This window comes from Amborella trichopoda, chromosome 8 (assembly GCF_054954075.1).
Source record: "Amborella trichopoda isolate Santa Cruz 75 chromosome 8, AtrichopodaSantaCruz75HAP2 v2.0, whole genome shotgun sequence".
Taxonomy (NCBI): Eukaryota; Viridiplantae; Streptophyta; class Magnoliopsida; order Amborellales; family Amborellaceae; genus Amborella; species Amborella trichopoda.
The window spans coordinates 32,902,722-32,974,810 of NC_142343.1; the positions used below are offsets into that span (position 1 = coordinate 32,902,722).

General features: G+C 36.6%; 2 protein-coding genes and 1 non-coding gene across 10 annotated transcripts; all 3 read left to right on the forward strand.

The window, feature by feature from the left end:
• Nucleotides 1-242: 242 nt before the first annotated feature.
• APC10 (anaphase promoting complex 10) lies at nucleotides 243-14,520 on the forward strand. 8 transcript variants are annotated; one of them, XR_016060729.1, is made up of 8 exons: nucleotides 243-501; nucleotides 1,376-1,544; nucleotides 1,641-1,821; nucleotides 6,141-6,201; nucleotides 6,312-6,385; nucleotides 10,534-10,604; nucleotides 13,989-14,093; nucleotides 14,192-14,520. XR_016060729.1 is itself a non-coding variant. In XM_011628875.3 (8 exons), exons 3-8 carry the CDS (start codon nucleotides 1,649-1,651, stop codon nucleotides 14,259-14,261), a joined length of 573 nt encoding a protein of 190 aa, XP_011627177.1. In that variant the 5' UTR covers nucleotides 243-501; nucleotides 1,376-1,544; nucleotides 1,641-1,648; the 3' UTR covers nucleotides 14,262-14,520. The 8 variants fall into 8 exon arrangements, 4 of the variants coding, with proteins under 4 accessions (XP_011627177.1, XP_088729858.1, XP_006828221.1 ...); XM_011628875.3 differs by having other exon boundaries at nucleotides 6,293-6,385; XR_016060731.1 differs by lacking the exon at nucleotides 10,534-10,604.
• Nucleotides 14,521-48,637: 34,117 nt separating this feature from the next.
• ALS3 (aluminum sensitive 3) lies at nucleotides 48,638-61,766 on the forward strand. The gene is made up of 3 exons (XM_006828157.4): nucleotides 48,638-48,989; nucleotides 60,889-61,134; nucleotides 61,393-61,766. Exons 1-3 carry the CDS (start codon nucleotides 48,741-48,743, stop codon nucleotides 61,705-61,707), a joined length of 810 nt encoding a protein of 269 aa, XP_006828220.2. The 5' UTR covers nucleotides 48,638-48,740; the 3' UTR covers nucleotides 61,708-61,766.
• An 8,686-nt stretch (nucleotides 61,767-70,452) lies between these two features.
• On the forward strand, nucleotides 70,453-70,553 carry LOC148781026 (U6 spliceosomal RNA). The gene has a single exon (XR_016039865.1). It is a non-coding gene; the product is annotated as a U6 spliceosomal RNA (small nuclear RNA).
• Nucleotides 70,554-72,089: the final 1,536 nt, after the last annotated feature.

A 72,089-nucleotide genomic window follows, 5' to 3' on the forward strand; every position in this document is an offset into this window, starting at 1 on the left:
TTTAAATAGTATTTAAATAAATATAAATATATATATGCGAACCGGTTGTCAAACCGGTAGTTAGGATTTCTTTAATGTTTCAGTCTTCTTTTTGAGATCTTAACTTCACAACAAAAAGAAAAAAAAAAAATTTTCAATTTCTAGGGAAAGTTTACACTGTTATCAAATGGGTTAATGATAGTTTTTCCGAGTTTGAAAAATAAAAAGTAAAATTGAAAACAAGCCCAAACCCAACTTTTCTCAAGGCACTGTTGGACCCTGTGCCGGAACTTCGGTGAAATTTCACGGGGTGCAAGCCCTTCAAATTCTACAACGCGCGCATCCGAACCTGCCAAAACTCATCGTCCTTCCACGGCATCTGCAACTCTCTCTCTGGAGAACTCTGTCCGCTCGTTCTCCCTCTTATTTTTCTCAATCACTCTTTCTCAAGTCAAGGTTCCACCCTAAAGCCAGAGCTCCTTTTTTTGCCGTTTCAAGCCCACTGTGTCAACTGCAAACCGGGTGTGTTACACTGTCGAATTTGCTATAATATTTTTAGGGGATTTAGGGTTGTGGTTACTTAAATAGGGTTTGTGCGTGGATATGGCTTCTCAAATGGATCTTTTTGGGATTTATGGTAGCTGAAATGAGGGTTTTCTCTTTTTTATGTTTAGGGTTTGTAGTTGCTTAAATGCCGAATTTTGCAGTTTATTCGGAATAAGGATTCATGATCCCTCTTGTTTATATTTCCTTCTAAATAATGTTTAAAGTTTTTTTTTCTCTTTTTTCTTCCTCATAGTAGGGTTTGTAGGTTAGCGTTTTACTCTCTAAATTTAAGTACAATTTTTTTTTTTTTTTTATGTAAATCAACTTCACAGATTTTTCTTCTTCTTCTTCTTCTTCTTCCCTTCTCTCTCAACTAATCAACTTCATTTGTAAAAAAAGAACAAAAGAAAAACATATTATTTTTTATGGCATTTTGTTTCCCTATTTGATTATGAATCTGAACTGGTTTGGTTTGTTGTTAGATATTGGTTAACAGTCGTATTATCATCTAAGTCTATATGGAGATCTTCTGTTTTGAGCATCGCTTGATATACCCATCCAAACCAAATGAAAATATCAGTTTTTGTTTTGATCTGGTTTATTTGGTTTTCTTTTTCTACATTTGATTTAATGTCTTCTTTCAACTTTTTATTGTTGTCAGTGACTGAAAGTTTATTATGATGTGGTCAATGACTGAATTTGTTTTTGGTTTATATAGATATAAGAACAACTTTCAATCTCAACTGCACATTTTATAAGAAATGCATTGAATGGGTTGTAACAATAAAATCAATGAAATCCATATGAATGGTTAAGACATGCCGTTTTTGGCTTTCCCAATACCAAACAGGTGAACATACCAGCACTACAGTTTATCAAACAGGACTCCCAGCTTTCTGGCCACCAATTTTCACTTTCCTTCCCAGCTTTCGGGCTACCAATTTTCACTTTCCTCCCTGTTCTAGGAAATTCAGCATCATGGATTCTCCTAGGGAATCTGCAGAGAAAGTTATCAAGTGGTACCTTTGTTAATTTTATTTTTTTCAGTGATATACGCCCTCCTCCTCTCTCTCATGACTCAGGATATATCCATTTGCATTCTTTGTGTACGACAGAGTTAAGCATGGCGACTGAATCAGAGGGGGAGGATGAGGGAAAGCTTCCCGGAATCCTTAATTTGGTGGTCGATGATGATCTAAGAGAAATGGCGAAGAAGGCGGCCTGGAGTGTGAGCTCTTGTAAGCCTGGCAACGGCGTCCACTTCCTTAGAGATGATAATTTAGAGACTTACTGGCAGTAAGCTTTCTCATCCTACCTTTTTCTCTCTCTAGCCATGCATTTCTCTCCCTTATTAATTTTTTTTTTTGAGAATGTTAATGGTTTGTATTAAAAGAGTAAAACAATTAGAGTCGATAGCACCCACAGACCGGGTCTCTCAACCAAAAAATGGCCACGGAGCAGTGGACCTGTACAAAAAATGAAGGGCTAAAAAACCCTCGAAAAGAAAAAAAAAGATCTGTTCAATAAAGAGGGGCTTATAGAACACGCCCTTTTAGAGGAGAGAAAACTATGCAAAAGGAAAGGGAGTGCTTGCATAGGTCTAGAGCAAAAAAGGAGATGGACAAATGACCAAACCAAAGTCTAAGCAGATATGTTGCATTTATACGGGGGTTGCAAGTTGGTTCCGAGCAGATATGTCACATCCTCTAGATATGTATCCATGAGATGTCTATAACCCTGCAAATATGCTCAATTTCGTCAAAAATATGGGCCAGGTACCATGGAGGAGTGGCCTTTCTAGAGGCTCAGGATATAATATTTTTGGCGTATCCCTCGACATGCAACTGGAGACAAAGGTTGAACTTCTTGATACCCATCGAAAGGGTTGTAGCCTCTGCAAACTACGAGTCTGCGTGGCCTAAGTGTTTTGAGTATGATGCTAAAATATTGCCATTATGATAGCATAAAACCCCTCTGGCTCCAGCTGGGCCTGGGTTCCCCAGGGAGCATCCATCGAAATTGAGCTTGATGAACCCAATCGTGGAGGCGACCAATTGTTTGCTCTTGAAACCCGAGGGGGTGCCAGGTGAATGAGATTCTTCCAGTCTCGAAGGAATCTAGCAGCCGAGATTCCAGCAAAAGCTTTGTGAATGGAAACCTAAAAGATTACCAGCGATGTAATCTTGTGAAAAAGAGCTGGGAGTTCGCTTTTAATTCCACAGAAAATTTTGGAATTTCTTTCGAGCCTAATTACCCATAAGGTAGCTGCTAAGGAAGCTTTTCAAAGGATTATGGTCGACAACAGCTAGTGAGAATCGAAAGAATAGGTTAGCAGTGCCAGTATAGAAGGTGGGTTAACCCGAGATACTCCATAGACTTGTATAATACGGCTCCAAAGTTCAAGGGCTAGTTGGCAATGGATAAACAAATGAGAGTTTGTTTCTTCCTCGCAAAAGCACATCACACACCTGTTGGGAGTTTGGATTCCTCTTCTTTGGAGGAGGTCTACGGTAGGAGCACGTTCAGAGCAGGCGATCCAGTTAAAAGCTTGCACTCTAGGAGGTGCGATGGAGGACCAAACTTTGGATAATATTGAGTTCGGGTTGAGGGGGAACGTGGGAGGTTGCAGCTGTCTCTTCTAAAAAGAAGCTACAAAAAATGAGCCAGTGGGGGAGGGGGTCCAGACAAGGGTGTCCGTCCCCGAAAGGGCAAGGAAAGTCGAATGGAGGGATGCCGAGAGAGAAATGAAATCCAAAGTTTCTTCTTCTGAGAGGGAATGCCTAAAAGAGGGATTCCAGACCCTACGGATATCGGAGATAACCATTTTCTCCAAGACCAGGGAGGATTTCTTAATTCCTAAAGAGTAGAGAGAAGGGAAGAGATCTCTTAGAGTGGTGTGGCCCAACCAATGGTCGGACCAGAAGCGCACTCTAACCCCTTCTCTTGCATGAAAGTGAATAAATTGGTTAAACAGGTAATGGGAGGTCGAAACAAATTTCCAGGCACTTAAGCCCTTGGTCGTAAGATTGCCCTCAGGCAGCCAAAGATCCGCGAGATACTATATTTGCTTCGGAGAACTTGGGCCCACAACAAACTGTTCTGGGTGGCCAGCCTCCACCACCATTTGCCCAATGACACTAGGTTGTGTTTTCTTAGGACTCTGATCCCCAGACCTCCGTGATGTGTCGGGAAACACACTTTGTCCCAAGAGATACGGTGGATCTTTTTTGACTCAGTGTCACCAGATTAGAGGAAGTTCCTCATCAGTTGGTCTAGGCGTTTAGCTATTGAGGCTGGTATGTGGAATAAGGACATAAGGTAGACCGGGGAGTTGGTCAGGGTAGCTTTGATGAGCGTAGTTCTCCCTGCGAAGGATAGGTATTTGCCTTTCCATCTTGCCAATCTTCAGTCTACTCTATCGATAACATGAGACCACTGACTCTTCTTTGGCTTCCCTATACCCAGGGGCAAGCCAAGATAAGACGTGGGTAGGTCCTCCCCTGTACATTCTTAGCAGGGGATAAGATTCCGGGGTTGGAGGTTGGAGAGGCCCACCCCTATCATTTTGGACTTCGCCATGTTCACTTTGAAACCCATGGCATACACGCAAAGTAAGTAAAAAACAACCTAAGGTTTTTGATTTCCTCTGGACTGCGTCTAGGAAGGCTAGTGTATCATCTACGTATTGCAGATGGGATACGCATGGACCATGTCTATTGCTTTTGAAGCCAGAGAGGAGGCCGACCTGACACTTGCAAGAAATAGACTGGCTGAAGACCTCCGCAGTAACAACAAAGAGGAAGGGTGAGAGAGGGTCTCCTTGGCGGAGGCTCCTCGAGGACGAGAGGTAACCTTTCGGGGACTCGTTGATGAGTACTGAGAAATATGGGTTGGAGTAGTAGCCCTTCATCCACTTCCTCCAGCGCTCACCAAACCCCATCCTTGACAAGGTTTGGTCGAGTATTGATCAGTCTACGTGGTTGTACGCCTTCTCCCAGTCCATTTTAAAAATGAAGCCCGACTTTTTGTTGAGGTGGCGAGAGTGCAAGCACTCATGTGCCACCAACACACGATCAAGAATTTGCCTGTCCTTGATGAAGGCAGACTGTGAGAGGGAGATGATGCGGGGAGAACTTGTTTCAGCCTAGAGGCCAAAACTTTGGAGAGGATCTTATGCGAGAAATTGACCAAACTGATTGGTCGAAAATCCTTCAATTCTTTTGCCCCTTCAACCTTAGGTACAAGCACTATGAAGGTTGCATTTATGGCTTTATGGCTCAAACCCGTTGGGAATGTAGATTACGATATGGGGATCCGTGTTCCATCCTAGATCCCTTGCTAGAAGTGTGGGATTGAGGTTTCGAGTGGTTCTGTGACCTTTCCTACAAGGTTCTGGCAACTATGATTTATATAGATAGAAAGTTCAATCCTTATAGTAGTAAGACAAGTTCTTTCTTTTACTGGGTTGGCCTACATGCTCACAAAATGAATCAATCGAGTTAAAGGGCGAGTGACCTCTCAAGAAAAAAGCTTGGTATACTTTGTGACACAATTCGGTTTGGTAAGGGCAATGTCAATTTAGGCTTATTCATTACAAGGTCTTGGAAAATATGATTTTACAAATCATGCAAATTATAACCACGTGGACCATATCAGTAAGATTTGAAAAGCTTGATTACACAATATCATTCCAACATCAAATGTCCTGTTATCATTTGGAAAATGGGGAGTAGATGAATGGTTTGACAATCTTGTCAATTAGGTAAGGAGTTTTAGGAAGGTATTTGGTTTCTCAATGGCTCTCATCTGGTTTAAAAGTATTGCTCCTATTGTTTCTGTTCAGTCAAAAATTAGAATACGCTCAATTCATAGAATACTCTCCATTCTTCTGCATATTTTTATCGTGCAAATAGTCCATAATATTGTAATCCAATTTGATCATTACCTAGTGTCAACCGTGTGGTCTGAGACAGTAGTGCTGTAGGTTTATTAATAAAAAAAAGAAGGAGAAAAGCGCAGATCGATGACTACAAGTTATGCTGTTAATCTAAAATCCAAAGTTTATGCTTATTTGAATTTGAATAATTAGTTTTGCAAATACTTGCTAGTACACCATTATGATAAGTCCTAATTTTTGTGTAATTTCTGTGCAGTATTTGTAGTTCAGTGAATTGAATAAATAGTTGTTAGAGACAAGCCACAAGGGAAATCCTTTCTATTGATTGGAGAAGCATCTTTATCACCCATTCCAATATTCTGTTAAGTCTATAGTAATGGCTAATTACTAATTGTGATTTTCTATCTTCGCAGTGAATCTGTATGTGGCGCTGGCATTGCTTTTGGTTTATTGTAATAGTATCTGGACTTCTTGTATTTGTAAATGTTATACTTTAGTTTGGAATCTGAGGATAGCTTAAGTTGTTTGGGTCCAAAAACCTCAATGTTTTTTCTTTTCTATTATTAAGTTCAAAAACTTGGTGTTTAGCATGGAAACTTATTTCCCTCTCATACAATTGTTTCCAGAAGCGGACCACAAAACAAGTTGCAGTTGCTTTCAGAAAAGATATTGCATGCAAGAAACATTGTGTAACATATGGTACTGTGTTTTACTGCAGGTCTGATGGTGCTCAGCCACATTTAGTGAATATTCAATTCCAGAGAAAAGTGAAGTTGCAGGTAAGTCATTCATCAACTGTATATTCAAAGAACTTTTCTGCTTGTAGTTTCAACGTTATCTGATGCATATGAGCTGAAATTTCTTGTGAAGTTACTCGTACTCTATGTAGATTTCAAGCTTGATGAAAGCTACACACCAAGCAAGATTTCTGTTCGCGCTGGTGATGGTTTCCATAACTTAAAGGTGCCTGTTGTTCTTGTGTTACATTTTCTCTTTACAAGTTCTTGCTTTCTTAAATATTCATTCGTTCCCTACTTTATTAGTTGGTTCTATATAATCAAACTTTGCTGAGACCATTCGGCTTTTTGGTTTGAAGATGATTCTGATAAGAATGTTGCACTTATATATATATATATATATATATATATATATATATTTTAGTCAAACTGTACTTAGATTGCTTTGTATAGTTATGTACTCGGTCGCATTTTAAATTTGTTTGCTGCTTATCATACTCCACTCCGAAGTTTTTGAATATATGTGCCACCAAAATAGCTGCCTAATAATCCCTGTTAACTATCATCTCCAGATCCAAAATCTGATAACCAATGAATCTCCATAAGCAGTCAATTTTTTTGTGACCATTCTGATGGTGATCATGGTACCGTCCTCAATTGTTAAGTGCATAGGACATGCTACTAGTACAACCTTAATATAGCTCTGAGCACAAGCCCTTCCAACCCAACTTGAATCACCCTTTGTTCTCTCATCTGCATGGCACATTACAGACCCCAGTTATCATCTCGGGTGCCTGAATCTAAATAGGGGTTTTACTCTTGTTGAAATCGTCAAAATTGAGCTTTGAAACAGTTCTTCCCTCATGGAGTTCCATTTGTCTGGTATCTCTTTACTCTCTTGTGAGGGGTGTGTTCTCACCATAGTGGTAGCCTCCTTCATGGGCAAGATGATAACGTGTGTTAAATGGACATTAGAAGTGGTTATTAGTTACATTGGAATTTGACAGCAGTGGGAAGCGATAGTTTGTTATGGGTTCATCATTCAAAGAGCATTGGGAAATATTATATGCATGTCATCTGCTGCAGGCAGCAGGAATGGGAGCCAGATTGATGTGAAAGGAGTCCGAAAAATTACCAGCCTTATTTTGGTCTTAGAATACACATGAATCAACAACAAAAAGGAGAGAAATATAGCTGGAAATCAAGCCAAGAGGAACAAGATGCTCTTTTCTTCATGCATAAAAAATTCTTCATAAAGAATACCAAGTTCAAGTTTTCTAGGGAACATTCCTACTTTAAAGGCAAATTAATACCCCACAAAAAAAACACACTCTCTCTCTGTATCTCATGTTAATCTCGCTCTCTATCCCACATTAATCTCTCTCATTCTAACTTCTGCCCTTAAATTCATGTGATTACCCCCTCTCCCTTCCTTTCATATAGAGATAAAACTTCCCCATAAAGAAAGCATCCTAATAAATTCAAACTTATGCTAAAAATATAAGGTTTGACTAAATTACTATTCTTGTCCTCATACTAAATATAAATATCATCTTTGTTCCCCTATGCTAATACTACCAAATTAAATGAAAAAAAAATCTACGTATGTCCTTGGACCACCTACCATAATAAAATAATTAAAAAACAAATTTTCCCATCTTCTTGAATTTAATTTGCATCATCGCCCTTGAGTTGGAGAAGACTTGACTTAGACGTGCTGGCATCACCATCGAACACGAATAGATCTCAAACATTGAATATTGGACAAATATTCCATTTGCTTGGCAAATTCTACCTCATATGCATTGTCACTATTCTTCTCCTTGATTTTGCAAGGTCCAATCTTCCTAGCTTTGAGCTTTTCATAGGTGCTAATTGGAAACTGTTCAGGTTTGGGATATACTATCATATGATCTTCAACATCAAACAATTGCACACAGTAGTGATGATTAATAACATCCTGGTACTCGTCAGAGCTCTCCTCCAACTTTCTTAGAACGTTCTCATGCAACTCCATATATTCAGGCATGCTCACAACATTTGGATCAACAATCGCATGTGCAAGTAAAGAAATTAAGTCATGAAAATGTAAAGGAGGCATACAATAAACAACTGTAAAAGGAATTTTTCTAGATGACCGATTTGGAGAATTATAACATGAGAACTCAGCTTGCAATAGCACCAAATCCCACACTTTCACATTTTCTCCAACCAAACTCCTTAGCATATTGCCAATACGTTTATTCATCACTTCGATTTGGCCATCTGTCTGTGGAAGATAAACACTTATGAGTTACATTTTAGTTACCATTCCCCATAAAGTTCTCCAAAAATGACTAACAAACCAAGCATCACAATTTGAGGTAATGATCTTGGGAAGTCCACACAATTGCACTATCTCCTTAAAGAAGAATGAGCAACCAGCATAGCATTTGTGATCCTCTTACACGGAAAAATTGTGTCATCTTAGAAAATGGTCTACCACTACCATTGTTGAATCGTAGCCCCGTGCTTTCCTAGGCAATACCATAATGAAATCCATAGATAAATCAAACCAAGGCCTAGTTGGAACAATAACGGCATGTAAATGCCCATGTTTTGAGAGTGCTGTTTAGCCACCTGACACTTTGTTCCCTCTGCTCCATCTCCTAACAAATACCCCGGCCCTGCTCCCTCTCCTAACAAATATGAGCTAATTATTAGCTAATGTTGAGCCATCCTCAATAATTAGCCACTTCATTTTGTGGCTTCTCTTATTGGACTACGACCAGTATGGCATGATTCTTTGCATCATAATCATTATGTGAACTTAAAAAAGGATTCAGTAATGCTTCCACTAAATTCTCTGTAGCATCTTGCATAATTTTGTGAAAAATCCCCCGGTACCATTATACTTTGAATTATCCATATTTTCTTTATACCAGTTCACATGAGGGGCCTACCATTTGACTTTGAAGATGTGAGTTAGCTTTACCATAGTCCTTTGGATATGCCATGGTTCCCAAGTCCCCAGTTGGTGTCTTTGGATTGGACCTGCACAGAAGCGCTAGAGCCTTTTCTTTGATTTTGCACCTGTATATTTTTATGAAGTTCTCCCTATGTATAGTTTGACCTTAGATTCAGGCTTTTCTTTCTATCCATTAATCACATCTCATACAGGGCAAAGTAGACATCTGTAGATGATAGACCTTTCTGAAGGCACATCTCCTTTCATTTCTCCAATCCATTGTAGCCACTTGCATGCACATATATTTTGATTCTAAAATGTGTTATCAGTGATCTCTACAAATTTTTTTGAACTCATAAAAAACCAATTTCATGATTCTTCATCTTTATCCTTATGGCATAAGACACATCTATTAGCTAACAGCAGGCCCTTCTTTTTCAGGTAATCTATATTAGGTGATCTACCTTAATAGGCTAATTATGTATACCATGCTGTATGAATTTTTATTGGTTTCTCCCAAATTGTGGCTTGGGTCTTATTCCTTGGCGGCTTTAGCTCTTAGTGCTCCCATCAACTTCTGGATGATAGTTTGCCATTGCTTGCATGGATCCAGAGTAGCTTATCTTCATTCATACTGTGATTCATCTCCAGAAACTTTATTTTATTTCCCAAGCTTGTATTGGCTTAACAATACTAGGCGGGGGAAGCTTCCATCACCCATCTTGTAGGGATTTGTTGACTCTGAGTTCTGCTCCATCTACCCATTTCTGAATGATATTATACCCATAATGTCAATTGTTTTGTTAACATTATGAGATAATAGGATGCAAAAGAAGCCAATAGTTTTATTATCTTTTCTAGTCTGTAATGAACAGTAAAGCTATTATATTTTCCCATTTGGATGCAATTATACATTATGATTCTCTCGACACTTGTTGAAAGGATTCTGGAATCATGTAAAGACGAACTCAAGTGTTAGCTAGAAACACTTCATGGAAGAGCCAAGTCTAAGCTCATCTTCTCAGAAAAGTGTAGAACAAGTAGTCCTACAACTCTAATTTCTAAATATTTTGGTTTTGGTTCATCTTTAAATACCAAATGAATCACAAAGTAGCTGTGGCTGTCTGACAGGTCAGACTGTGATAGTGAAACTCAGGTGGCTCGTTTCATTTAAAAGAAATATCTGTTGACTCAACCATCATTTGTCTGGATTGATTTAATGCTTGAGGGCCCCCATTTGTTTTTCAAAGCTGCCTTTTAACAGCATTTATGGATTGCAAACAATCAAAATCATCACAATTAACCTGGAAATCATGCTTGATATTTGGAAATCATGCTTGATATTTTTAAGTGTGAGTTATCTTATATGATATACTTGCCTATTTTAGTTATGTTTTCATGGCATTGAACAACCTCTCTTTTCCCAGGAGATAAAAATGGTGGAACTTAGGAAGCCAATTGGATGGGTCTCCATAGCGTTATCTGGCACTGATCCTCGGTAAGCCATATTTTTCATGAGTTCCCTCTACAAATTTGTTAAATGTTCAAAATTTCAGACTTGGATTAGGACTACTTGAGTATTGAACTTGGATATTTAATATTATTTCACTGTTTTCTATAAGACTCAATTAGATACCTGATAGGTCCTACAATCACAATACGTCAGGAGCTTGGAAATCCTTCTCCTCGGTCTTGCTTTTCTTCAAAAAATTTATTAGATTCCATTTGAGAGAGGGCACTCGGGTCAGTTTCTGGGTCTGATTTATGGCTAGGCTCCACTCCACTAAGGGAGGCTTTCCCTGACCTCTACTCCTTGGCTATCAATCAAGAAGCTACTGTGGCTGACGAATTGATTCTTACAGGAGATCATAGAGTATGGAATTCTTCTTTTCGGAGAAACTTAACAAATGAGGAGTTTATCACTTTCCAAATTCTCTCGTCTGGCCTGCGCTCTCACTTCATTCCTAACCAAGGGAGAGACGTTTTGCTTTGGACACCTACTTCTTCGGGAGTATTCTCGGTGGCCTCTTTTTAGAAAACCCTTGTGCAGCCCCCCACTTTCCCGACCAATGCCATCTCGGCAGTCTCGAAAGTATGGTCCACTATCGCTCCTCACAAGGTCAAAATTTTCAGCTGACTTGCTTTCTCCCACAAAGCCCTTATTGTGGATCACCTCCAAAAGAAAGGGATTCCCATCCCTAACAGATGTGCTTTATGCCTAAAAGATGAGGAGTCAAACCCTCATCTCTTTCTTCACTGTGATTTATCTTTTGAACTTTGGGGGAACATTTTGCTACTATTTGGTATCGAATAGGTCAGTCCACCCACGGTAAAAGTGCTTATCTCCTATGAGCTCCACTCCCCTTGGCCAAAGGCTGGCAGAGCCCTTTGGAAGGCAACAGTAACTGCAGCCTTGTGGACCATTTGGGTGGAAAGAAACAACTGTATTTTTTGAGATGAAAAACTACTGGTTTCAGTTGTTTTGTACAAGGTCGTATCCTCAGTCTCTTTTTGGGCCTCAAATCACAAGACCTTCTCGGGGATCCAAAGGATCCAGTTCATCCCACAATGGAAGAATATTCTCCTCCACCATCCGCCACAGCCACAAAGATCTAAACTCTGGATACCACCCTCACCAGGAACCATCGAACTTAATCTTGATGGTTGCTCCTTAGGGAATCCTGGTCTGGTATGAGTAGGGGGGGTTTTTAGAGACCTCCTAGGCAATGCACTTCTTTCTTACTCAGAGCATCTTGGCATTATGGAAGCACACATTGCTGAAACCTTGGCCCTCCTTCAAGGACTGAAAAAGTTTAGTTCCTCTTGGGGTTTCCACCTTATCATAGAAGGAGATTCTAAGAATGTTCTCTTGTGGGCTAGTAGGGCCTTCACTCGACCATGGTACCTAACCTCTACATTCGATGAAATTGATCATCTTTGCAGGGATATGGACGTCTTATGGCGGCATTTTTGCGGACAGTTTGGCGAAAGGAGCTAATAGGCAACCACAAAATCAAGCCGGGATCGTCTCGTTTTTTGCACTAGATCTCTGGCACAGCTCGCTTCTATAGCACTTCACTTGGCTTCTGTTGGCCTCCCATATTTTTTGTATTTTTGTAAAGCTTCATGTAAAATCGTCTCTAAGGGAGGCGTTATAACGCTTTTGTATATAATTCACAGACTGTAATTTTCCAGTCCACCCCTTAGGGGTGAACTTGGCCTCCTCTCTCTTGTACAATTCTTACCCATAAATACAATGTTAACTTCACTCAAAAAAAGAAAAAAGAAAAAGTTAATACTAAGATAAGACATACCTTTGGGGCGAGACTTTGCTTGGTCCATCAGGCTCCACCACCACCCAACCCCCCCCCCCCCCAACAGCCCCACCCCCTGGGAGGGTGGGGGATGGGGAGGTAGATTTTTTGATATAGTCATCGGAAACGCTTGTGATTTCGAATTGTTTCAGGAATCAGAATCATGGAATTGCTGGTGGCCAGATAATTCCAAAAGTTAGAATCGCTATCTGTACAATGCATATCACATGAAGTGGGATTCCAACCACATGGTTATCGTGCTTCAGTCCAATAGGAATTGAGATTATTACCTTGTTGTAATCATGATCCCATCAACTTGGAAACAAAATTTTGAACTTATGGGTATCACATAAAACCACTTGGAAACATGTCGAAAATTATCAAGAAATGAGTTCCAAAAGGTAAAAGATTTATGGTTGAGATCATCTATAAGCAAGAATTCCTTAGTATTGGACTCCATATATTGAGTACGTTTACCTAGAGCTCCCTTATTATTGGAATCAATGTCTTTGACAACCCTCTCCTAACATTAGAGTCGATGTATTAACTGCCCTTTATCACAATTCCCCACAGAGTATTGGAAACAAGGTCAAGTACTCTTACCTAAGTACTTGCTTAGTGTTTTTAGATTCAATAAAGATAATGAAATTAGTGTACTTATTAAAACAAATTCTCAAAATTTAGGAATGACATAAACTAGGGTTTGTGGACACCCTTAGAGTGTTTAGATACCCATCATATATTGATTATTAATAAATTTTAAATACCAAAATATTTCAAATAATGTTTAAAAAATTCCAAGCATTCCATAGAATTTTGGTAATCATTTTGATGTTGTGAATCTAGATTCCAAATATCTTTGATCGCTATTCTTAAGAATTGGGAGTGTTGTCTCATATTAGTTGAATCACGGTCTTGTGCACTCATGAATCACAAAATTTGGTGAGGTGGAATCTAGATTTCAAAGATATCAGAACGAGATTCAGAAAGTGTGGAATTGTGATTCCTAGTGTCTAGGAACCAGACCTGTGGCTATTGCATCACAGAAACATGGATTCGTGATTGTGGTTGCGAACTAGAATCTCTACCTTTTGTGGATGATTCCTGTAACTATAATTTTTAAAAATTCAATTTCTTTAAAGAAGAACTTGGGACCTGCCTGAGTCATGTGGTCTTATCCTGTCCCAGATCTGGTGGGTAACTTTTCAAATCCTGGATTGGTTACCATAATTGCTTATATGTAGGATAAGTGCTATGGAGTTCTTTTAGTGTTGGTGGGCAATGCAAGATTAGAAATAGAACGAATGAGTTGTGTAATTTGTTGTTCACTTCATTTATGGGCATAAACATTGAGACCTTAATTGTGGCTTTTGTAAGTTCATAGACAAATTGGAAGCGATAATCTGCATGCATTTTGGAATGTTTTCTTGTGAACTTGCTCATTTTACATATAGATGCACATGACTTGTTGAAATATGGTTTTGCTTCATTGGACTTTTATCTATTATTAGGATCATGGTGCTTCTTTGGCAAATGCACCTGGTTAAAGTGCATTGTGATTCTTGCAGGGAGACATTCATCAACACATTCATGCTGCAGCTTGCAGTGTTGTCGAATCACTTGAATGGAAGGGACACACATATACGCCAGATTAGAGTTTATGGACCTCGACCGTAAGTAATATCCAATGCAGCTCTGTATTTTACTTGAAATTCATTTTTAATCAGATTAAGCCTGAGCATGTATTTACACCATCCATGCTTTCTTGCAGGAACCCAGTTCCTCACCAACCATTTCAATTTACTTCCAAGGAATTTACCATGTACTCCTCAATACGATGAACTCCATTTGTGTTTCTGTTTCACTCCACACAATGTTAGCTTTCTTTTAATAGTTTAGTCACCCTAACTGAGGCATTATCTTCATAATGTTACTAGTCCTTTACAAGTATCCTTTCTTTGCATTTTTTAAAATCATGCTTATCAATTTCTGTATAATAGGTCTTCCTCAAAAAAACAAAATCTGTATAATAGGGGTCCGGGTTGGTTATGTTGTTTGCTGAACTGATTTAATGAATTAAGCTTGTGCTTGTCAAACAAAGAAGTTTTGCTTCACCATATAGCTGAAAAAAAAAAAGATTATGGAATTTGTCTAGCTCATTTAGGGCACAAAAGTGTCATTCACATCATTTGTAGGTGACATTTCTTGGAGATGCTACATTTTTCATGAAAATAGATTCGAGAGCAATGTCATCCCTCGTGGTGGTTAATAATACAAGTGTACCATAAAATAGCTCATTTGAGGATATTTCCTGTAGTGCCAAGAGGATTCTAGTGTTCCTTGTGTAAGCCATGTTATGGAGAAATAACGTAAGGTAATGACTTTATCTATTGCACTTCCACTGATGAGAGTGTTGGTTATACTTAGGAGATTAAGAGAAATTGGTTGGAAAGATAGTTGTAAATCTAAGAAAGGAGGCCTAGGTTTCAGAAATTAGAAGGCACGAACTTATCCCTAATTGGTAAATTGAGTTGGAATCTTGCTTGTTCATTGTCCTCCATGGAGACCGTTCTAGTGGAGGGAGGAATATATCAAAGAAAATGAGATTTGAGAAATTATCGCTTGCCAAAGGCCATTCTTGGGTTTGGTAGAGTAGTACCACATCTTGGGACTTGCTTTAAACATGTGAAAATGGCTTCTTGGTAATGTTTAGCACCTGTTCTTTTGGTAGGGGCTTAAGTGAAGGGGGCTTGCGAATTTTTTGGAAAATTCATTGGCATTGGGGCTGGTTTTGGAAGATACTATTGTAATTATGGCCCTTTCAAGGCCTTAAATCCAAGATTCCTTTGCTCAGTGGGATTGAGTGAACCTGATTCTAGGTGCTTGGCTCATTGGGGCATATAATCATATACCCCAAGTACATAGGGCAATGATATTCATCGATGAGAGAGAGAGAGAGAGAGATTGCTTACAAAGGTGTGAGGATCACCTTTGAGTTAGGGATATCCCTAGATTGTATGCCTCATGGATGATGTGCTGGCCAGAGCTAAGAGAAACAAGAAGAGCTTAGAACCTGAGTGCCTTAAGTGTGATGTTTCTATATAGGATGGTCATAACTCATGGGACATGAGTCCATACCGTGACACAATACCACCCCATGGCATGTCCACCCATAGTCACATGGGAAGCCAATCTTTTAATCAGTAATCCAACTAGGAAGAACTAGTGCACATGTGCCTTGAGAGGACCTCTGTATATGAGTATTTATATGACCCTAAGGGTGCACCTGTAATCCACTAACACCCGAGAATGATGGGACATTGTTTGGGGTGACTTTGATAAAGCCACATTATATGTCCTGCTATAGATTGTGGAGCATAAGCTTGTCGAGTCATTATGAGAGAATGGACTATCCTTCTAGAGTAGCCCAGTGGAGTACTCTAGTAACCTAGATTTCAAGCCTAGAGATCTCATTTGCCATTTGGTCATTTTATTTTGATGCAACAATGAGTATTTATGATAGAAAATGATTTATGGATTTTTGAGAATTTTTTAAATTTTTTGAATTTTTTTAGGAACATGAAAAGGGAGTTTTTAACTTTGTATTGCCCAAATTCCAAACAAGGACAGCTAGTGGGGTGACTTAGATGCCACCCAAGTGGTCATAGGGACGACGTGTGACACCGCCATAGGCCCACCTAGGGCTAATGTCATGATAACGTTAAACCCATATGGAGGTCCTTCCTTGTTATTTGCTGATTTGTTAAATTAAGTTATAAAGTTTTAAATGAGTAAAATGTTTTGTAAGTTGACTTAATTAGTCACATGTGTTTTTGGTACACGTGTAATCTTATTCACATGTGCTTAGGATTTTGGGCATGCTACGAAATTTTGGCTTAAACCTTAATCCATGAGAGAAGTGAATTTTTTAAGTGGCTTTTTGTGTGGCATCACCTTATTGGCTTAAGCCCATGTGAATTTCATGAAATGACTTCATCCCATTGGATGAAAGCAAGATATTTTCAAAATTATTTGAGGGGCATGCCCCTACTTATTCATTCCTTATTTAATTTCAAAATTCACCATGGGCACTTTTGGAATTGAGAAATCACATTTGTGAAAAAATTTTCTCTACAAAAGACAATTTGGTAAAATGGCTAATCTAGGGTTTCTTTAAGGAATGATAACGGTGTGAAATCTTATCCTTTGATGTTGATGGGTAGACAAGTATGAGTGGCTCGGATCAAAGCCCTCTCATGTGCCATAGATGATGAGCATCAAGGGCCATGATCTATTCAGTTCACTTGAATTGCCTCCTCCCCCTCCCACTCCCACGCCTTATTCTCTACACACTTGAGAACTTATTTTAGAGAGGGCAGAGAGCTGCACGCCCCCCATGGTGCTTTCTTGTTCCTTGTTCCATCCTGTGGTGAGTTTTGCTCACCATAGCCATTGAAGCTTCCTCTCATGGTGTCTAGGACTTGAGGTAACTTCCATAGCTTCATTCCTTTATTTTCTAGAATAATTTGATCATCTTCTTCTTGCTTGTAAGTTCTATTTTACAATAGCCTCTTCATACTTGTACGCTTGAGTATTCATAAATCTTAAGCCCCTCGTGAAACTATGCATTTATATCATGATATGTGCATAGTCTGGTTCAATACTTTACACCTAGACACCATCTTCTTGTTTTTCATCACCTAATTTTTTTGTTAGATTTCTTTTAGCATATCAGCAAACATTTGTGTGTATCTGAGTACCATTTTGTTGGCCCTTGATCCTTTATTTCCTTAAGTCTATGGCCATATCCACTCATATAGTTCAAGTTTTTTGTAACTGACTTTTGCTCACTATTTTGAACATCAAAAGTTTCTCAGTTTCATTTTAAAGTTAATCTAGTGCATTTCAAGTGTGCATAAGGTTCGCATTTGAAAAGTGAGATCAGCCATTGTGATATGAGCTATCCTTGCCTTCATCCGTGCCCCTAAAAGGTTCACTTGTGTGACCCAGGCACAAAGCGTTCGACCATCTGCATCCCACTATTATTTTGCACTTAGTTTATGTAACTATGAGTTCATTTGTGTTTTATGTGATTAAGAGTTGGTTATGTAAAGTTTGAGGTTGGTTTATGTGAAAGTGAAAAATGTATGTGCAGTCTATGTAAAAGTGTATGTGCTAAGTGATATAATTTTCTTCTATGAGTACTATGTGTTTGTTTTTATGACTTGGGGACTCCATAGTTGCATTTCTTTCCTTTTTAGTGGTATTTGAGTATTTGTAAATAAAAAATTGTGGCTGTAATAGTGAGTGAAGTTGTTTGAGAAAAAAATGTTTGTAATGATTTTAAGTAACTAGTACAAGTATTGTAAAGGAGCAATCTAGACTATATATCACCATACTTGCAAGTATATGAAGACAAGTTTGATGATGGGCAAAAACTGATAATGGTTTGCGTTTCGTGAGGCTTCCATACAAAGTTATCTACTGCTTGGCAAAAAATTTGGGAGCGTGGTCATCCTTGGACAGTTTGATATAGTTGGCTTGCTTCCATTGCTGCTCACCTACTATGGATAGACTTCAACAACATTGGATTGGCAAAGAGATATGTCCAATGTGGGATTGAATCTGAACACCCTGACCACTTGCTACTGCAATATGGATTCTCAAACTTTTTATGGAAAATATTTTCAGCAAAGGCGCGTACTCTCTAGAGTTCAGCCTGTCGCATCTTAATTTGGGAGACACGGAAGTAGAGAAATATGTGCATATTTGAGAGTGAATCCTAGACTCGGGAGCATCTTCTACTAGATTTGTGATGGAGAGTAAGGGATGTGATTTTTTTACTCTTCCTAGTCCTAGCAGTGAGGTTAAATTAGGGTTGGAAGACTATGCATCCTCAGCCCTATTTGATGAAAGAGGTGGTTTGGATGACAATTCTTTTTTGGGTCAAAGACAAACTTAATAAGATTGATCAGGCACCAGGAGAAGTCAGATTTTGAAGGTATTCTAAGGGGTTACTCGGGGAATTTTTGGAGTCCTTTGCTGGACCTGTCAAAGCCTCTGGTAATGATGCTGAATTGCATGCCAACATGGTAAGGTTCTTAGGGCATATGCACTCCATTTCCATGGGTCTTGGATAGAGGCTTATTCCTACTCATCTTTAATTAGTGTTTTTGGTGAATATGAGCAGGATGACGTTCAAAAGGATGGTTGAATCCATATGTTTATGCCCTCATTTGGAAAACTTTAGGATTAGAGCCATCTATTTCTCTACCCATTTAAGTGTGACAGACATCCTGGTTTGATCCGCTGCTATTTACAGGCATGTCTGTCTTTTATACTTGCATATCTAGAGAAAACTGACAAAACACCATTATGACTGAAAAATTGATCCTGGTTGACCTCTATTCCGAAAAGTAGTATACAGTTTTCAGGATTGCATATAAAGTTGGCTATTTTCTCTGATATAACTTTTGACATGTCCAAACGGGGTTTTACCATGCAAAAGATGCAGACCTTTAAATATGGTCCTCCTCTTCCATGGATGTTTTCCCTATGGTGCCGTGTAATAACCCCGATGGTCCAGAGTAACCTCTCACTGTCTCATAAGCTTTGCTTCTCTTTCTCTCCCCTCTCTCTCTCTAGGGAGGAAATGCTGACTCCCACATAAGAAATCAAAGCATGCCATAAAATGACTTCCACATTCAACAGAAGAGAAAAGGAAATTCAAATTTTTATTAATGAGGTTTCAATGTAAACTTGCTATAGACTCCCTCTACCTCTTCTTTCTTCATATTTTCGAGAGAAAAGACCTTTTTACTTCTTTTGAGAAAAATTCTTTCCTCATATTCACTCTTTCCAAAATTTAAAAGAAGCATACCCTCTATATCTATGGTCATAAATGGACAGTGTGCATACAGATAGTGACTCGTGATACTCTATTCCAGTTCTGAAATTGCATTCTTGAAGCAAAGATAAGCCCACCAAAAATTGCATGGGAAATTAAACTGCAAGAGATGGAGATGGGAGTTCCCAGTAGATTTAGGCAAGGGTAAGAAGAACCTGTAAAACAAGGATTCCAAAACCTCTTGAAATTTTGGGTTGTTAACGGCAGAAAAAAATAGCATTTTCTTGAATTTTTGTAACTAATGCATTTATTTGTATAGTGATTTAAAAAACGGATTGCTAAGTGCTTGGGTGGCCGCTTAGGCAGGCCAGTGCTTTGGCATAAGTAGCCAAATTAGGCGAATATCTTTGGGTGCTGTCTAGGCGCTCGGGAACCCGCCTAGGTGGCTGCTTGAACCTGCCTAGGCACCTGCCCAGGGTTGTGCCTTGCCTATGGGAATGCTCTTTGTTGAGAGCAATTTTTTATCATTTTTTTTAATACTAAAAAATAGTGGGTTTATAGGTTCATTATAGCCTATTTTAGGGAGAGAAGGGTAACAATTTATTTCTTTCTATTGGGCCGGCTGCTCAGGTTTTGGGTGCTTGCCTTAGTGTTGCGCGGGCTAGACCCCCTGCCTAGCGCTTTTTGAAACATTGTATTTGTAACACCTACCAAAAACGAAAAGACATGTTAATCTAGAATATTAATAGAGTAAGTTGAAAATTACTAGGAGTGTCAAGGTATTAGACAGGTTGATGTTTGGTTAAATCTACATAACCTTGTCCAATTAAAGGTTGTCAAGAGTAGACCTTTGGGAAGATGGGTTCCTCCAATACATGGCTCGCTTAAATTGAACCTGACGGAGTTCGATTGGTATTGTGTGAGAGATTTTTTGGGAAATGTCATATTTGGTTTCTCGTGGCCTCTAATTGTGGCAATAGCCAACCATGCTGATTTAGCTGCACTTCAAGGGCTTAAGATATCCTCAAATCTAAGAACTTAGGACTGCCACGTATTGTGGAGGGTGACTCCTTGAATGTCATCAAATGATGTACAAAAGAGCAAAATGTGTCTTGGTATGTAAAACCGTTGTGTGAGATTGTAGATTTGGTTGGGGGTTTGATGGTGTCTTTCCAACATGTTTCCAGGGAAGCAAATGCTTGGGCTGATTCTTTAGCTAAGAAAGGAGTGTATTCGTCTTTGATTGCGTCTCTGATAATAAAGTTTTTAGCATTGATAAAAAAAAAAAACATGTAAAACAAGGATTCCTAAACCTCTTAATATGAGAGATTAAGAGCTAAATCAATTTTTGCAACATGTTAAGATCTACATTTTTGAAAATTTTAATTAGATCTTGAATTTTTTTTAAGGAATGCATTTAATTTGTACCAAGCTTGTTCTCTCTCTTTACATTTGGATTTTTCCCTTGATCAATTTTTTATAAAATATGTAGATTATCTTTGCACATATTGTTAAAGAGAGTTGAAATCGAATCCTTGGAGATCCGCTGTTGGCTTGCGCAAAAATTTTGGATTCCAAGCTTTTCGATGTGAGCTACGAACAGATCCCACTGATGCTTTCCAAACAAATGGCATTTCTCATACTAGAAGGATTTGTCCAAAGTCATTTATCGAACAATTTAAAAAATCCCCAACATATTCGAATTGCAAGTGTCATCTATGGCGCTCTCTGGCTTTGGAATCCATCAGCTTGTTGGGCCATAAGCAGTGACCTAACATGACATGGCTGCAGATCATGTGTAAGAGGTGCCTGATCATAAACCTGGTTGGGCAGGTGTGTTGACTATAAATAAGGGATTGAATTTGAAATGTGCAGCCACCAAAGACATGGGTTATTGTAACAGCCATAGGACATGTAAGCGTGGGTGTTTTCCTAAGCAGATGGTTGATTGGGATCTGAGCCGGGTAGCTATTTATGTTTGAATTAACATGCACGGACAGTAATGACCATTGGAGTGGATTCACTAGACCTGTATCACCCATAATGAGCTATGAAGGCAATCATTGATGGTGGGCTAGTGTAGTTGGCACATTACATGCTGGGCAGTAATGTGTGCACAGACCTCAATGGCCGATGTAAATGAGGGTAACTCTGTGGTTACACACCGTGGCCATATCAGCACCTTACTTGGACCCTTGAGGTGTAACTGTATAAGACCAAGTGTATAGTGCCCGTGCCCTAAGCTCGAACTACACCATTTATCCATTGCTTCTGTGTACCTTGCGTGTATGGTTGTTCCGTTTGCCTTCGTTTGGTTTTGAATTAGGCTTGGCTTTGCAGTGTTGGCTAAGAGGAAAGTATCCCCCCTGATAACATGAATACTGGAAGAAGTGAAGGATGAGGATTGGTTCACCAAAGAAAGCTTTATCCTAAAATAAACCACCCTTCAAAACATTTCTAAAATATATTAAAGGTCATGCTTTTTTATTTCTTTCCATGATTCATCGCTTGTAAATTTGCTATGGATCGAATTGGACAAATTTGAAATACTTCAGGACTCGAAGCAAATAAGGTTGGTTTCTAATTCTTGAGAAATTAGGGCTTAGGTTGATGATTCCTTGAATTATGCAAGGACTACCTTGAATGATAGGGATAACCAATTGAATTTCAATCCTGTTGATTCAAATTATGGGTTCAATAAACTAAATGATGCGATCGATTAGGTCTCAAACTGGAAATAATTTAGGTGTTGTGACGATAGGGCCATGAAGGAATTAAAAGATTTCTCTCTACTGAAAGTCCAGTAGCCTTCACTGTCACCCCTATGATTGCATGATTTAACACGTTTGGCAGTTTTTTTTCCGTAAGTAATATGATTAATGTTGGGTGATTACCGTGTGGGGTCGAGCCCCATTAGGAGTGAAAAGGAAAAAAAAAAGACCCAATATAATAAGAAAGGGTTAGAGAGAGAGAGAGTTTTCTTTTAGAGAGAGAATATAGTGGATGTTTTAAAAGACAAAACAAAAGGGTTTTTAGAGAGACACCATTTTGTAAGGAAAGATAGGGTTCTTTGGAGGCTTTTGGAGAGAAGAAAGTGCAAGTTTGTAGCAAGGTTTCCATCACCATTCTCAGGTCATCCAAATGTCATTTTTGCTATCTCTCACACTCAACACTCGGCTAGAAAATCGGAACAGCTGGTGTGCTCTCCGATTGCATCTCCAAGCCATTGGAAGACTTTTTTTTTAGGGCTTTTTGATGTGGGAAAGAGATGATATTGTTGGTGTATATTCTCGAAGTTATTGTTGTTTTCTCATTTGATTGTTAAGTCTTAAGTTTTGGGCAAAAACTTGAGAATAAACTATATTGTAACCTTCATTTGATTTTAGTGGATTCCTCTATCGGATTTGACTCGTGGTTTTTCCCTTCACATTGAAAGGTTTTCTACGTTAAATATTGTGTTGTCATTGTGTTTGGTGGAACTTTCCTTTTTGTGATTTCTGTTTTCTTGACACTTAGCAAATCGTCATTTTTTCGGTATTTGCACAAACATACATTGTGATATGTTTTTACCTTTGATTCACACATAGAAGGGATGGGCATTGCTTCCCAACAAATGGTATTAGAGCATTTGCACATTGAGTGTTTGTTTTTATCCGTGTGTGAATTAAAGACATTTGCACATCAAGTGTTTGTTTTTATTCGTGTGTGAATCAAAGATGGATGCAAATGCCTCTACACGGATGATTATTTTGAATGGGGGTAATTGGTCAATTTGGAAGGCCAAGATGGAAGATCTTATCTATTTAAGAGACCTTTATTTACCAATTGAGGGCATAGAGAAGAAACCGGAATCATCACCGATGATGATTGGAAGAAGTTAGACCAAAAAACAATTGCTTGGATCCGGCAATGGTTGGATGATATTGTGTTCCACCATGTATCAACGGAAACTAGTGCAGTTTCCTTGTGGAAGAAATTGCATGATTTGTATGAGAGAAAGACTGGTCGGAAATAAGGTATTTTTAATTAGAAAACTTGTAAACTGAAAACGGGTCGATTGCGGAGCACTTGAATGAAATACAAAGCATTGTAAATCAGTTGGCGGCTATGAAGAAGGTGCTAGTTGATATGTTGTAAGCATTGTTGTTGTTGAGCTCATTACCTGACACTTGGGAGACCCTCGTTGTATCCTTTAGCAACTCGGCACCTGATGAGTTGTTACCATGAGCCAAGTAACAAATAGTTTGTTGAATGAAGAAGTGAGAAGAAAATATTCAGATTCCTCCCACTCACACGCATTAGTCACTGAAGAACGAGGAACACTGAAGAATAGAAAAAATCATAACTAAAGTAAATCAAAAGGAAGATCCAAGTCGAGAAAAGGAGTGACGAGTTACTATTGCAATAAGCTCGGACATATGAAGAAGGAGTGTCAAAAATTCAAAAGAGATCAAAAAGAAAGAAAATATGGTGATAGAAACAAAGAACATCAGGAAACCACAATAGTTGCATCCGATGAAATTTTAATATTCTCTACTTGTGGTGAAGGTTGTGTCAGTACAACATGTGATGATTCAAATTGGGTGATTGATTCAGGAGCATCCTTCCATACTACTCCACACAAAGATTTCTTTATCATGTACAAGTTGGGAGACTTAGGTTCGGTAAGGAAGAGAAATAATAGAGTATCTAAAATTGTTGGAATGGGTGATGTTTGCATTACTACCAATACTGGCTACAAGTTGGTCCTCAAGGATGTGAGACATGTTCCAAATCTTAGATTGAATCTCATATCAACAGGAATGCTTGATGATGAAGGGTATGAGTGACACTTTGGCAATAGAGTGTGTAAGTTGAAAAATGGCTCTCTTGTTGTGGCAAGAAGCAAGAAATGCTGCTCTTTCTACAAGATCGAAGCCCACCTATCCACAGGTGAGGTGAACATTGCCTTTGAAGAATCTCTATCTGATTATGACATCAGCGACTTGGTCACATGAGTGAGAAAAGTTTGGAGATTTTGGTGAAGATAAATTCTATTCCAAGTCTCAAAGGTATGTCCTCAACTCTTGTGATCATTGTTTAGTAGAAAAGCATCGTAGAGTTTATTTTTCACATTCTAAAACTCACGGGATAACTGAAATATTTGATTTAGTTTACTCTGATGTATGTGGCCATATGTCTGTAAAAACTCTTGATGGTGCTTTGTATTTTGTCACTTTTATTGATGATGCATCCAAGAAGGTTTCGAGCTTTACCATGAAGAGCAAAGACCAAGTATTTGAAAATTTTCAAAAGTTCCATGTTATGGTTGAAGTCCTTGAAATGCCTTCGTACAGATAATGGTGGAGAGTACACCTCAAAGAAATTTGAAGACTATTGTGTCAAGCATGACATACGACATGAGAAGATTGTTCCCTCCACACCGCAACATAATGGTGTTGCAGAAAGAATGAATTATACCATAATGAAAAGGGTTAGAAGCATGCTTGCCTCAGTTAAGTTACCAAAAGAGTTTTGGGGTGAAGCTATGAATACGGCATACTATTTGATAAATCTATTTCCTTTGGCTCCATTGGAAGGGGATGTGCCAGAAAGAGTGTGGACCAACAAGGATGTATCCTACTCACACTTGAGAGTCATTGGATATAAGATTTTCATACATGTACCTAAAGAGCATCGAAGCAAGTTAGATGACAAAGCAACCCAATGTGTATTTCTGGGTTATGAAGATAATAAATTTGAGTACAGGTTGTGGGGTCCCAAGGCCAAGAAGTTGCATAGAAGCCGAGATGTGATCTTTCGTGAAAACCAAACGATTTTCGAATTTGATAAGGAGGAACCGCCAAAGAGGGTTGTAGATGACCTACCAGAAGCACAAGCCCCTTTACCCATACATAATGATGATGGGCAGCAAGTTCAAGATGAAGATGACCAAGTTTGGGGTGATGAGATTCCTCAAAATGATGATGTTGAGTAAGGGGAGCAGCCTCATCACGAAGAACAACCTATGGTGAGAAGGTCACAAAGGGAACGAAAAGCCTCAATAAAATATCCATCATCAGATTATGTCACACTCATTGAAAGTGGTGAACCAGAAAGTTTTAAAGAAACTATGGTACTTGAGCAAAATGAACAATGAAAGAAAGCCATGCAAGAAGAACTTAAATCCTTGCATAAGAATGAAACCTCTGAGCTTGTTGAGCTACCAAAAAGACGAAAAGCTTTGAAGAACAAGTGGGTATTTAGGTTGAAAAATGAAGATGACAATAAGAAAATGAGGTATAAGGCAAGGCTGGTTGTCAAGGGATTTGGGCAGAAAAAAAGTGTTGATTTTGATAAAATCTTTTATCCCGTTTTGAAGATGACTTCTATTTGCACCATCCCAGGTCTAGCTGCTAGTCAAGACTTGGAGATTGAGCAGTTAGATGTCAAGACAACTTTTTTGCACGGAGATCTAAAGGAAGAAATATATATGGAACAACCAGAAGGTTTCCTAGTGAAAGGCAATGAGCACATGGTATGCAAATTGAAGAAGAGCTTGTATGGATTGAAGCAAGCGCCACGACAATGATACAAAAAGTTTGACTCTTTTATGATGAGTCATGATTTTATTAGAACTACTGTAGACCACTGTGTTTACCTCATAAAGTATTCTGAGTCTTCATTTATTATTTTCATGTTATATGTTGATGATATGCTTATCGTTGGTCAAGATGCTAATTTGATTGACATGTTGAAAAAATAATTTAACAAGGTTTTTGACATGAAGGATTTAGGGGCTACAAAACAAATGTTAGGCATGACAATCAAGCGTAACAGGAAGAACAAAAAGTTGTGGCTATCATAAGAAAAGTACATTGAGAAGGTAATTGAAAGATTTAACATGAAGAATGTCAAGTCAGTCAGTTCACCATTCGCTAGACACTTCAAGTTAAGTGCTAAGTTATCTCTAACCAACAATGAAGAGAAGAAGGAAATGGAAAAGATCCCCTAGACTTTAGCCGTAGAGAGTTTGATGTATGCTATGGTGTGCACAAGGCATGACATAGCACATGCCACCGGTGTAGTTAGCAGATACTTAGCAAATCCATGCAAACAACATTGGCAAGCTGTAAAATAGATTCTAAGGTGTTTAAGAGGCACATCTAAAGTTTGTCTATGTTTTGGAAACTCATCACCCTTGGTGGAAGGCTATACAGATGCGGATATGGCCGAAGATCTTGATAGAAGAAAGTCTACTTCGAGTTTCTTGTTTACTTTTGCAAGAGGACCCATTTCTTGGCAATCAAAGTTGCAAAAATGTGTTGCACTTTCGACTACAGAGGCAGAGTATATTGTTGCCGTAGAAGCCTGTAAGGAGATGCTATGGTTGAAGCGTTTTCTTATGGAGTTGGGTTTGAAGCAAAATGATTATGTAGTTAGATGTGACAGTCAAAGTGCCATTGATCTGAGCAAGAATGCTACATTCCACTCTAGGACCAAGCACATTGAGGTGCGATACCATTGGATTCGAGATGTATTAGAAAATGGGTATGAAGATTTTCAAAATCCATACTGATTGGAATCCGTCAGACATGATGTCGAAGACAGTGCCAAAGGAAAACCATGAGTTATTCAAAGCCTTGGCAGGCATGGGTGCCATGTGAGCATTCAGTATAGGGGAGCCCTCCTCATGGGTCTGGAGGGGGAGTTTGTTGGGTGATTACATTGTGGGGTCCAGCCCCATAAGGAGTGAAAAAAAAAAAAAAAAAAAAGACCCAATAAAGTAAGAAAGGGTTAGAGAGAGAGAGTTCTCTTTTAAAGAGAGAGAACATAGCAGGTGTTTTAAAAGATAAAATAAAAGGGGTTTTTTAGAGAGACACCATTTGTAAACAAAGATAGGGTTATTTGAAATTAGAGAAGAAAGTGCAGGTTTGTAGCAAGGTTTCCATCACCATTCTCAGGCAATCCAAAGGTCATTTTTGCTATCTCTCACGCTCAACACTCAGTTGGAAAACCAGAACAGTTGGTGTGCTCTCCGGTTGCATCTCCAAGCCATTGAAAGACCATTTTTTTGGGGTTTTTGAGGTGGGAAAGAGATGATATTGTTGGTGCTTGTGAGGCAACTTTGTATCTTCTCCAAGTTATTGTTGTTTTCTCATTTGATTGTAAGCCTCAAGTTTTGGGCAACAACTTGATAAGAAACTATATTGTAACCCTCATTTGATTTTAGTGGATTCTTATTTCGGATTTGCCCTGTGGTTTTTCCCTTCACATTGAAGCGTTTTCCACGTTAAATGTTGTGTTGTGATTGTGCTTGATGGAACTTTACTTTTTGTGATTTGTGATTTATATTTTCTTAGCACTTCACAAATCGCCCTTTTTTCGGTATTTGCAGAAACATACATTGTGAGATGCTTTTACCTTTGATTCACACATAGAAGGGAAGGGCATTGCTTCCCAACAATTAAGATGTCCAAATTTTTCCTCTTCAAAAGGCAATGAGTAACTGATTTGCTAGCTCTGAGAAAGATGACCTTTGGTATTACATATGTTCGGGCAAGAAAAGAGAAGGATTTGTGCCCTTGAAGTTTGTTCAAACTCCAAAAAGCCTAAACAGGCTAACGTAGTTTTTTTTTAACAAGGCCTTTGTATATTAACATGCATATATGCCATTCTATTTTACTTAGGTTCAAAACGTATTTAAAATAGTGACACATTTCCACTTAGCTAAAGATAAAAAAAGAAAAAAAGGAAAAAGAAAATAGAACAATTGTTTCACATGATATCTCCAATTGTATTATTAAAACCACCAAATGGTCCCCTGCAGTGTTCTTATCGGTCTTGACCAAGAATCCTTGTATCTTGGCTATTGAGAAGAACTCCTCAACTATCCAGGCATGTAAAGTTATACCCAAGACCTTATTCATGTTTTTTATGGTTTGATGGAAGAAGAACCTGGCTGGGTAGCCCATCTAGTAACAACTAGCAGAGAGCCTTTGCTTACCTACACTTAGGGTCTCTACTTCTAAGCTCAATGAACAACTGACCCCTTTGTTTCCCATAATTCGAACGTCTGATTATTTAGGCCTTTCAAGTTTTTGGTTGGGAATCCACAAGGGTTGTACCGAGGACCTGCATTCTCTTCTTGAGATCATCCTTAGAAACTTTGAGATGTATACGACCTCCTAAGGTTCTTGTGGAACAGTTCTAGGATGCTTGAGTCTTTTGTTCTCTCTTGTTCCCAGTAAGACTGAATTGCACCTGAGGAACAAAAATGCTTGAAACTTCTTTTGGGCTTATGCTGCAGGGTGAGGATGAGTTTTTCTTAGGACTTTCCTCCTCTATGGTATGTGGGTTTCCATTGTGTTAAGAGACCACCCCCTTTCTCTTCTTTACATTATGTCCATAGTTCTTGGCAATAGGCGTGGGATGGGTATTGAGACTGTGGGATCATAATAGGCTAAAAGCTCCTTATGGTTAGGATTGCTTCATGTTCAACTTGAATTTTAAGAATCTTGATCTTAACATGTTGTGGAGCTGGATCCCAACTTTTTGGGATCGCATGATAATTTTTAAACGTCCAAGACCGATATGGTAAAAGCATATGTTTTATTTTTGAAAAATATATAGACCTGATTTTGCGACGTAATTACTTTCTTTTTTAATGGACATACATTTAAGACTTGTTTCATTATAAATAATCAACCTAATATGAGTATGATTTACATCGACCAATCCTAAGGGATTGGGTTATGTTTTCCCCATATCGGAGTGAGATCCACCCAAGGTCCAGTTCTTGTTGTCCGGGATCGCCACCTAGTTGGGAGATCATAGTAATTATGAGCATGTCACCATAGTCTACCAAGAATCTTCATCATGACTCGGAATCCAGCAAATCTCTAGTAGTTACCAGTCTTTTGGCGTCACTCAAGCTTACCCACTCATCAATAAGAGTTCAGTTCCCCTTGGGGGGCGGGGGGCATTGAAGAAGGCTGAGAGAGCAAACAAATCCAAAAGATAGTGACAAGAAAATCCAGCTCTATGAAACGTCAAAATATTTATCTCCGACTCAAACTTTGACAATCTTAATTTTGGTCCCTTGTCACAAAACAAAGGCTTTTATTTTGTAATGTCCAAATAGACAAGAAGGGTTAGCGTGAAGCTGAGATGATGATGTTAAGATGGATGAGTGGCAAGACATGAAGGGATGTGATAAGAGATATGATGAGAGAAAGTAAACTTGAGTGATCTGATGAGAGAAAGTAAACTTAGGCGATATGGCTCCAATAGGCGATATGATGAGAGAAAGTAAACTTAGGTGGGCTGGGCATGTGCAACACAGACCTAGTACAATACATGTTAAGAGGTATAAGTTGGTTCAACTATAAGGCTAAAAAAGAGTAAAGGGTAGACCCAAACAGGCATAGTTGGAAGTAGTGAGAAAAGTTATAGGGACTTATGGCCTCATTGAGGGTATGGCACTTAATAGAGCAGAATAGTAGACCACGATTCGTGTAGTCCATGTATAAACCAGATGTCTTTATTTTACAAGAGACCAAACTTCCCAGCCCTTATATGATAGGTGCTCGGGAAGTCTGGGGCTCTAGTTCGTTGTGTTACGAGGGTATTGATTCTGTTGGGGCATCGGGTGGGCTATAGGTGTTGTGGAATCCTCAGATGATGCAAAGTTTTAAGGTTTTAAAAGAGGGTAAATGGTTAGCTATACTCTTTAATAGTCTTGAGTCTGACTTTTCGTGGGGTCTTTTGAATGTTTATGGTCCAAACAATATTGCTCTCAAAGCTGGGTTTCTCAATGTGTTATCGGGGGTTTTATCTCTATTTTAATTTCCATTTTGTGCGGGGGGTGATTTTAATTTAATTAGGTGGCCTGCGAATTCTTCCTCAGGAGGCCGGATTAACCATACTATGAGAATGTTTAATGGTTTTATTCAAAACCATGGCTTGGTGGATTTACCTTTTGTTATGAGCTTCTTTTACCTGGACCAATAATAGTTATGAGAATCTTATCATGACCAAAATTGATAGATTTTTGGCTTCTAATGATTTTTTGGAAAGGTTTCCTTTAGCCTTTGTGATGGCCTTGCTTAGACTATCTTCAAACCATACACCTCTTCTTCTTCGGTCCAAGTTCTCTCTTACAGGTCCGAAGCCTTTTCAATTGAAGATTGGCTGGTTGGATGAGACGGGTGTGATGGATCTTATTAGGAGGACTTGGGAGAATGCAATTACTTTTGGCTCCTTGGATTTTCGGCTGCACAAAAAATTGTTATATGTGAAGCACAAGCTGATTGAATGGAAGAAGGAAAATAAGTATCAATTGGGGGCTAAGATTGATAGTCTTTTGGAGGATATTAAGGGGATAGACCAAACTGTGTAGATTGGAGGGGTTTACTTTGAGTTACTCGCTAGTGAGAGAATTGGGAAAATTAATATTCTGAATGTACTTCGTAGGTCGGAGGAAATTTATTGGTGACAAAGGTCTTGAGTCAAATGGCTGAAAGAGGGCGATCTGAATACAAAGTTTTTTCATTCTATTGTCTGTGCACGCAGGCGACAGAATGATCTCTCAGGTCATACGATTCAAGGAGTTATGCAAGAGGAGTTTGATAGTCACAATTTGGCGATAATTAAGCATTTTTTAAAGGCTTTTTTGTCGGAAGTATGTGCTACCTCTAAAATGAGTCGTATTCCCTTTAAAACTCTTCCAGAGACAGTTGCAGTACAACTTGAAGTTGAGGTCTCAATGGAGGAATTGAAATTAGTTGTTTTTTCGCTGGCAGGAGATAAGGCACCTGGACCTGACAGCTTTCCTATGTGTTTTTTCCATAGGTTTTGGTCTATGCTGTGAGGGGAACTTTTATCTATGGTACAAATTTTTTTGAATAGGTGAGAAATTTTTAGAGGTGTTAACTCTACTTTCATTGCTCTCATTTCAAAAAAATATGTTATTAAGGAGCTCTCAAATATCATACCTATTTCGTTATTATCTAATATGTATAAAGTTGCGACAAAGGTGCTGGCTATGCGATTGAAAAGAGTGCTGAACAATTTTATTTCTGGTCGCCAAACAACTTTTATTCAGAATAGATTGATTACTAATAGTGTGTATTAATTCCTCAAGAATGTATCAACTCCAGGACTCAAAGCAAGGAACCAAGAGTTGTTATTAAACTGGACGTGGAAAAGGCATATGATAGAATAGAGTGGTACATTCTAATAGAAATTTAAAAATGCATGGGGCATGGGGTATGGTGAGAAATGGCGTATTTGGATTTATCGATCCCTCTCCTCGGCATATTTTTCGATTCTTATTGATGGTTGCCCCAAAGGCTTCTTTAAATCCTCCAGAGGTCTTCGTCAAGGAGACATTTATCGCCGTTTTTATTCACCATTTATGTAGAGTGTTTTAGCGTGATGATATCTAATGTGGTAAACAGGGGTAACTTTGTTGGTTTCCAGGTGGGGCAGAATGGTCATTATATTTCTCATCTACAGTATGCAGATGATACATTGATTTTCACAGAGGCAAACAAGGAGGACATTGAATTTCTAGGCAGGTTTCTAAGGCGTTGTGAGGTAGCAGTAGATTTAAAAGTGAACATTGCAAAACATCAATGGTGGGTATTAATTGCAATAGTGCGCTGACAGAGGAACTTGCATTGTTGCTTGGATGCAGAGTGAACATATTTTCCATAACTTATCTGGGACTCCCAATTTCTGATTTTAAGTTTCTTGTTTCAGTATGGGATAGAGTGATTCAACGATCTCAGACTAAATTGGATCTATGGAAGCCAAAATATTTATCACTAGGGGGAAGAGTGACTTTGGTTAAATCTTGCTTGTCAAATTTACCTATTTATCAGATGTCTCTGTTGAAGATGCCAGCAGGTATTGTTAAGAAAATTAAGAAGATGATGCGGTGTTTTCTATGGGGGTCTTCTGAAGAGAATAGGAAATATCATTTGTGAGATGGGATAGAGTGTGTACCCCTAAAAGTGAAGGAGGTCTTGGTATTCTAAGAGTATCTCTAATGAATGAGGCCTTGGTAACGAAGTGGTAGTGGAGGAGTTTGTTGTGTAAGGATCAACTTTGGTGTAAGGTCCTACTTGTAAAATATGGTAGTGACAAATTTGCAGTGTGGATTGGAGGCGGCAAAAGGAGTGCATCTAGATCTGTTTTTTGGAAGGATATTTTCCTGTTCAAAGCATACTTGCATAGAGATATTAGGTGGTGTGTGGGGAATGGTGCTAAAGTACCTTTTTGGCATAAAAAATGGTTAGGGGATAGACCTTTGAAGTCTTATTTCCAAGATCTGTTTGCAAAAGCCTCTTTTCCAAATGCTTTGTTATATGAATCTTATTAGTTTGTTGGAGGACAGGTGGTATGGAATGTCCAGTTTCCTTATAATAGAGGTAATGATTTTTTTATATAGCAGGTTTCGAGTTTATTTTTATCTTTAGAGGAGGTGGTACTGTGTGATTCTATTGAAGATGAAGTGATTTGGGAGCATAGTAAAGATGACATCTTTTCGGTTAAAGGAATATATTATCTCTTGCTTCACGATCACCATAGATGGTCGTTGTCTTAAATTTCACAAATATGGAAGTGGCCTATTCCCCACAAAGTTCAATGCTTTATTTGGTTGGCAGGGCAAAATAAAGTTTTGACTGTGGATAATCTCATTAAAAGAGGAAAAATGTTGCCAAATGTCTGTATTATGTGTAAGGAGGATGGGGAGTCAATCTCGCATTTGCTAATCCATTGTCAATATGCAACATACATTTGGCATCTTTTCTTAGCTGACCTTTTTGGGTTTACCAAAATTGAGGGCAAGGATCTGGCAAATAGTGAAAGGAGCTGTATGCTGGGAGGTGTGGAAAGAATGGCATAGGCGTACTTTTGAAGGAATTGGTCTATCATGTGATTGTCTAATTCAGCATATTTTTCATACGATTTGGTGTTGGCTGTCTGTTATGGAGAAAGGGAGAGGTATTAGTGAGATTGATGTCGAATTAATTTAGCCTATCTGATGGTCTTTAAGAGTTAAAGACTAGACCAGTTGGTCGTTGGATACCTCCACTACAAGACTGGTTAAAGTTAAACTTTGATGGCAGCTCCCTCGGTAACCTGGGAAGTGCAGGGATAGGAGGTGTGGTGTGTGATTGGAATGGATCTAGTGTGCTTGCCTATGCCGGACCTATCAGAATTGCCACAGCCAACATGGCATAGTTTAATGCCTTGCTTCAAGGATTACTCCTTATTAAAGCCTTGAATTTGGGTTATGATATTTTAGTCGAATGTGACTCCCAAAATGTGATTAGGTGGTGCAACAAAGATCAACGAGTTCCTTGGCTGTTGCGTTTGATTTGGGTCCAATTGGTGAAACTGGAAGGAGAGTTATCTTTATCATTCCTCACGTCTATGGAGAATCGAATAGGCTTGCAGATGGTTTGGCTAAAAGAGGTGTGACTATGGAGTCCTTTTCTATTTTGAATGATGTAATGAGTGAGTGATGTAACTGATTTTTTAGTCATTAATAATAATTAATAATATTTTTCAAAAAAAAAAATGATGATGATGATCAAACAAGCTCTTCAAATTTTAAGATTATGGTTAACTTGTAGTGCTCAAATTTTGAAAAAGATCAGAATATCTGGTGTACTCAAATGGACCCTTTTAAGAATGTTGCTAACAATAAATTAAATTGTATCGTTCATCTCCGGATTGAAGCGCCTTTTTCACTTTATATTTTAAAATGCTTGAATTAGAAAACACAATAACACAATCTCATTCCTAGGCGCCAACGATCTAATATATGGTCTGTTCATTTTAAACTAGCAATTTTAACCAAGTATTGTTAACTTGGTATGAATTTCTCCCAAGTAATCTAACATAGAAGAATAAAAAAACGAAGAATTATTTATGCAAAAACCAATTGAACACAAATTGGGGAGTCTACTACATGAACATATGCACTTCCTTTTTGAGTAGTGAATTGTTAACAAAAGGCCCTTCATTGAACCTTACCTTTTCTTTTTTTGTGGGTTGTATAAGTAGGCAAAGGTGTTTTTTTTTTTCTTTTGTTTGGGTAATTTAGCAACAGCAATCAAACTTGAGATGCAGCATTACTGCCGTCAACTACTAACCATTCAAGTCCAAGCCCAAGCCCAATTCCTAGGGAAAAGAGAGGTTAACACCCAAGTTTCACCTCAAAGAAGCTCAAATTGTGAGTCTTAAGGAGATGGGCTCGTTCAAAACTAAGGCTCACCTAAAAGAAAGAGGGAAGGTGGGACAATTCAATGACAATACTGTTATGACCTTATAACAGAAGGGTTCTATTGCCATTGAGTAATAGAAATAATTCTTCATGATAGGAAAAACATAGAGATAAGGGAACATAAAAAGTAAAGTAGAATGTGCCATGAAACCATATAGGAAAAAGGAGACGAAAAAAGGCAAAAAAAAAGATTTTATTAAAATGCGGAAACGGCCAATATTTATTTTTTTATTTGTTTGAAACAACTAGCATTTTAGTAAGCAATTTATTGTAAGGTGCTCAGCTTAAACAATCAAAATAAGCCTCAATACAATTTCGATGCCAAAACTTTACAAGGGTCTCAAAATCAATTTTCACCACTAAATTATAAAATGTAAACTTCAAAGATGGTCCAAATCGAACATATCTATAAGCACTTGAATATTTTGAAAATGGACGGTCTAGATGGTGCATTACATGCCAACATCTTGAGGACAAGATGATCATTTGAAGTATTTTCGAGCGTCGGAACAACCTTTTTTGATAGGTTTTTTATATGCGCCTCAAGTCTATAGTATATATTGACACCTTATATAAACTCTGTTTCTATTTAATAGAAAAAATGACCCGCATTTCAAAAAGGGTGCCGTTTGTATAGAGCCGAGGCTCTAAACAATTAGATTTGAGCCCAACTTTAGTGTCGAGAAATGTGGCTTCAATGCTAAAAATCTTTGCTTAGCCTAAAAATATATTTTCATCTTTCATTATAAAATTTAAAGCTTAAAAAATAGTGTAGATCGAGTAGATCTATGAAAACTTAAAAATTGACGGTTAAAAAAATATGTTACAAGATGCACTATTCCAAAACTTGAAATCCATTTTTTTTCTCGAGTCCATGCATCTTGATGTCGAGATGATCAATTTGAGGATAGTTGGGCATCAAAAAACCTCTTCTAGTAAAATTTCTGAGATAGGCTCTCATTTGATTGTTTATAGCCTAGGCTTTATATAAACTTTTCCCTTTTAAAAATCCATTAATTAAGGTGCATATACAATGGCCCCACAGGCATAACCATGGGGGAGCTTTTATGATATGAAATGTTTTAAATCAACCTTAATTCACTTTTTTAAGGGAGTAGTTGGCATACGGACGCCTCCGTAGGTGTAGAGGTAAAGTGCCCTTCAAATTTTATCATGGTATATAATTTTGATGTAATCTCAAAATCCATTTTTATCTCTAATTATAAAATTTAAAATTTAAAAAATGGTTAAAATCAAGTAGATCTATAAGCATATGAAAATCTTAAAAATGGATGGTGTAGATAATATATTGTAAAATGCACTATTTTTTAGACTTAAAATCTTTTTATTTTTCATAGTCATACATCTCGACGTCGAGATGATCAATCAAAAGGTTTTTCAACATTAAAACTTCCTTTTCCGATAGATTTTGAAGGGGTATCCGTAGTATAAGGTTGCATCCTTATATAAACTTTTTCCTTAAAATAAACCCATTTTCGCAAGGGCAAACTTTTTCCTTAAAATAAACCCATTTTCGCAAGGGCATGAACGTGTAACGTGATCATGTTGCAATGCGGCTTTTATGAACCATCATAGCGATGACATGTTCACCTCAATGTACAAACTGCGAATTTCTCATAAACTACTAACTCGGGCTAATTCATCTCCTACCTAGGGCTCAATAACAAATTATTATCAAGATCAGGCTGCCGATCAAACTTGTGAGGGGTTTTGTCTAGTTGAAATTGGTTTAAGTGTTGCTCATACTAGTTAGATTAAGTTTTAATAAAATAGGTATAATGGTAAAAACAAATAAAATATATTTAAAGAGTAATGATCTCATAGAGCCCTCCCACACCTATGTGTGCAGGACCCTAAACGATCACCATTAAATTTGATACAGATCTCTAGAAAAATTATCATACGGGTGTGGGACTTGACTTTTCTAGAGATCTGTGTCAAATTTAATGGTGATCATTTGGGGTCCTACACACATGGGTGTGGGAGGGTATCATAGGATCATTACTCATATTTAAAACTTCTTTAATTTTGTTAGCTAGTCTAACTGATTAAAACTAATGGATTTGATCGGCCAAAACAAGTCAAACATTAATTTTGTGCACTCTCAAACAAGACCTTTGTTATGCTCGCTTTGAACGTGACTAGCCAAGGCACCCATCTATGAGAGAAAAGTCTTGTGTCCTCATAATATGCTTTCTCTACACATAAGAAAAAGAAAAGGATAAGATGACCTCCACGTGTTGAACGTGAAGCCTCTCTCTCTCTCTCACACACACATACGCACAAGCGCATGCTCTCTCTACATATAAGAAGAAGAATACTAAGTGTTAGATGTGTGGCCTCTCTCCCAGTCTCACAGACATACAAATGGACACATGCACTCTCTCTACATATAAGAAGCAGAAAAAGAATAAGATGTCCTCCCAGTGCCCATGCGAGGCGCCCCTCTCTCTTATGAATTCATATGCTCTCTCTTTCTCCCTATGTATGAGAAGAGGAAAAAGAAGAAAACGAAGAAGGTGACCTCCAAGGGTTCGATGCAAGCCTCACACACATGCACAAAGATCCATATGCTCTCTCTCTCTTGGTCTCTCTATCTCTCTCTTCATAAGAGAAAAAAATTTCATAAGAGAAAAAAATGACAAAGATGACACCCCTCCCCCCCAACCCCTCTCTTAGTTTCAGAAACATACAGGCAAAAGCATACATTCTCTCTACATGGAAGAAGGAAAAACTAAAAAGACCTCCTCCAAGTTCTATTGCAAGGCCCCCTCTCTCATGAATCCATATGCTCTCGCTTTTTCTCTACGTATGAGGAGGAAACTAAGAATATGGACTCCAAGGGTTCAATGTGAGCCTCTATCTCACACACACCCATACTCTCTCTCTCTCTTTACATAGGAGATGAAAAAGACAAAAATGACCCCACACACACCCATACTCTCTCTCTTTACATAGGAGATGAAAAAGACAAAAATGACCCCAAGTGTTCCATGCAAAACCGCCCTTTTTGTACTTATAACAAGATCACTTCGAAGTGTTTTATGCGAGGTCTCTCACATACACATAAATGGAAGTACACATTCAATAAAAATTATTTTTCTTTCGTTTTTTAAAAGACACCCATAAGACATTGGGATGTTTACTTAAGAGACACGGTTCTTAACCAAGTAATGAATGAAGGAATCAAAATTGATTGAATGTAATGTAGTTTGAGATTCAATTGTATAAGCCAAATTACAACTATTACTCATGATAATATGAATGAAGATCCATTCAAACTCAATTGTAGATCTAACCATAGTTAACTACACCCCAAGAGCTCTGATAGGGTTTGCTAGCCACGACCAAGAACTCCACCTCCGCCCAAGCATTTCAATAGAGCAGCCGCCATCACCTCCACCTAGCAGCACTAACAACCACCATCACCACCGCCTAGAAGCAGTAGCAGCCACCACCATCACCCAGCAGTTGCTGCCATCACCGCTGCCTTGAGAAAAAGAGCCTTCGTCCAGAAGCAACAGCCACCGCCTCCACCATCTAACAACAGCAATAGCCAACGCCTCGCAGAAGCAGCCTTCACATAGCAGCAGCAGCAACCTCCACTTTGTGTCTATCTTCATCTCTAACATGCAACAATAATTGTTCATTTTGATCTTGCCTCCGTTGAGTCAGATCTAGCCTCTTTTGGGTCAGATATTCAACAAGGCAAATCTAGCTTCTGTTTCTTTTTCTTTCTCTAGCTTTACCTCTCTCTCTCTCTTTCACTTCCCTCCTCTTCCTATGAGGCTAGGTCTTCCAGCCCATTGTCCTAAGCATTTCTATGATATTTCATATTTAAGTGGTAGAGAGCTGTTTGGTATTTTTTTTTTTTGGAAGGTATTACAAAATATTTATACGCAAAAATGAACAGTGATTTTGCCTACCATCATCACCATCCAAACTCTTCGCACGGTCACAGTTTTTCGGTTGTGTTTCAATTTTCGTTTTTTCTATTAATCGGAATGATTTGAAATTTGAAATGTGTGTATATCTTAATAAAACACACCTAATAAAAATATGAAAAAAAAAATCGTAATATAAATTAACCAAAATACCCCCCGTAAATATTTTGGGGGTATTTTGATCAATTTATATTTTACGAATGATTTTAAAAAATAAAAATAAAAAATGAAATACTACTTGACAACTGTGACTATGAGATGAAGTTTGGATGGTGCTGAGGGTAGGCGAAATCACTGTTCAATTTTGCCTATAGGCGTTGGGAAGAGTTTTCACCTAGAGGCATTGAAAAGAGGTTATATATATATATATATATATATAAAAGATGGGCTTAGCCCACTCGATCACCTCACTCAGCTGCGCCCAATGGGGGTGATGAATGAGAAGCGAATCAACGGTCACGATGGAGGGGTTTGATCTTCATTCAAAATACATTAAAAAAAGCCATCTGACAAAAGACAGGAAGGCACTGACAAAGCCGTCCCTCTCTCTCTTGCGTACCTCACTCTCTCTCTATGCGGGAGAAAAATCTTTCCTTCTCTCTCTATGCAGGAGAATAATCTTTTCTTCTCTCTCTCTCTCTGGATGCCCTCTCTCTCTATATATGGTCCTTTGCCATTGAAGCCCATCCCTCTCTCTCTAAGCAGTCATTCGCCATTGAAGCTTTCGTTCTCTCTCTGTGCAACCCCTCCCTCTCTCTCTCTACGCGGTCCTCTGTCATTGAAGCCCCTCCCTCTCTCTCTACACGGTCCTCTGCCATTGAAGCTTTCTGCCTTTCTCTGTGCAGCCCCTTCCTCTCTCTCTCTACGCAGTCCTCCGCCATTGAAGCCCCTCCCTCTCTCTCTATGTGGTCCTCTGCCATTGAAGCTTTCTTTCTCTCTCTTTCTGTGCAGCCCTCCTTCTCTCTCTACGTGGTCCTCCGCCATTGAAGCTTTCTCTCTCTTTCTCTCTGTGCAGTCCCTCCCTCTCTCTACGCTGTCCTCCACCATTGAAGTCCCTCCCTCTCTCACTTTACACGGTTCTCCTCCATTGAAGCCAGTGAAGACCCATCTCTAAAGGTACTCTCTCTCTTATTTGATAGGTTTTAGTGAGAGAAATTCCAATAAATTACAGAATCGATGGTGTGAAGAATTAAGGAGATGGTGAAGTGATGACATTTCTTGGATTTTTGAGCCTGAGTTTTTTGTGAATTACTTTTTTGGAGGTTTTTCTTGCTTATTTTCGTAGTGTTAAAAACAATAGATGATTGTAGAGTTATGATTTTCTGTGCATATCTTTGTGAGTTCTTTAGTATGGAGGCAATATAAATCGGACACTGTTGGGTTGTTGTTCTGTGCTATTCCTAGCCGATTTTGTTCATGGAAGCTGCTGCAATTGTTTACTTAGGTTCTAGTTTCTGAACAATTTATTGGATCAAATTTTTCCATGCCTTGCCTCTTGAGTATGTTGTTTATTTTAGATATTTCATGCCTCAAGTTTGATATGGTTTGCATGTTTTTTGTATAATGTTATAAATTGGGGGTCTTTTCCCTAGTAAGTTTCATGTGATTTGCATGTCTTTTGTAGAGGAGGAGCTTGAATTTGAAGTGTTTGATGAATTTCCAAAGTGATGTATAATTTGGCAATCTAATTTTTATGTTGCCTTAATATTAAGTACTTGAGCACTTTCAAGTGTTTTTTGGGAATTACTTTCTTGGAGGTTTTTCTTGCTTATTTTCTTAGTGTTAAAACAGTAGATAAGTAGAGTTATGATTCTATCTTTGTGAGTTCTTTAGTATAGAGGCAATATAAATCGTACACTGTTGTGCTGTTGTTCTGTGCTATTCCTAGTCGATTTTGTTCATGGAAGCTGCTGCAATTGTTTACTTAGGTTCTAGTTTCTGAACAATTTATTGAATCAATTTTTTCCATGGCATGCCTCTTGAGTATGTTGTTTATTTTAGATATTCCATGCCTCAAGTTTGATGTGATTTGCATGTTTTTTGTATAATGTTATAAATTGGGGGTCTTTTCCCCAGTAAGTTTCATGTGATTTGCATGTCTTTTGTGAAGGCGGAGCTTGAATTTGAAGTGCTTGACGGATTTCCAAAAGTCATGTATAATTTGGCAATGTAATTTTTATGTTGCCTTATTATTAAGTACTTGAGCACTTTCAAGTGTTTTTTGGGAATTACTTTCTTGGAGGTTTGTCTTGCTTATTTTCATAGTGTTAAAAACAATAGATGATTGTAGAGTTATGATTCTCTGTACGTATCTTTGTGACTTCTTTAGTATAGAGGCAATATAAATTGTCCACTGTTGGGTTGTTGTTGTATGCTATTTTTAGTCGATTTTTGCATGTAGCATGGTGGGTTGAGAAAAATATGATTGGTATTCTTAAGATGAAGGTTTGAATACATGTATTTTTGTAATTTATAATTTCAAGTTGGATAAGTCAAAAAACTGAGATGGATCCCACGAATTCAGTAGGTGTGACATTTAGCACATGCCCAAATATTGGTAGCATTGATGAAATCCCTGATGGTGGCTGTCGCTCACCAAACAAAGGCCAATAAATAGAATGTGTAGGATTAAAGTTTGGAGAGAGTGCTGGAGGGATCGACAATGTCCCTTGTACATGGTTCTTCTATTTCTTGGCTTTTGTTTGGTGAGCCACAACCACCATCAGGGATTTCATTAATGTTGCCTACATTTGAGCATGTGCTAGATGTCACACCTATTGAATTCGTGGGATCCATCTCAGTTTTTTGACTTACCCAACTTGAAATTGTAAACTACAAAGATATATGTATTCAAACCTTCATCTTAAGAATACCAATTATATTTTTCTCAACCCACCATGTCAAATGCAAAAATCAACTAGGAATGAATAGCATAGAACAACAACCCAACAATGTACGATTTATATTGCCTCCATACTAGATAACTCACAAAGATACACACAGAGAATCATAATTCTACATATCTATTTGTTTTTAACACTATGAAAATAAGTAAAAAAAACCTCCAAGAAAGTAATTCCCCAAAAACACTTGAAAGTGCTCAAGTACTTAATAATAAGGCAATATAAAAATTACATTGCCAAATTATACATCACTTTGGAAATCCATCAAACACATCAAATTCCATCTCCGCCTCCACAAAAGATATGCAAATCACATGAAACTTACAAGGGAAAAGACCCCCAATTTATACCATTATACAAAACGCATACAAATCACATCAAACTTGAGGCATAAAAAATCTAAAATAAACAACATACTCAAGAGGCATGACAAGGAAAAATTTGATCCAATAAATAGTTTAGAAACTAGAACCTAGGTAAACAATTGCAGCAACTACCGTCAACAAAATCGATTAAGAATATCATAGAACAACAACCCAACAGTGTACGATTTGTATTTCCTTCATTATTAGAACTCACCAAGATACGTACAGAGAATCATAACTCTACAATCATCCACTGTTTTTAACACTATGAAAATAAGTAAGAAAAACCTTCAAGAAAGTAATTCCCAAAAAACTCAGGCTCAAAAAACTAAGAAATTTCATCACTTCACCATCTCTTTAATTCTTCATACCATCGATTCTGTAATTAATTGAAATTTCTCTCACTAAAACCTATCAAATAAGAGAGAGAGAGAAAGTACCTTTAGAAATGGAGCTTCACTAGCTTCAATGGCAAAGGACCGCGTAGAGAGAAAGAGAGGGAGGAGCTGCACAGAGAGAGAGAAGAAAAGCTTCAATGGCAGATGACCACATAGAGAGAGGGAGGGGCTTCAATGGCGGAGGACTGTGTAGAGAGGGAGAGAGGGATTGCATAGAGAGAGAATAAAAGCTTTTTCTCCTGCAGAGAGAGAGTGAGGTACGGGCGAGAGAGAGAGGAATGGCTTTGTCAATGCCTCTCTCTCTCTTGTTGGAGGGCTTTTTTTAATGTATTTCGGATGAAGACCAAACCCCTCCATCGTGACTGTTGATGCGCTTCCCATTTATCACCACCGTTGGGCACAGATGAGTGAGGTGAGCGAGTGGGCTATGCTCATCTTTTTCTATATATATATATATATATATATATATATACATATATATGAGTTTGTCTAGAGTTAAAAACCCCTTAAAATACAAAGATTAAAGTTAGAAAGGGTCATGATGGATATATTTATAAAAAAGATGATTACTTTTTGTTTAAAAATTTATTTTAATAGGTAATTTAATCATTAAGCAAGGGCAAATTTGAAATTTTTACAAATTACACTGTCATTTTAGAAGTTAGTGTTCTGGAATTTTATTTGTAGAGTGTCATTGTCTTTTAACAACAATTTCAACTTTACCTTTCATGAAGATTCTAGTAGTAATATTTACAAAATTGTCGTTACTTAATGATGAAGATATCATAAAAAGTAATCTTTTTTAAAAAGGGTGCAATTAGCATACAGATGCATCCGTACCTGTAGAGGTAAGGTGCACCTTCAAATTTTATCATGGTATATAATTTTGATGTAAAATGTTCTTAGGATTATCTCAAAATCTATTTTTATATTTAATTATAAAATTTTAAATTTCAAAAATGTTTAAAATCAAGTAGATTTATAAACATATGAAAATCTTGAAAATGGACGGTGTAAATAATATGTTGTAAAAATAATATGTTGTAAAATCCACTATTTCTGACACTTAAAATCTTTTTATTTTTCATGGTCATACATCTCGATGTCAAGATGATCAATCAAAGGGTTTTTCAACATTAAAACTACTTTTTCCAATAGATTTTTGAGGTACATCCGTAGTTCTACATATAAGATTGCAACTTTATATAAATTGTTTTCTTTTAAAAAATAGACTACAAAATTAGTAAATCCGCCATTCACAACTCTCGCTATCTTTAACATTTTGTAATTTGAAGGCGTGTGAAGTTTAGATTATATATATATATATATATATATATATATATATATATATATATATATATATGGAAAACACTACGCAACGTCTATAGGCGAAAATGAATACCCCCACTATGCAACACCTATAGGTGAAAATGAACAGTGATTTCGCCTATCCCCATCACAATCCAAAGTTCATCATGCGGTCATGATTGTTCGATAGTGTTTTATTTTTTATTTTTCATTTTTTTTTCTATAAATCAGAATGAGTTGAAATTTGGAATATGTATTCATAAAAAATAGAGGAATCTTTGAAAAATATAAAAAAGATATTTTCTTTGAAAAAAATTGATTAAAATACCCCTGAAAAGTTTTAGGGGTACTTTGATCAATTTTATTTTATGGATAATTTTTTTTATAGTTTTATTAGATGCGCCTCAATAAGATATACATACTCTCCAAATTTCAGATCATTCTGATTTGTAAAAAAAAAAATAAAAAATAAAACACTATCGAACAATCGTGACCGCGCAATGAAATTTAGACAGTAATGAGGGTAGACGAAAATACTATTCATTTCCACCTATAAACGTTGGGAAGACTTTTCCTCTCTTTATATATATATATATATTAAGAGGCAGATTTCGGCCTTTTGAAAATGACACATATTTCTTCCCCCTCTTAAAAGTAAAGATGTGCCCCCTTTTATAAAGAGGGACAGAGCTGAGAAAGAATGGTAGAGCTCCATCCTTGTGTCTATAAGACAGAGAGTGTTCGATTCATGGTTAAGCTTGAGACTATTAATTAGAGAAGAAGAGAGAGAAGAGGAGATTCTGTGGAGGGATTTCTAGATAGATAAAGACATGAAATGGGGATAGCTCCCCCCATTTTAGAGAGAGGGAGAAATGAAGTAATGGGGTGGTGCCCCCTTTTATTAGATTAACAATGCTCTAGTGAGTACTATTCATACTCACCTGAGTTCTGTAGAATTTGGGCAAGTAACTCTAAGATATATAGTACTTGGATGAGTATAAATAATACTCTCTCAAATATTGTATGCTTTCCCATGTGCCTAAGGTGGTACATGGGAACTCGCCTTAGCTTATGGCTAAGGCTGAGTAACCGGCGGAATCCCTGAACACTTTTGCATCGACTAAGCACTATAGTCCTCTCTCAGCACACATTGCATAAAAAATTTCATGTGAGACGAGAACACAAATTATTATTATTAAGGAAAATATCGGTTAAAACCTAAAATATAATAAAATTACCCAAATTACCCTTATTTAAGGTTGAGAACTTTGAACAAACAATGTCATTTCAATAATTTGAGCCACCTTGAACAAGCATGTATACTTCCATAATTTGGTTGGGGCCCTTAGATAGGTTAAATTATTAAAATGCTCATGCTTATTCAGGATTTCCAAATTTGAATAGGGACAATTTAGGTATCTCTAAAGGTACTTTTGAGGAAATAGCAGAGTGAAATAAAAATAAAAAAAGCAAATCATCTATGTTCATTGAGGATCTTTGAAACCCCTGATTTTGTAAAGGGTAATGACCCATTATTGGTATTTCTTCTAGTTAGTGGCCCCATTTTCTTTTTTCTTTAACTTTATACTATTTTTGTCTCAGCGTTAAAGCCTTCTTGTCTCAGCGTTTAAGCCTCAGGAAAGTAACCCTGATTCCATCTTGTCTCAGCGTTAAAGCCTCAGGAAAGTTTTCAGTAACTTTTGTTCTTGTGATCCAATCACACTCCTGGATTACACCATCCCTACTTGCCACAATCACCATGATTTTTTATATTTTAGGGCCTGAATTCCACCCACATTACCATCAAAAGTTTTACAAATTTGTTCTCTCCATGTATGTCAAAACAGAGCTGCCACCAATACACGCCAAAGGGCATTACCAATTTTACCATAAGGTGAGGTTTCAATTGCTAAAGGACACTGTTCTTGGCAAAAACACTGCGAGCCATCCTTTTGTAGAGTTTGTCCAAGCTCCTTTGCAGCTAAACAATGTAGAAATAGATGAGATGGGTGCGGTATGTATAAAGCGGAGACTCTAAAGTAAAGCACACCTTCAAATAGTATCAAAAAATATGGTTTTAATACTGGAGATAAAGTAAAGCACACCTTCAAATAGTGTCAAGAAATATGGTTTTAATACTGGAGATCTTTGTGATAGCCTTAAAATATATTTTCATATTTAATTATAAAATTTAAAGCTTTAAAAATAATGTAGATCGAACGGATCTATGAAAACTTGAAAATCTTGAAAATTGACAATGAAAAAATGTGTTACAAGAAGCACTATTTCCAAAATTTAGAATCTATTTTTTTCTCAGGTCCATGCATCTTGGTATCGAGATGATCAATTTGAAGATATTTGACCATCAAAACAACCTCTTCTAGTTAAATTTTTGAGGTGGGCTTTAATTTGATTATTTAGAGCCTCAACTATATAAAAGTGTTTTCCTTTAACTAAACCAAAAACTACTTGTGCACCATTTAAAATTTGGAAAATAACATTAAAGGGCTAAAATTATTCATAACGTTATTAAATGATCCAAGATCCCACTTAACGATGTAGGGCTCCAGGGCCACGAAGAAGCTGTGGCCCTATTCGGGCTAAGTCGTGTCTTATACACTCAAAGAAAACAGTAAAAATATAAGGGAAAAAAGGCAAACCGGGTCAGCCCTGTCTTGGCCTCAGGCTAGGTTTAGGTCCAAGTAAAACTTGGTCCTACTTCAGGCTATTGTGGCTTAGCCCTCATGCCATGTTTTGTGGTCCAAGTCCAAGTGTTTTAGGGCTGCACGGATTGCCGGGCTGCCTGGCCCATTGCAAGCCTTGGGACTTACTTGGTATGTTTCTCATAAAGGTTTCCCCTAAAAAATTTTCTTAGAAATTCTTAAATTAATTGTATCAAGGTTGGGAACCTTGAATAATTAAGTGTATTTTGGTAATTTGACTCTACTTAAGTGGTTCTACATAAATTATAATAGTTCCCCTAGATTTTCAGGGTTGAAAAAATAGAGCAAGATTTTTCAATGAAAAAAGTGACTTTGTATTGCTAACCCTGAACAACCGGGGACATTATCATAATTTGGCTTGAGCCACTTAAGTGGAGCCAAATTAGTAAGCTCTGTTTAACAAAATAGAACATACATATTCAAATTTATAAAAATATGAATAAAGCCATTGGCCGTTTTGCATAGTTCTGAATTGAATATTATTCTAATAAATCCTCTTTTATGCAAGTTTGGCAGTCCTTAGATTCTCGTCCCTTTCAATATCTTTTAAAATCAATATTATTATATATTCTACAGGTTCCCTAAATATCAGGATATCACGGTATCATGAAACATATCCTAAAGTGGCCTGATTGTTTAGGATTGCCATCCCCAAATAGGGATAATTTGGGAACATTTCACAAGCCGTTTGACAGGTTGCCTTTCTTTGTACAATTGGGATCTTTCCATGATTTTGTACCAACATTTGAGCGCTTTAATTATATTTGCCCCCCCGGCCCCCCCAATTTCAAAGGGCAATAACTTTTTGAGTGATATTAAGTGCTCTACAGCCGTATTTTAATGATGAATATTTAAAAAAAGTATATTGATGGTTAATAGGAAAAAGTTTATATAACTATATTTGTAGTAATCTATATCGTCTATTTTAATTGGAATGTATAAATTTTACGTTATCTTGAAAGACATGTCAAATGTATATCGTCTAACTAAAATAAACAGTATTTGGATACATCCCTACGAATAAGGTTGTCACCTTAAACTACACATTTTATAAAATAATATTGAAAATAATACTTAGGAGAATTTTTGGGTCTGAAAATTTTGGATCTACTTAAAAATAACAGATAATTTTAAAATAAATAAATAAATAAATCTTAATTCTTTAACTCTTAAATCTATCTATCCAAAGAGTCCCCAAATTTGGAGTTCTAATAATATTTTATTTTAAAATTTACCTAGACTAAATGAATGGTAGAACTCTTACAAGTGGGAGCAATGTTTTAAAGCCCTGCAATTTATGATTTGGATGGGATTCTGGTTTAAGATAGCCTATTTGCTTCCCCAAAATTGTCTTTTTATACATATATATATATATATATATATATATATATATATATATATATATATTTAAAATTAATCTAATATTTTTAAGTTTGTTTATGAAAAAGGTTTCTATACTTCCCTACAGCATAGCATAGAAGATATATGCTTCCCTTACCATCCAGTCGTCCAATTTTGATCATGAGAGCTGCTCACCGTTTGATCTTGGATCCAACGTCTCAAAATATTTTATTTTTAATTTTTTTATATAAATTGTATGAATTTGAAATTCGGTACGTGCCATCTTCTCATTGGGGCACACCTATAAAAAATATTAAAAATAAATTTTCAATAAAATATAATAACCAAAATACATCTTGAACTTTTAGAGGTATTTTGGTCATTTTATTTTATTGAAAATATTGTTTTTATATTTTTCGTTAGTGCAAATTTAATAGAAGATTGGACGTCCAAAATTTGGTGTCAAAATAGTTTATAAAAAAAACATTAAAAATAAAATAGTGTAAAGACGTAACATTGTGATTGGAGACCAGGGGAAATATATAAGTTTTTATGCTGGTAGGGGAATTATAAAAAACTTGTCCCCACCCTATAGACTCTTATTTTAATTTTTATTTAGTTTTAAGAGAAAGGTTTCTATATTTTTCCTACAACATAGCATCCTCTACCATCCAGCTGTTCAATTTTGATCAAGAGAGTACTTACTGTTTGATCTTCAATCCGACGTCTTAAAGTATTTTATTTTTACTTTTATTTTTTATACAAATTGTATGAATATGAAATTGGATACTTGCCATCTTTTTATTGGGGCACATCTATAAAAAATATTAAAAATAATTTTTCGATAAAATATAATGACTAAAATAGCTCTTGAATCATTTAAAAGTATTTTGGTCATTTTATTTTATTTGAAATATATTCTTTATATTTTTCGCTAATGTGAGTTTAATAGACGATTGGAAGTCCAAAATTTAGTTTCAAAAGAGGGAGAACGTTGATTACTCCATTTTTAAAAACACTTTTCTAGTAAGAAGAATCCACCTCCCCCACTAGGAATGTTTTATCTGGGGCAGGTTGCAGTCAGCCCGTCTTCTTCGGCAGCACCATGAAAGAGATTGAGGGAAAACCAGAAGCCCCATAATCCCTCCTAATTCACAGGGTGAAGTTTTCTTGAGTTTTGATAGCCCACCATGCATTTATCTCTAACAATGGATACCATGTGGAGGGATTTCCTTAAAGGCATGCTGAAACCAGTTGCTGCTACAACTGTGGTTCTAATGGCGGTTGTGCTTTCATACTTTCAGAAGCTGGGTTTAGAGGGAGAGATGGTGTACGCCATTCTCAGGGCTTTTCTTCAGCTCTCTGTTATTGGGTTTGTGTTGCAGTTCATCTTTACTCAGGAGAACGCTGGATGGATAATGGCGGCTTACCTGTTCATGGTTGGTCTCTCTCTCTGGTAGTTGGGAATTTTCCAATCTTATGCATTAACTGGGTTGCCAAGTTTGTCAAAATTGGTCTACTCTCCTTTTATCAAAATGGGTCCCTTGAGATGTAGAGAATCTGTTATTGGAAGTGGTTAATAGTTAAATCATTCTTTTATTGCCGGGGTTAGGTAAAATGTTGTGGCTTTGATGTATGCCCGAAGAGATTGTATATTTTAGTTTGAACTTAAGTGTTAAAATCTCTGTATTCATAATTTTGTGTTCATTGTGTTCAGTGATCATGCGTGATTTTTTTATGTAGATTCTGTTATTAATAAGTACGATGGGGGCTTAGTCTTATTCTTCAGTTCAATTTAACATGTTAAGTACACAATCTCTCATGTGGATTCTGTTTATAATAAGTATGATAGGGTGTCATTGATTGGGGATAGTGTCTGTTTCTTTGTTTGGGATAGTTGTCTTTCTATCTCTTACTTATTTATCATAGCCGGTGTTTCCTTCTCTTATCTTCTGTTTTAAATGAAGTTTGGTGATCAGAATGTACCTTTTGTTTCTGGTTAGAAATGATTGGGGTTAGGGTGAGTAAAAGTTAGTTGCTGTATTTTAGTTGTCTTGAAGGCTACTTGAGAGTCCTATAAAAGGTCTTCTAGTTGAAGAAGGAATGAAAAAGTGACTCTTCTGGGGCTTATAGCTCACAGGAGGCTTTCCCCCAACGAACTAGGAAAAAACATGTCCTGACCATTTCTTTTTGTCCAACACCATCAAAGGCCTAAGGGGGTTCCTTGGATTAGCTGGGTACTCCGGTAAATTCGTCTAGACACATTTCAGTGGATTGAGGAATTGGAATTCACTTTTAGTAATCTAAAGAAAGCTATGATGTTAACCCCAGGTTTTGGCTCTTCTTGGTTCTCGTAAGACCTTTGTGATCGGCAACTGTTGCTTCAGGAAATGGAGTTGTTGGAGTATTGATGCAAGAAGGTTGACCATTGGCTGTCACAGGAGAGGTGTTGAGTGGAAGGAACATGTGATTCTCTACTTACAGGAAGGGCATGTTGGTGCAATAGAATATTGTGTTTCAAGATTTACGGATACAATCTGTATTTAAACTACATGATGGATCAGTGAATGTCTACAATGGCTGAACATAAATGGATGGAAAACTTGATCTGTATGACTACGAGATCATTTACTGAAAGGGACTGAAAATATAGCTGCAGATGCTTTCTCACATATATTTGAGGCAGGGGGTATAACCATCATCTCTTCTCCTTGGTTTGTATGGATGGAAGTTTAAAAGGTGTATAATATGGACAACAATTTATAAAAAATCATTCAAGAGCTACAGAATCAGTCTACCCCTGCTCAATACTATTCTTATGACAATGGGTTCTTCGCTATAAAGGGGCTGAATCCAAGTGCTGAAAAGCAAATTCTAAAGGAGTTGCATGCATCACCTCCCCTGGCATTCAGGGTAGCTTAATACTTACAAACGGGTATCTAATACCCTTTACAGGAAGGGCATACACCACGTCATTGAGATGTTCGTAGCTTAATATGATGTTTGCCAAAGAAATAAACATGAAACTGTAGCCTTCCCAGCCTTAACAGCCTTTGCAAACCCAAATTCTTACTTGTACAGAAATATCTATGGATTCTATTATTGTGGGGTTACTAGCGTCACATGAAAATAGTGTGATTTTTGTCCCTGTAGATCTCTTGTGCAAATAAGCCCATTTCGTGTTTATGGTCTGTCCATTCACAGCAGCAAGTTGCACAAGTTTTCATAGAGAAGATACATTGTGTGTCTTCCACCATAGTTAGTGACCAAGATGCTGTCTCACAAGGAATTTTCGGTGAGGATTCTTTCGTTTGCAGGGCATCCATCTCCAAGTGAGCCTGTCGTACCACCCTCAAACAGTTGGGAAAACGAAGGTGGTTAATAGGCATTGGGGACTTCATGAAGTGCTTCTCTAACTTCCAACCCAAATATTGAGTGAAGTTGCTTCGGGAGAATGGTGGTATGCTACGGCTTTTCACTTCTCAACTCAGATGACTTCTTATGAGCTTGTATATGGCAACCTTCACCTAGCATCCTTCCATGCGATCCAACACTATTGTGCAACATGTGGATGTGAATTAAGGAGTGGGGACCTACTTCTTCATTTGCTCAATGAAAACCTACAAACAGCTCAAGAACAAATGAAGCAAGAGCGGACAAGCACCAATCAGAAAGATGCTTTATCTATGTCTCTATCCATAATGGCAAACAGCAGTAACAGTTTGGGGATCATTGAAGTTGTCTCCATGTTTCTATGGCGCATATCATATCATTCAAAAGATTGATTCAGTAGCTTACAAACTCGAGCTAAATTCACCCGAGCTTCCACATCTCCAACCAAAAAAAGAACTTGAACTAAATTCACCCTGTAGTCCACATCTCCACCAAAAGATGAAGTGGGGGCAAGGTAGTATTGCTGTTGAGAATTTTGCCATTTATCACTGATGTTGGAGCTGTCCAAATAGAGCCACAAGCATTTTGAACAGGTGGATGGTGAACAAAAATGATAAGGTGGCTATGGAGGTCTTATTGCTATGCGCACTCACACTAGCTGAAGATGTGACTTGTGAGGACTACCAGAAGCTTCATGAGCGATTTCTACAATTCCAATCTTGAGGACATGGTTACTGTCTATGGGTTGGAATTGTTCATTGAGGATAGTGTCTTTCTCTCTTTTGGGGTGGTTATTTTTCTTTCTCTAACATCTTTCTCTTAGTAGGTGTTCCCTTCTCTAACTTATCTTCTTTTTCATGTAAGTTTGGATCATCATGAGGGTGCAAGTTTAGAATTGATTTGAGTGAGGGTAAATAGAAGTTAATATGAATTAGAGTTGCATTAGAGGCTACATGGGAGTCCAATAAAAGGTCTTGTAATTGTCGATAGAAGGAATCAGAAGTATCTCTTTTGGGGCTGATGTCTCGTAGGAGGTTCTCCCCTCTCAGAGAAGGAAAAAATTTGTTCTTACCAAGATGGTTGTCTTTCTCTCTCTAACTTCTTTCAGCCAGTAGGCATGTCCTTCTCTCGCTTATCTTCTATGTTAAATGAATTTCAGTAATCTTAAGGTTGAGCAAATGTGTATTATTTTTTAGTTAGAATTGATTTGGGTGAGGGTGAATAGAATTTAGTTTCTAAATTTGAGTTGCTTTAGGGGCTGAGAGTCAAATAAAAGGTCTTAATAGAATTTAGTTCCTAAATTTGAGTTGCTTTGGGGGCCGAGAGTCAAATAAAAGGTCTTGTAATTGTTTAAAGAAGGAAATAAAAAATGTTTTTTGTCACTTGTAGGTCATTGGAGGCCCTCCCCCCACAAAGTGAGAAAAAAATGTGTTCTTACCACCTACAACACCTACACACACAAACACAAACTAAGGCAAAACTCTAAATTTTGTCCAAACTCAAGCAGTCCACAATACTATTTGTTTGAGGAACTGCAGCCCTGTAAGCTCTGATTTTTCTCATATTGGTTCAATCCACGAGTCTAAATTATGGCACTAGTGGCATTATCATTAGACTAGGTTTATTTGACATGGGTTGCATCATGATAGAACTATAAGGAGAAATGCTTTGTTTACTCTTTTTTGTCAATACACATTGACTCGATGGGTTCATTGACAGATTTGGAAGCCTCTTAAATTGAAATTTTTTGTTCTTGTAATGATGTATTCTAGGAGTTCAGATTTTGGTTTTCACAAGTTGAATCTCAAACTCAAGTTCAATGTCGACGGGAGTTTAAGAATTTTAGCTTAAAATATCTGCCATCTATTAGAGTTCCTAGGTTAGGATTGATTTCTGTAAACCTATTATGCCTCTCTATGAAATCCGATGCCTTGATTTCTTTCTATGGGACATATCAGGACAGAATTTCCTTAACATATAATGCATATTAAATCCATGATTTGCTTGGAAATATGTTACATAGATTCTTATATTTGGATGGCGTTCCCACGTTGGACACTTTTTGACTCCTAACTGCACATATTTTATTGATTCTTCTTCATGATAATTAAACATTGATTGCATCATTAATAGGGACTTGATCTCCTTTTTATGTTTAGTAGACACGTGAACTTTGAAAATGTCTATGAAACTTTAAAAGTATCACTTTGAAAATGTCTATGAAACTTAAAAAATATCCACGAAATCTGCCAATTAAGGTATAATTGATTATCTCTTTCTCCGTTTCATGAAATGAAATACTGGTAAAACATTGTTGGAGTTGGTTCTGTTCAGAATATAGCCATGTTGCTAAATCCCCTTCTCCATGGCATGAGGAATCTGATACCCGGTACTCATTTCAGATATAGACACACTTACGCGTTTCCATGCAACCTAAGCTTGTGATCTTTCTCAGGCTGAGAGGGCCTTTCTTGAATTGAGGGTATACCCTTTCGCAATACTTATCTCAATGACATCTTATTTGTGAGCCCAAGGACTAACTAATTTGGAAAAGAGACAAAATCTATAGGGGACTGCTATAATTCTTTAAGAGTAAATCATTTTTTATTGTTTGAATGTGAAATTAAACATTAGCTACTAACGCTGTTGGACTCTATATATTCTATAAATAGGATGGAATAAATGTTACAGGCTTGTTGGAATCTTGTATGTGGTGTTCTGTTGTCTACTCCAAAAATTAATACTTCATTGATTTTCGTCATGGAAAATTCACTCTTGCTGCTGGTTCCATTGTTGCTTTGGCACCTAGTGTTGCACCCAGCATTGTCATAAGATTAATCACATATCTTTCTTGAATGAGAAGTATTTCCTTATCAAATATTGAGACCCATGGTGAGGTCTCTAACTCTATTCTCACCAAAGGGTAGGGGCTCAAATCCTCGCTGACTTACTACTTTAGGAAAGAGGATGAGTTCATGGTGGTAGTATCCCCACACCCAGTTGCCACATCTTGGTATCCATTTCTACCGTTGACACCCCCAATTAACACCTTTAAAATGTAACTCCCCAATCTATTGAAAAAATGGGTACGGGGGGCCTATCTTCCCCACTTAATTACTTAAAAAAAAAAAAAAAAAATACAAATATCTTAATTCACAATGCTTTTAACTAATCCCATAGAGAACTTCTTCATAACTCTTGCTTTAAACCTTTAATTGTTACATAACAATTTATTTATTCTAATTTATTCTTTTGATATGTCACCTGCTGTCTTGTTATGGTAATAAACAAGAAGAAATGAATTAAAAATTAATTATCAAGTTGCTCTGATCATAATAAGGTCAATCTATTCAAGGCAACTGAACAACAGAAACTAGAGATGTTGTGTGACTTGTATCGAAGGCATAAATGTGGTTCCATTTACCTGTGTGCACATGAAGGATTGAGGACATACAAACTCTCAGCTTGTTTTATAAAGGATTCCCGTTAGTATTATCATTATTATTTTTATGGACTCAATTGAGCCTTAGCGAGACTCGACTGAGTTATCCAATTTTTCTTTCTATGTTGCATCCTAACTTGAAGCCATATCTGCACCAGAAGTTAGCCACGTCAAGTACATATAAAAATCAAGGCAAAAATCCAAGGGTAAGAAGTCATTTGATTCCTTTATTGTTTTAAGCAGCGTCCAAGGAATGAACCAAACCTTGCTAACACATCTAAGGCAACAAGGTGCTTAGAAGAAATATGTGTGAGGCCATGCTTCTCCTTGATAAGATTTCTCAATTGTGAGGGGGTTTGTCGTAATGTTTTACGAGATATCCTGGCTAGATATCTTGAAAGCAATCCATGCTTGCTGGGGGTAAATCCCCTTTGAAACTACTTTGGCTTGAGAATTCCTGCCACAGGATGAATATAATCAACTTGTCTAATCTTTATTTTGGAACCTTTGACAACATTAACGTTGAAACACCTAATGTTTCCACTTTTCCACCTACCATTTCTTGTGGATGATTTAGCCAATGACCCCCCATAGTGATCTCAAAAATGGGTATTTCTTCTAGTGTATCAGAGGATTTGATTGGTGTTCTTAAAAAACAAATGCACTATAAGCACACCCTGCACCCATCTCCAAATTGCAGCATCACAGCTCAAGCTAAGGAGGTACAAAACAATCATCACAATGAGCACTAAGTTAGCAAACTGTACTTGGTTTGGAAGGATACATGGTTTCCTCTGGCTCCATTAGTAAGAAAGCAAATGTCATAAAATTAAATCCTCCCTTTGTCGAAGTTTCCATAAATCATTATTTTTGAATTGGCCTTGTTTTTGTTGGAACTCATTGATCATCACATTGATGTGAAATTGCAAATGGAATTTTGCAACACGATTCTAGTTCATAAAGCCCATTCTATTCTCATTCTCCTGTTTTAGTGAGCATGTCAAGGCATCTTAGCAGTCCCTCCATCTCTATGTTACTATCCCATACGATGATCGTATCCATTGAATGCCGGTATCTTCATCAAAGAAGCAGTTCTGCTGCTTCTTATATCCATCCATATGTGTCTTTCAGAAAAGCTGATGGCCTTCCAAGTAATTTAATAATTTCTGGATCACCTTCATAAGCATTCGCACCTCACGACACTCTCTTATTACTACCCATCATCACATCCTTGTGCTCCAGGACCTCCACTTCCCTTGAACCAAAGCATTCTAGATGACAATATATTATACACATTCCCAATATGTATCAACCTTAAAAAGCATCATCGCACTTTGATAAGGGCTAGGGTATCCATATGGTGTAGAGAAGTTACACAAGAAATTTGGATATTAGCTGGAGAAACTGTAATTAATTTAGTTTTCCATGCCACTATTCCGACTTTATCTTTCCATGAGTATATCTCTATGCACAAGCTCGGATGGTAATTTTAGGATAGTTTTACAGCTTCTTGTCAACAAGGTTCCAGATAAAGTCAAAGGCATGCCCAAACAGCCATGAGGCAGGATTTGGCATCTCTTTCTCTTCTGAAAGGTCAATAGAAGGGGAGAAAATTTTGGGATTAGAAAGAGAAAAGCAATTATTAGGATGCTGAACTAAAAACGTCACTATAGTGGAATGCTTGACGCGTTCTATTATGCGTGCAGCAGAAGGTAGTAGGGAAATGTGAGAATAGGTAAGACTGTAAGAGGAGGTATAATAGAAGTCAAGAGAGACTGCAAGAAATGGGTGAGAAGAAGGTAGAGAAAGAATGAGGTACTATATGCAGATAGTAAATTCTCACCTTGAAATCTGATCTCATAAATTGCACTAGATATTATCATGAGAGATTGGGATGAGATATTAGCATCCTTATCTAAAAGTCTTTGGACCTTTTTATCTCATCTGCATTTAATTTCAGAAATTGTGTCATTTCTTGGCTAGGTGCCATGTGGAGTTGCATTTCCGAGAAGTACTTTGCTTTATTGGTAATGCTTGGTTGAATACATATGCTGTTATGTAAAGCTCTTGTTACATACACTAAGCTTTGAGTCAGAAAAAAAAGAAGATCCAGTGCAGCTAAAAACTTGTTTTTTCTGGGCAGAGCGCAAACCATCTTGAAAAACTTGGGCTGAGTCCACTCTGGCTCGGTTGAGTTATTCGGGCTTGGTTGGTAACCAGGCGAGTTCCCATGTGCCTACTCTGGGTACATGGGAACCAGCAACCTGTATAGTACTTGTGTGGGTACTCTACATACTTGCCCTAGTATTTGCAGAACTTAGGCTTACTAGTCTGCTGTCTTCATGGTTTTTGTTTCTGGTGTCCTGTTGTTTCAAAGCCTAGAACACAGAGGCAGAGTATCCACTTTGCTGGTGAGAAGATTTTTCTTTTTTTGGGGAGGGGTGGGAGGGGCTGTTGCGGGTTGCAGGCCGGGGGGATCGTTGGGGATTTGGTGGAGAAGAGCAGAGCAAGAACATAGGAGGAGGGCTGTGGTTTTAACTAGGGACAGAATTTTGCTATTTGATTTCCTGGGCTGCGGGGAAGATGAAGGTGGTTGAGAGTTGGCTTGGACTATGTAACTGGGTGAACCAGGAGGGTTATGAAAATGATGGGGGGTGAAGGGGGGAGTGAACAGAAGTAAGGACATTAAGGAGGGAGGGGCCAAAAGTGTTCTCCATAGGGTTTTAGAGGAAAGGGGATAGGGTGTTATCATAGGGTAATGGTTGTGTATATGGATGGAATGAGGGAGTTGTGGGCTCTGAGAACCTGGGGGGAGAGGACACGAAGAGGGGAAAGGAGGCGAGAGGGCAGGGAATGATGTAGGTAGGGCAGGAGAGGGATCGAGCGAGGAGAGAAAGAAGGGTTTTATTGGGGAAGAGGGTGTTGGGGTAATCATGGCTGTTGATAGAGATCGTGTGAGGCAGCTGGATGTCACCTATCTGAGGGCAGATGACTGGAGTTGAGTTGCGTTGAGTTGAAAGATTCTTGACATGCTCTGCTGTTGGCTGTTTTAAATGAGGGAAGGTGGCATCTGGATGATCCAAGAGGAGTCGTCAATAGACATTAGATGACTAGTTGGCCATCTGATTAGAGGGGCTCGAGCTTGAAAGGCTAACATGGATGAAAGGCCATAAGTCCCCATATGTTTTCTCACTACTTCCAACCATATCCTTTTGGGCTTACCCTTTACTTTTTTTGAGCCTTCCACTTGAACTAACTTGTACCCCCTAGCAGGTACGTACTGAATCAATGCTGTACATGGCTAACCCAACTAAGTCTACTTTCTCTTATCTTATCGCCTATTGGTGCCATACCTAAGTTCTTCTGAATGTATTCATTTCGAATTCATCCCTTCCTGACTTGCTACTCATCCATCTCAACATCGTCATCTCAGCTACTCATCCTATGGGTATGTTGCTTCTTGACTGGCTAACATTCCACTCCATAAAGCAAATCTGGTCTCACAGCTGTCTTATGGAACTTGCCATCAGCTTCAATGGTATGCGGCGATTGCATAAAACTCCAGTTGCACATCTCCCACCTAGCTCTAATTATATGTGCGACATCTTCCTCGATCTCTCTATTTTCCTAGATTATCAACCAAAGATATCAAAAGCGCACTGTTTGTGGTATTTCTTGCCTATCAATCTTAACTATTTCCTTGTCTGTACTCATAATATTACTAAACTTACATTTCGTATACTTGTCTTTGTCCAACCAATTTTAAAACCTTTAAATTCTAGAGCATCATTCCAAAGTTCTAACTTTGTGTTGACGTCATTTTGGATCTCATTGATCAAAACCATGTCATCCATGAACAACATAGACCAAGGTACCTCATCTTATAGGTGCCTAGTTAAGTTATTCATAACTAAGACAAAGAAGTATGGGCTCAACGCTAATCCTTGATGTAGACCTATTGTCACTGAGAACTTGCTTGTCTCTCTATTTAATTGTTCGCACACTAGTTAGCACTCCCTCGTATATATCTCTCATCAAGTCAATGTAGTGTCTAGAAACTCCTTTATTTCCAACACCCAACAAATTAATCTCGAGGTACTGTATCATAAATTTTCTCTAGATCAATAAAGACCATGTGGAGGTCTTTTCCCTTCACCATAAACTTCTCAATCAGTCCTTAAGTAGGAAAAATAGCCTCAGTTGTTGACTTCCTTCGCATAAAACCGAATTGGTTTTCTGATACACTCATTTCATGCCTTAGTTGTTGCTAAATCACTCTCGCCCCCAGCTTTATAGTGTGTTCATAAGTTTGATTCCTCAATATGTATGTCTCATTTGTTCTTTTAAATAGGTACCACCATACTTTTCCTTCATTCATCTGGCATTTTTTTTGTTCTCAATACCTTGTTGAACAACTTTGTTAGCCAGTCAATGCCGAACTTCCCCATGCACTTCCAAACCCCTATCGGCATATCATCTATGCCTAAAGCCTTTCCTATCGTCATCCCCTTCAAAGCTTCTTTCACTTCTGATATGCTAATCCTACGAATGCATCTATGACCTCCGCCCTCATTTATGCCAATGATTCTTTCTAACGTTATGTTCCCATTGTGTTCGTCATTTAATAATTTTAAAAGTAAACTCTCCACGATTCATTGACCTCTTCATCATTCTAAATATAGATCCGGGAGAGAGATCGCAAAGATTCTAGTACCTATGGTCTAAACTCCTCATAAGTTGGCAGATCAAGTTAGTTTATCTTTCTAATGTTTTCCTCTTTTGGCTGTGATGGTGAATGTGAATATTGAAGAAAAGTAGACATGAAAGAATTGCATTGAATGAATTATTCGACATAAAGTTAGTTAATCATAACATTTGAAATTTTCCTATGAAAGGGAGGAAAAAGAGTGATAGTCTATTAGGTGACCAGTGTACTGGCTTGCCCTTCTAGGAAAGAACAACCTTAAACCCACATGTGATGCGTTGCAATCCATTTGGAAGAATTTCTTGAAATTTTTTGATTCTAAGACAGGATGATTTATGCTTTTCTTCATGACTACTCTAAAGCTCTCTTGGGCAACCTTCATCTACCTCAATCCACTGAAATACAACTTTCTTCATGCAGTTTGTCATAGATACAACTAATATTTCTAGTAAATTGCCTGTAAAAACCCAAACTATGGAAGCTTCTCACCTCACTTACAATCTTCGGTGTAGTCCAGCCTACAATTATGTGCACTTTTGGCTTGCCTCTTGGTGCACTCAAAAGAACGTCCTAGCTCTCCACACTCAGAACACTTTGTACCCTGATTTTGCATTTGATGAGGCTTGTTCCTACTTGGGTCTCTTTTTATATTTTAATTATAACTTTTTTTCTACAAATCCAAATAACATAAAATTGTAATCATCCATTTTTCTCATCAAGGCGTACCTACTAAAAATATTAAAAGAATCATTCACAAAACATAAATTGACCAAAATACCCCAAAAACATTTTGGGGGTATTTTAGTCCATTTTGTTTTTGCAAATTATTTTTTTGATATTTTCATTAAATTCTTCTATTTTTAAAGAACACATGTCAAAATTTCAAGTGATTTGGATTTATAGAAAAAAATTAAAATTAAAATACAAAATACAATCGTGATCATTGGATCGGCTCAGATTTATTCTAAACCGTTGAGCTCATATATAGTTGTGAGCTAGTGGGCTTATACCAGCATTTCCCAAAGGGAAATGTATCAACACACTTGAGAGAGTAATAATTTAGCACTTTACTCTTATATTTTGATTGAATTTCAAAATACCCATAAAATAACTCATGCTCTTGAGTTGGAAGAGTTCCAAAAGGGTAAATCATTTAATAGTTCATCGCTTGTGGGTATTTTGATAAAAAAAAAATTTAAAATTTAAAATAAAAAAAAAATATTTGGAAACTTCGAGTTTTGAACATAAAGTTGCTATTAATGATGTTCGATACATAAGAGTACTAACCATAATTTTCGTGAGAAATTTAGTTTGGAATTCTTAGGTCTAGATATTGTTGTTAAGAAAAGGCATTAAGGCAATCAAGTTGTTCAAAACTTAATAGTTTTGAACTAAGGGCATTTTGGGAAAAAAAGAGAGAAAAAAAAGAGACAAATTCAAATTAGTTATTCGTTTACCAAAGATGTCAGTGATAGACATAAAAAACATGAGAGAGAGAGAGAAGAAGAAAAGAAAAGAACAGAGAATGAAAGATGTCGCTAAAGCATGTAGAAAACATGAATTTGTAGTTTGTCCTTGTGGAAACTTTGATTACGATCTGATTCAGTATTCATTTCTTGAGTTATTGGTACCTCTCATCTGGTTGAAACTAGTAGTCTCTTGCCAAAAAAATAAAGGACTTCTATTCTCCAAAAAATACCCGTAGTCTCGAAAGCTCCCTTGTGTATATTTCAGCTCTTATCTATGCACATCTCATCATGGTATTGTAGGTTTCTCTAAGCTGAAATCCTTTGTGCAGGTCTCTGTCGCTGGTTACACAGCCGGTCAGCGAGCAAAGCACGTCCCTCACGGGAAGTATGTGGCTGGTGCTTCCATTTTGGCTGGAACAGCAATTACCATGTTCCTGCTTGTTTTACTAAATGTTTTCCCCTTTACCCCACGATACATTATACCTGTTGCTGGAATGATGGTTGGGAATGCCATGACTGTGACTGGGGTCACCATGAAAAGGCTTCGAGATGACATCAAGATCCAAAAGAACCTGGTTAGTTTGGTCATAAAACTTGAAACCTATCTTCCAGGCTTGATCTTTTAGTATCGTATGTAACGTTTGAATTGAAGCTTTTGGGTTCTAATCCATCTTACTAACCTGTCCTTTTGGAGATTTTTATATGAAGATTTGGCTTTGAACCCATCTTACGATTGCTGATCTTGCATTTTTTGGAACGTTTGAACCGAAAATAATTTCTTTTCGTTCTTTTTTTTATTTTTTAACCTTTTTTTTTATATAAATCATGTGAAGGTGGAGACTGCTCTAGCTCTTGGAGCCACGCCACGCCAAGCTACAATACAACAGGTGAGGAGGGCTCTGATACTTGCACTCTCCCCAGTTTTGGACAATGCCAAGACAGTAGGGCTCATTTCTCTTCCCGGGGCCATGACTGGGCTTATAATGGGGGGTGCCTCCCCGTTGGAGGCCATACAGTTACAAATTGTTGTTATGAACATGCTCATTGGAGCATCAACAGTGAGCAGCATTATGTCAACTTACCTCTCTTGGCCTGCCTTCTTTACCAAAGCTTATCAGTTGGAAACCGTGGTCTTTGTTGCAGAATAAGCTCTCAATGTAATAGACCTTGTGATTCTCAGATTCTATGGTAGCTATGTTTTCATGCATATGTCACGGCTTTAGCATTGTGGGAATTCATTTGAAGGCTGGTATCCTATATGCATACTGTGTATTGTATCGATACACTTAAGGGTTTGCCACCAGATGTCTTTCATAGATGACGAAGATGAGTCGGAATTCTGCTGATGGAAAATGGTAAGCAAACAAGTGCTCATGTGCTTCGTCAGTAATTAAAGACTGATGGTCGATCTCCCTTTTGTGTATGGTTACACACTAGGCACATGCTTCCTACTTATAACTAGAGATGTGGGATATACCAACTCAATGACTGTAAATTGAGGGCCATGTAATTTAAGGGCCAGGTGGTCAAAAATTGATTTTGGTCACTAAATCTAACGAACATCAAAATAGATGGCTGATAGCGCACAATATTTACTCGTAAAAGCAAATCTTATTTTTCTCTCTTTACCAAATTTTTCTTGGAAACATTCTGTCGGGGTCAATAGACTGTGAATGCAAAAATAGCTCTCAAAATATATACTTAACGCTGAAATATAGTGTTAGCTTCTAAGCTAAATTAATCTCTCTCTCTCTCTTGCTCGATTGATATATGTGCGTGTTTTTATTATACTTCACCCCTCAATATTTATTGGATATTCATTACCGTTGACATCTAATATAAAAGTATTTTTATGAAGGGCTCTTTTTTGTCCTTATTACCTTTCACTTTTAATATAAAAATATTTTTATGAAGGGCACTTTTTTGTCGTTAACAAGGCGTAAACTAGATTGGTCGAGAAGATGGGGGTGGCAGAAATTTAAAATTGAATAGATCGAATGAAGCAGGATTTCAAAATTCGCCTAGTCGTGTCGACTCGGGCGAGTGATTCGGTTTGTGCAATCGTGTCAGTTCTCGAAAGGTTTTTGTGCAGTCCAATGGTTTAATAAACGGATCGGTGATCCGGATCGGCAAATCGACGATCCGGATCGAAAATCGGGTGAATCGGTCAGAATAAAGCTTCAAAAAAATCCGAAAAATTTATTAAAATTCATTATAAATATTATTTTTTAGGTATTCAATAAGAAATGAGGGTACTCCATTAAGAATTTTCATGTTTTTGCATGAATATGCGAATATTGATATGTTCTTTTCCTTAATGAATTACCATTCAACATTTAATTTACATCACACAAAAGGATAAACATAGAATTATCATGGAATAAGTATATCAACATATATGGACTACAATAAAGCATAAAATTAGTAACATACGATCTAAAAATAAAATGATAGACGACGTTGTTGTTCTTTTTGGTCACGCTGGTGCCATTGATTGAATTCATTTGACAATTCATTGATTCGATCTAAAAACGAATCATCGATATTAGCAGGCGTCTGACTATACCCAAATCCCTGAGTGTTAGTGTTTTGTTGTGTTCCCAATCCAAAATCCTTGAAGCTTGTCCATCCTTCAAGCTCACCTGCACTGTCGTGCTCATCCCTACACTGTTGCTGTTGGGACTCAATATGTGAATACTATGGCTGGGATAAGGTGGCCTCAGAAGCATCATCTCTCTCATTTTCTCTTAGACCCCCTTCCCACTCTCCCTCATTAGGTGCAATATCACCTACATCTCCGACGAATTGTGGATACGTTGGCTGGCTGCTTCCTCTTTCATGCTGCTCATCATTTTCTTCAAGATCTTCATCATCAATATCCTCAAGGAACGCTCTCTTGTGTAATACTGGCCCCTCCTCTTCTACTACCCATTGGTCTGCTGTGTCTGTGACAAATATTGTATTTAAGTCTATCGGCCCATAGTCTTCAAGCTTCCTTCTCATTTGTCGCTCTCGGAGGTTTAAATTATAATGAACGTAGACTAGTTCATGAAACTTCTCAGAAGTGAGTCGATTCCTCTTAGTAGTGTGTAACCATTGGAATGTACTCCAGTTGCGCTCACAGCCAGTAGCAGAACATATCTGGGAGAGCACCTTGATTGCTATCCTCTTTAGGTGAGGTGCATCAGTACCATATGTCTCCCACCATTCAGCTGGATTAAAATGCAAAAAGCATTGTAAGGGCAAGAACAATTCATAAGATTAAGTATATGAATGGACAAAATATTAACGAGGGGATAACCTGGATCCATCATAGTTCGAGAATTCCTGGCAAGTCTAGTTTTGAAGGATCCTATAGCATCCCTATACATAGGTAACCTAGAAACAATTTCCAGGTAACCTAAGTAACCTAGAAACAATTTCTTCAACATCTAATTCTCCTTGATACATATTGCCACCAACCCCTTCATACATATTTGAGCTAGACTCGCCATACATGCTCGAGCTGGGCCCGCCATGCATATCTGAGCTAGGCCCACCATGCATGTTTGAGCTAGACCCACCGAGCATTCTAAACCCACGTTCCCTCTGATATTGTTCATGTAAACTCAATCTTATGGCCATGTTCAGCTCATTATTATATTGCTCTTCTGTATCATTCCTGCTTGATAGCATATATAAACTAGCTATCTCCTCATTCATCCTATGTTTGGCAATTTTTTTACCTTTGTTAGCACTAAGAATTGCCGCTATTTGTTTTTTTACATTACTAGGGACAGTAGTGCATGGATAAACTTCTCCCTTAAACCCTGTCAAGTGTTGCTGAATTTTGATTTGTATTTTTAATTAATTTATTTTTTTATTTTTTTTTGAATTTTGATTTGTATTTTTAGGTGAAATTTTTTTTTTGAATAATTTTGTAATGTCATAATATTCACATTTATAAAAAAATTTATTTTAATTTTTATCGTATGATGTGAAAGTGTTTTTTAATTTTTTTTGAATCATAGTTGTTATTATATCATAAATAATAATTATACATTGATAATCAAATCTTGTATTTTATTTATTAATTTGTTTGTGTTATAGAGTACTATAAAGTATTATTTTTATTATAACAATAAATTAATTTGTTTGTATTATTAATTTATTGTAGTCCATGTATGATTATATACTTTATCCTTGATAATTCAATAGTTTTTTTTTTTGTTATATAAATTTAATGGTTAACAATAATTTGTACATGGAAATAACATCTCAATATTTACATATTGATGCAAAAAAATGAAAATTTCTTAACGGAGTACTCTCATTTTTTATTGGATTTCTTAACAGAGTACCCTGCCAAGTGTTGTTTGAACCTATGTACCCCACTATTTATCACTCTTTGACAGTAATTACAAATAATTTTGTCTTTTTTGTTGGGATCAAGTCTGACCCATGTTGCCATGCAGAGTCTTCTGCAGATCTTGACATGATTCAACTGTTTTAAGATGTAAAAAGTATAAAATTAACCTGATAGTTCAAAAAGAAAAATAATCACCATGTGTAGTGATAATATGTTGTGGTAGTTCATGTAGTCATATTTGTTGTTATTTGTTATTGCAAAATACCTCTATTGACAATAATATTTTCGTACATATCAATTACAAACATTCAGGATAATATAATACAAAATGCAAGCTCCAAACATGGCTACAACTCAATTATCAAGAACATACATTTTTTGCATTAAAAAATTAATAATAAAAACAATTCTTCATAGAGCCAGCTAACATCAGTCATTCCAACTAAAAAATCCATGGACAACCGGTAAAAAAAATACAGTTTTGCATTAAAAATATAATAACATGCATTTTTTTGCATAAATAATCTATCAAGATACAATTTTTTCAAACAAAAAGAACAATAAAAATTTAAAATATGGTTTAATACCTCATGATAATTAAAACCTTGTTACGATTTTCACATCTTTTCGGAAAATCATCATGTTTCAAAAAATTCAATCATGGAAAAAAAAAGTACAGCAAACTCAAACAATAAAAATTAAAAATTGGGTTTAATACATCATGATAATCAAAACCTTATCACAATTTTCATATCTTTTCGGAAAATCGACATTTTTCAAAAAATTCGATCATGGATAAAAAGAAATAAAAAAAAAAGTACCGCAAATTTTCAAAAAATTCGATCATGGATTAAAAAAAAAAAATCGATCATGGATTAAAAAAAAAAATTAACAAATTTTCAAAAAATTCGATCATGGATTAAAAAAAAAAATCACAAATTTTCAGAAAATTCGATCATGGATTACAAAAAAAAAATTTGATCATGGATTAAAAAAAAAATCACGAATTTTCAAAAAATTCAATCATGGATTACAAAAAATTCGATCATGGATTACAAAAAACTTCGATCATGGACTACAAAAAATTCGATCATGGATTACAAAAAATTCGATCATGGATTACATAAAATTCGATCATGGATTACATAAAATTTGATCATGGATTACAAAAAAAAAAAAAAACATAATAAAAAAAAATTTCATTCGTGGATTACAAAAAAAGAAAAAAACAATTCGATCATGGATTACAAAAAATTCAATCATGAATTACAAAAAATTCTATCATGGGTTACCAAAAAAAAAAAAAAACAAAAATTCGATCATGGATTACAAGAAAAAAAAACAAACATTTCGATCATGGATTACAAAAAATTCGATCATGGATTACATAAAATTCGATCATGGATTACAAAAAAAAAAAAACAAAAAAATCGATCGTGGATTACAAAAAAAGAAAAAAACAATTCGATCATGGATTACAAAAAATTCAATCATGGATTACAAAAAACTCTATCATGGGTTACAAAAAAAACAAAAAACAAAAAATTCGCTCATGGATTACAAAAAAAAAAACAAACATTTTGATCATGGATTACAAAAAAAAAACAAACATTTCGATCATGGATTACAAAACATTCGATCATGGATTACAAAAAATTCTATCATGGGTTACAAAAAAAAAAAATTCGATCATGGATTACAAGAAAAAAAAACAAACATTTCGATCATGGATTACAAAAAATTCGATCATGGATTACAAAAAATTCTATCATGGGTAACAAAAAAAACAAAAATTCTATCATGGATTACAAAAAAAAAAAAAAAAAAACAATTCGATCATGGATTACAAAAAAATCGATCAAGTATTACAAAAATTCGATCATGGATTACAAAAAAATCGATCAAGTATTACAAAAAATTCGATTATGGATTACAAAAAAAAAAAAAAAAGAAAAAAAAAAAAAAAAAAAAATTCCGTTCTGCACAGAGCTATCTTATATAAGCCATTTTAACTCAAAAATCCACCTCTAAGTGAATAAATTACATCCAATTGAGTATATTTCTGATAAACAACAATGTAAGGAATCAAAACCCTAAATTTTGAACACATTATTTCTAATATATCATGAAAAAAAAATCAAAAGGCGGAAAAAAAAAAAAAACAGCAGAATTTTGGTTCCGCAGACATCCTTGTGTTCATCTCAAATTTCATGCTGTAATTGACCAAATTACATAAAATTGAATTTGTTAAATCATAATAGACACAATAAAGATTAAAAACCCTACAAATTGAACTCATTATCTTCAAAATATGCAGTGAAATTAATCATATGGCGGAAAAAAAAAAAACCCAAACTTCTTACCTGGTTTTGTGAACCGAAGCATTCAATCTCCAAAAAACTCTGTTTTTCTCAACGATTATCACAAATTAGTAACAAAAGGTTTTGATGAACAACTTTACGATCAAAATGCCTACAAATTTTGAAAGATTCATGCCCTATTTGGCATGAAACACAAGGAAAAGCGGAAACCCTAAAAATGCAAGTTTTGTGATCCAAAACACCAAAACACCAAATTTTTCAACCATTTAATCCGTGTAAAAGCTGAATAAAGCTGTTTAAAGCCTGCAAATTAGATCACATGCCAAAAAAAACAAAAAAAATGATAAAAAAATGACAAATTTCGAAGAATCCCTTGAAGAATACTGTGCAACCCGTATTTTTCACGGGACTCGCCGATTCCGTACAATGAATCGGCGAGTCATTGTGCAGAATCGTCCGATTCTCTCTAGAACCGAACGATTCTCGTTTTTTTAAACAATTCGATCCCTCCATGACGATTCTCGAGTCGAATCGGACGAGTCCAGTTCGACTCGATGTTTTTTTAAATACTGTTACAGCCCATGTCGGTTCTCGAAAAAGCTGCAGTAGCGCGCCTGTGTTTAGAAAGACTCGCCGAGTTTTAAGGAAAGCTTGCTGGTGCAACCGGTTCTCGTACGTCACAACAACACGTCACCACCTCCCCATGCTGGTTGTCGCACGTCATCACAAAAATCATCAACTTCCCATTTTCCAACTTGACATTCTGATCTTTAATTAAAAAAGACCCACGGAGCCACGTCATTACATTTGTCTCACACGTTGACTTTTCTTTACCCCTGCAAAGAGGTTTCCATCTTTGTACATATACTTCTCAATGAGAAATATGTGGGACTAATTTCAATTTTCCCTTGTGAAAGCTAATTGTCATGATACTTTGTAAAATAGTAGGATATATAATATGTAATTTTTTTATTTTTTTATTTTTTTCTGAATTTTGATTTGTATTTTTAGGTGAAAATATTTTTTTGAATAATTTTGTAATGTCATAATATTCACATATATAAAAAATTTTATTTTAATTTTTATCGTATGATGTGAAAGTGTTTTTTAATTTTTTTTGAATCATAGTTGTTATTATATCATAAATAATAATTATACATTGATAATCAAATCTTGTATTTTATTTATTAATTTATTTGTGTTATAAAGTACTATAAAGTATTATTTTTATTATAACAGTAAATTAATTTGTTTGTATTATTAATTTATTGTAGTCCATGTATGAGTATATACTTTATCCTTGATAATTCAATGTTTTTTTTTTTGTTATATAAATTTAATGGTTAACAATAATTTGTACATAGAAATAACATCTCAATATTTACATATTGATGCAAAAAAATGAAAATTTCTTAACGGAGTACTATCATTTCTTATTGGATTCCTAAAAAACAGCATTTTTAATGAATTTTAATGCTTTTTTTAGATTTTTTTTAAGGTTTAATCCGACCGATTTCGGATCCGAATCGTCGATTCACAGATTCGGATGGGTTTTTGGGGTGCTCGATCCGAGGCATCGATCCGTTTTTTAAACCACTGAATTGAAGTGTATCATAATATTTGAAAAATTTTATTTTAGACTTTGTGCCTAATTAATGATACATTCCATATTGCCCAATTTTACATCCAACAGTGAATAATGATTATGACTTTCTTATGTAAAAACTAAATGGTCCCAATGTATACATTTTCTTTTATTATTTATTAGAAAACAACTAATATTTTACGTAGCTGACTTGACACTTTATGTAGAAAATATAACATTGCATGTGGCTATTATCGTTTTATTATTAAGAGATTTACACTCAAGTCCCCTACTGTATTATGAAAAGGGCAAGCTTTCTATGCTTCCCCTATAGCATAAAACTTATATATTTTCCCTTATCCAACCGTCCATTCTGAATGGAGGGCTAAGATTGGCCCAATCACAATGTCTCGTCTCTGTACTATTTTATTTTTAATTTTTTTCTAAAAACTATTTTGACCCCATATTTGGACGTCCAATCCTCTATTAAACTTGCACTAGCAAAAAATATAAAACAAATACTTTCAATAAAATAAAATGACCAAAATACCTTTGAATATTTCAAGGGGTATTTTGGGCATTATATTTTATTGAAAAATTATTTTTAATATTTTTTATAGGTGTGCCCCAATGATAAGATGATACTTTCCAAATTTCATATTCATACCATTTGTATAAAAAAAATAAGGGAAAGGTTTGTATAGGGCCGAGGCTCTAAACAATCAAATTTGAGCCTACCTCAAAAATTTCACTAAAAGAGGTTGTTTTGATTCCCAAATATCATCAAATTGATCATCTCGACATCAAGAGACATGGACATGAAAAAAAATGGATTTCAAGTTGTGGAAATAGCATAATTTGTAACGAATTTTTTGACCATCAATTTTCAAGATTTTCAAGTTTTCATAGATCTGCTGATCGACACTATTTTTGAAGCTTTAAAATTTATAAATAAATAAAAAACTATATTTTAAGGCTGTCACAAAGATTTTCGGCATTGAAACCAGACTTCTCGAAACTATTTGAAGGTAGGCTCTAATTTGATTGTTTAGAGCCTAGGCTCTATACAAACTGTACCCAAAATAAAATACTTTGAGACACCAGATCTAAAATCAAACGGTAAGTGGCTCTCTTGATCAAAATTAGACTGTTGGATGGTAGGGGAAGCATAGATCTTCTATGCTGTAGGAGAAGTATAGAAACCTTTCCCTTACGAAAATCTTTGTGAATTTTGTTTCTTTTACATTCATTCTTTTTTTTTTCTTTCTTTTTCCCCCTAAATGCCCTTGCTTTTGACCTTCAATGTTCAAAATGGCAATGACTTAGGATTGAAGTGTAACAATTTTTTTTTTTTTTACTATGACTTTGGACCTCTATAGTTTGAAGTCTTTCTATAGAGGTCCAAAGTCTTTGTCGCTCATGTCTTTTTTTTTTACTTTGACTTTAGGTTGTCGAAGTTTTAACTTTGGACTTTGAAAATCTGAAGTTCATATTTTCTTAATATTTAAGTGAAGTGATTTCAATATTAAAGATCCAAAGTCATATGTGGTCTTGCTTCTCAAGCCAAGATTTCGAACTTCAAGCTCCGAATTGGAGGCATTTTGGAAAAAAAATTAAAAAGTAAAATACAAAATGGGTATGGATGGTCTCCGCATTCGATAAAAATTGAGATGATACAAAAAAGATTAGCATGCCCTTATGCAAGGATGACACACAAATCGAGAAATGGTCCAAATTTTTTACCGTTTAAAAAAATACAAAATGGATATGGATGTAAATATAAAACTTTGGGGAATTTTTAATAATGTTACTTTAGGGGGGACATGAGCATAAATTTCTTTTATTATTTGTGACTACCAAATTATTTGATTTTATCTTCAATTAATTACCTAAAAGGGAGTGGTTTGTAAAGAGTCTAGGCTCTAAACAATCAAATTAGAGCCTACCTTCAACTAGTGTTAGGAAATATGGTTTCAATATTGGAATTCTTTGTGATAGCCTTAAAATATATTTTCATCTTTATTTATAAAGTTTAAAGCTTAAAAATAGTGTAAATTGACAGATCTATGAAACCTTGTAAATCTTTAAATTTGACTGTCCAAAAATATGTAGCAAAATATACAACTTCCAAAACTTGAAATCTATTTTTTTCTCATCTCCATACATCTTGATGTCGAGATGATCAATTTAAAGATATTTGAGCATCAAAACAACCTCTTTTAGTGAAATTTTTGAGATAGGCTCTAATTTGAATGTTTTGAGCCTCAGCACTATATAAACTTTTTCCTACCTAAAATATCCCCAAGTACATAAGTAGTATATTGGAGAGGAAGGATATTTAGTGTTCAAAACTATTAAGTAGGTTTACACGAAGGGGATTTCTGGTATGATGTGCACTGTTCAATCGCATTAAATGATGCAGATGTCAGGGCGCCCATGATAACATATACAGGTCTATTTATGTGAACTTTTCCTATTGTAAATATAAAAAGCCCCATGTTAGAGAATTCAACTGCCCTAGCCACAAATAAGGTGTTGCTTAGAGGGAGGGCGAAGGGTATGTCGTGTCCTAACATGCTTTAGGACACATGAGAAGGTTTATGACCATAGGTATGATGCTAAATTAATCATTTTACTTTCATTTAGCTTATGAAGGCGTATATTGTACTTAAAAGGAATTTCGTCATACAAATGACTTAGAGATTCACTTTAGAACTGATAGAAAATTGGCAAATTCGTGTGGAACTCCAGGGTTTCTGCCCGAGTATAGAAATACGGGAGCATGTAATCCAATTGAATATCTTGTAAAATCCTCACTATTATTGAATAAAACATTTATAAGCCACACTGTGAAGCTATAGAAGAGAGTGATTGAACGACAACTAAGACATAAAATGAATATATCAAAAATCAATTTGGTTTGATGCTAGGAAGGTGGATAATTGAGGTCAGTTTCCTACTTAGGCAATTGACGAGAAGTTTATGGAGAAAGAAAGAGACCTCTGTATAGTATTTATTTATTTAGAGAAAGCACACACTAAAGTAGATAGAAAGTTAATTTGATAGGTGTTGAAAAATAAAGGAGTCTCTAGAGGATATATTGATGTTGTGAGAGATATGCATGAGGGAGCACTAATTAGTATGAGAATAGCTAGTGGAGAGACAAGTGAGTTTTCAGTGATAGTAAGCTTACATCAGGGAATAGTATTCAGCTCATATCTCTTTGTTTTGATTATGGATGAGTTAATTAAGCATCTACCAAATGAGGTATTGCGG

Bases quoted from the DNA above. Each gene is read 5' to 3' on its own strand.
- APC10 (XM_011628875.3), top strand. From the start codon at position 1,649: ATGGCGACTGAATCAGAGGGGGAGGATGAGGGAAAGCTTCCCGGAATC. The intron at 10,605-13,988 runs GTAAGCCATATT...TGATTCTTGCAG, and splicing joins TTATCTGGCACTGATCCTCG to GGAGACATTCATCAACACAT. The intron at 14,094-14,191 runs GTAAGTAATATC...GCTTTCTTGCAG, and splicing joins AGAGTTTATGGACCTCGACC to GAACCCAGTTCCTCACCAAC.
- ALS3 (XM_006828157.4), top strand. From the start codon at position 48,741: ATGCATTTATCTCTAACAATGGATACCATGTGGAGGGATTTCCTTAAA. The intron at 48,990-60,888 runs GTTGGTCTCTCT...TCCTTTGTGCAG, and splicing joins TGGCGGCTTACCTGTTCATG to GTCTCTGTCGCTGGTTACAC. The intron at 61,135-61,392 runs GTTAGTTTGGTC...AATCATGTGAAG, and splicing joins TCAAGATCCAAAAGAACCTG to GTGGAGACTGCTCTAGCTCT.